The sequence below is a fragment of the Cyphomyrmex costatus genome, unplaced genomic scaffold (genome assembly GCF_001594065.2).
Source record: "Cyphomyrmex costatus isolate MS0001 unplaced genomic scaffold, Ccosl1.0 scaffold367, whole genome shotgun sequence".
Lineage (NCBI taxonomy): Eukaryota > Metazoa > Arthropoda > Insecta > Hymenoptera > Formicidae > Cyphomyrmex > Cyphomyrmex costatus.
In genome coordinates this window covers 1-56,647 of record NW_017277851.1, presented here as the reverse complement: position 1 = coordinate 56,647, position 56,647 = coordinate 1, and the positions used below count along the sequence as shown (strand labels likewise).

General features: G+C 32.3%; 7 protein-coding genes across 13 annotated transcripts; 2 read left to right on the top strand and 5 right to left on the bottom strand.

Annotated features, from left to right (window-relative positions):
- Positions 1-2,174: 2,174 nt before the first annotated feature.
- LOC108776650 (uncharacterized) lies at positions 2,175-4,081 on the bottom strand. Its single transcript, XM_018543329.1, has 2 exons — positions 3,926-4,081; positions 2,175-2,636 (listed from the first exon to the last, which is right to left on the bottom strand). Exons 1-2 carry the CDS (start codon positions 4,040-4,042, stop codon positions 2,403-2,405), a joined length of 351 nt encoding a protein of 116 aa, XP_018398831.1. The 5' UTR covers positions 4,043-4,081; the 3' UTR covers positions 2,175-2,402.
- A 7,625-nt stretch (positions 4,082-11,706) lies between these two features.
- On the bottom strand, positions 11,707-26,513 carry LOC108776659 (uncharacterized). The gene is made up of 3 exons (XM_018543345.1): positions 25,689-26,513; positions 17,029-17,134; positions 11,707-13,281 (listed from the first exon to the last, which is right to left on the bottom strand). The coding sequence occupies exons 1-3, from the start codon at positions 25,728-25,730 to the stop codon at positions 12,545-12,547; spliced, it is 885 nt and encodes a 294-aa protein (XP_018398847.1). The 5' UTR covers positions 25,731-26,513; the 3' UTR covers positions 11,707-12,544.
- Positions 26,514-29,545: 3,032 nt separating this feature from the next.
- LOC108776640 (apyrase) lies at positions 29,546-33,919 on the bottom strand. The gene is made up of 11 exons (XM_018543319.1): positions 33,789-33,919; positions 32,825-33,050; positions 32,225-32,341; positions 32,044-32,124; positions 31,671-31,872; positions 31,420-31,525; positions 30,831-30,923; positions 30,529-30,685; positions 30,242-30,421; positions 29,907-30,001; positions 29,546-29,774 (listed from the first exon to the last, which is right to left on the bottom strand). The coding sequence occupies exons 1-11, from the start codon at positions 33,917-33,919 to the stop codon at positions 29,546-29,548; spliced, it is 1,617 nt and encodes a 538-aa protein (XP_018398821.1).
- Positions 33,920-38,427: 4,508 nt separating this feature from the next.
- Positions 38,428-44,470, top strand: LOC108776638 (protein 5NUC). 3 transcript variants are annotated; one of them, XM_018543315.1, is made up of 10 exons: positions 38,458-38,474; positions 38,620-38,844; positions 40,271-40,593; positions 40,980-41,211; positions 41,566-42,165; positions 42,552-42,716; positions 42,813-42,917; positions 43,350-43,520; positions 43,716-43,905; positions 44,017-44,470. In XM_018543315.1, exons 3-10 carry the CDS (start codon positions 40,457-40,459, stop codon positions 44,205-44,207), a joined length of 1,791 nt encoding a protein of 596 aa, XP_018398817.1. In that variant the 5' UTR covers positions 38,458-38,474; positions 38,620-38,844; positions 40,271-40,456; the 3' UTR covers positions 44,208-44,470. The 3 variants fall into 3 exon arrangements, with proteins under 3 accessions (XP_018398815.1, XP_018398818.1, XP_018398817.1); XM_018543313.1 differs by having other exon boundaries at positions 38,428-38,844; XM_018543316.1 differs by lacking the exon at positions 38,620-38,844 and having other exon boundaries at positions 38,443-38,474.
- A 1,285-nt stretch (positions 44,471-45,755) lies between these two features.
- LOC108776641 (SET and MYND domain containing, class 4, member 4) lies at positions 45,756-48,466 on the bottom strand. Its single transcript, XM_018543320.1, has 5 exons — positions 47,383-48,466; positions 47,016-47,296; positions 46,728-46,886; positions 46,519-46,662; positions 45,756-46,010 (listed from the first exon to the last, which is right to left on the bottom strand). Exons 1-5 carry the CDS (start codon positions 48,458-48,460, stop codon positions 45,756-45,758), a joined length of 1,917 nt encoding a protein of 638 aa, XP_018398822.1. The 5' UTR covers positions 48,461-48,466.
- Positions 48,467-51,741: 3,275 nt separating this feature from the next.
- OSCP1 (Organic solute carrier partner 1) lies at positions 51,742-52,758 on the top strand. Its single transcript, XM_018543309.1, has 2 exons — positions 51,742-52,041; positions 52,407-52,758. The coding sequence occupies exons 1-2, from the start codon at positions 51,930-51,932 to the stop codon at positions 52,748-52,750; spliced, it is 456 nt and encodes a 151-aa protein (XP_018398811.1). The 5' UTR covers positions 51,742-51,929; the 3' UTR covers positions 52,751-52,758.
- A 32-nt stretch (positions 52,759-52,790) lies between these two features.
- On the bottom strand, positions 52,791-56,535 carry LOC108776634 (probable trans-2-enoyl-CoA reductase, mitochondrial). 5 transcript variants are annotated; one of them, XM_018543307.1, is made up of 7 exons: positions 56,276-56,535; positions 55,952-56,188; positions 55,121-55,342; positions 54,108-54,338; positions 53,834-54,031; positions 52,936-53,038; positions 52,791-52,856 (listed from the first exon to the last, which is right to left on the bottom strand). In XM_018543307.1, the coding sequence occupies exons 1-6, from the start codon at positions 56,459-56,461 to the stop codon at positions 52,937-52,939; spliced, it is 1,176 nt and encodes a 391-aa protein (XP_018398809.1). In that variant the 5' UTR covers positions 56,462-56,535; the 3' UTR covers positions 52,791-52,856; position 52,936. The 5 variants fall into 5 exon arrangements, 2 of the variants coding, with proteins under 2 accessions (XP_018398809.1, XP_018398810.1); XM_018543308.1 differs by having other exon boundaries at positions 52,800-52,847; XR_001940791.1 differs by lacking the exon at positions 52,791-52,856 and adding an exon at positions 53,492-53,607 and having other exon boundaries at positions 52,977-53,038.
- Positions 56,536-56,647: the final 112 nt, after the last annotated feature.

The window sequence follows — 56,647 nt, the reverse complement described above, 5'->3', positions numbered from 1 at the left end:
TATATATATATATATAGGTATATATAGAGTGAATGTTGCTCATTGCTGACAAGATTGAGCATAGCCAATGTCGCATGAACTCACGCAACTGATTAGAGATACGCCTTCTGTCGTCTATCGCGTGATAGCGACATCCTAATTACGACGCCGCCGTTGTCGTAATTACCTAATTAAATGGTCTACCCTATTCTTCCATGATTCATTATGCACACATTGACTAGTAATACACAGTTTGGCATCGTTAATTGTATTTTTATCTACGATTGCATTAGTCAGTGGCGTAGAAACGCGGTGCGCTTACTTTTACGTTAATCCACATTCGCTAATTATTACGGTACGTATAATTGCTTACGAATATCGGTAAACTCTTTTTCTTCCAAGAGTAAACGATGGCTGTATTTTTATTAAATTAATAGTGTACGTTCTATGTCTGTCAATGTTAATAATTAACAAGTTAGTAATTTTGTAAAATCTCACTTCAAAAGCGTTTAATTTCTTTGCCTCCACAATGCATGTACATTGAGAGAAAAAATAGTACAATATTACTATAATTTAACTGTAATTTATAATAATTTTTTGTGCCATATATATATATATTTTTAGTAAAATATTATAAATATAATTATTCTTACTACCCGTTATAGCAATAATAATTATAAAAATAAAATTCCTGATCATAATTATTTTACCATGGACAGAAAGATTTTACTGAGATAAAAAATTTAGCTAAATTAAAAAATCATTGTACCATCAAAATAATTGTGCAGGACGTTCAAACTAATTGCAAAAATTATATAACATTGTCATCTAACGCTTAAGCATTCTATATAATTATTTTGATGGTTCGACAAAATTATTTTCACACATATGTATCAGTGAAACTTTTCAACATTTCAACAAAATCGTTTTTACATGTAATTACAATATCAAACACTTTTCTCTCAATATACATACGCTGTTATTACATAATTCAATTTTATTTTCGCTCAAAAATATGACGCGTATTAGAGTAATACTTAGCTTGTTAAACAATTTGGACTTGAGCGTTAATGAGGACATGTGCGTGCCTTATTCAATTTCGAGACTAGCTTGTTTGGAGTTTCTTCAAGGATACTCGTACGTAACGATACTTGCTTCACGTATAAACTTATGAAAGCATTCGTCTCCCAGAACCATTAAACTCCCCTCATGCGGATCTAAAAATAGTGTGTGCTCGACGTCGAACTATAATGCACAGCCACGTTAACCGCGTCAAACTGCGCTTTTACATCCTATTCTCGACGTCGCATAGCAACCTTAATACATCAAAAAATATCCATCAAACACTTGAATATGCATGATGTAACATTATTCATCTACAGATGACAAACGGAATGAGTTTCAGTTGACTATTTACCGTTTAACACGCTATAATGAGTATTATTTTTTAGCAATAATTAATTAGATCAATAACACTAGCTTATGAATTTATACATTTTAGGATCATTGCCTGTACGAACGTAATCATTTCACGTGTAGTTTTTACGTGTTGAATACAAATCCGTTTTTAAAATTTAGCTATTACGTCATAATTTTAAGAAAAATGACGTCAACAAGATCAAAAAAGGATGATTTTAAAGGTTTTTATTTTGTTGTTTTGACGTTTCGATACCGACAGCTAATTTGTCTTTCTAAACTTCGTTAATGCCACGCGAAAATATCAACTTTTAGCTTTAAAATGCTTTTTGTTTTGTTTCAATATAATTTATTTTCGAGATTAGCAATTAAAAAATGTTATATTTTAACTTCTTCAATTTCATATTACTTTTTTATTTAGTATTGTTTATCCAATTATATTATATTATTACAAAGCACATACTTTTCATATAATTAATTATTTTCCGCAGGATTAAGATAGAATAAAATGCCTTTTTATTTATAGAAAAAGAGTTATTTAAAAATTGCTATATTTAAAAAACAAAAAATTATGATGCAACAAAACAAAGTGCATTTTATTGCAAAGATAAAAGTTAATATTTTTGCGTGACATTAACAAGATTTAAGAAAAATATTTGCCGCCGATGCTACGCAACACCAAAATTGTTAAACCAAATTTTTATCGTAGACTAATGTAATAATTACTTCTAATGACTTTATAGAGATAATTAGTTCGTATAGGAATAAAGTAATAATATCATAGCATTATTATTTCATTCTATGAAGAAGTAAAAGTGTAAATGTCGTTTCCATTCTTTCGAAAAATTTCGCTAGATCCTCACGTACAAATCCATCGCGTTCAAAAAGTATTAGGACGTTGTGACTCGCGAATTCTACACCACTGCTCAAAAGTGATTTCATACTGGCTGGTACTTTGGTACAGGAACGCGCGAGAGATTCCCACTCGCGCCTGATCGATCCGCCGATCAGTGAGTGACGTAGACGAGATCGCTGCCACGGAAGATCGCATCGATCACGGACTTCCGGTTGAATTCACCACCTCGGGATTCCATCGCGGCTACCAATCGCTGATATCGGTTCCAGGCGGTCACCGACGCCACTTCCTTTTCCGGTCGGTCCTTAATCTTCTCGTATACGGCGCTGCCGCTGTCAACCGCAGCCTCGGAAGTCTGACACACAGCCTCTGCATCCGGTATCATCTACGAAGTTGCGATCGAATGATTCGATACCTATATATCATTGGAACGATCCACGATCGATAGGGAAATTATCGTTATTCATCGTCTCATTATGATTTCAAGAAATTCCTGGAAATTGCGGGATTTTTATTATTATCTTTTCTTTATTACGCGGCTATAAATATCTATCTCATTAAAATGCAACGTAGAGACATTGAATCAGAAATTATATGCTATTACCGACAAGTTAAAAGCAGAAATGATCAATTTGTCCAACTGAAACGTCAAGAGATGTTGCAGTGATTTTTTTTCTTAAATTTGTTTAATGAGATTCTTTTACTTCGCAACGGCATCTGTCTTGATTTGTATCAGATTAGCTCGCAATCGAGCGGAAGGAAATCCTAAAGGGTTTATGTGCGAAACGAATATGACCGATGTTTGCTGAACGCATCGTAGACACGTGTAACGCTACCCTAAACTCCGTGTCTGAAATCAATACTCGAACAGCATTACACTGTTACTAAGGATGCCCATCCCCATCGTCAGATTTTGCGTCACACACCCCTGCGCCACTTTAACTGACTTGGAGTTCAACGGCCAACGCGAGCTAATTGCCAAAATTGCAATCACATTTTTATTATCACACGAAAAGGACGATTTTGCTGGAAGATAAAAAAATTTTGCTGGAATAGATCTAAAAGTATTTTTATTGAGAGCTTAAACTGGTTGCTAGAACATAAAAACTTTTTGCAGCATTGCTCATCGTTTTTTTAGACTCCAACATAATGCTTTTGATGATTCCCAGCAAAATTATTTACAGATCTGTATAAAATAAAATTTTAGATTTTTCAACAAAATGATTCTCTCTGACACTTGTGAGTACACACATTGTAATTTACAAAACTTCTAATTATCAATAGCTCATTTGGTTTTAGAGAGAGCGATAAATTATAACCATTACAGCAGATTACATAAATAATTATACAGAATAGTATTTACAATCGTTGCTGTTAATGAACAAATATGGCTCATAAATTAATTAACAAGATAATAGTTGCTGAAATGGCTGCTTCCATTTATCCATGTAAATCGAATAATTTAAATGCGAGCAGCAAAATCACTTTACGTTTTACAACCTAATATCTCAATAATCAATCGACAAAGCAGGAGGGATCCATTATCCGTTATTGCAAAACCCGTTATCTGATTATCGTTCCGTTAGTTAATTAACAGAGAATCAAACATTCGCTCTGCGTGCTCTTGATTCTCTCTCTTTCTCTTTAGGCCTCTAATCATTTCTCGTTGCTCACCTTCAATTTCCGCTGGTTCTCGCGCGACCTCGCGATCCAAGGGTCAAGGTCGTTGCGCTGCGCTGCAGCCCGGACTTCCGTTCTTCTGGAAAATTGATATCGAAGCCGGATATTCATCCAGCACGACACGTACACCAGATCAGCGTGCGGTCCAACAGTAACTGAGGAAGCCCGACCAACGCGTCGACCGGATCAGCTGGATCCCCGCGATGACTTTTCCCCCTCTGGTAGTGCCCAGAACCTATAATACATGTGGCTACCGTATGGGAGGGGGATGGGGGAGGGGGTGTCGGGTGAGGAACAACGCTTGGTAGTGGAGGGTCCACCTCTTTCATTCTTACACCCTTATACAGTTGCGCGCCTAGACGTCTCGACTGCTCGCTTCCGGTTTTCCGCTCGCATTCCGCGTGTCGCGGATTTTGTTCAGCGACTCAAGTCCAGCACGGAGGAGGGAACGAGATTGCTTCCAATCGATGCACACGCGAGTTCACGAGCCGTTTTATAAACAGTATTATTATAGGCCATGATACTCTTTTTGTAGTAGTCATGTTTCAATGAAGAGGTATATTACACTTGATTGTGTAACTATCCGTTCTATATTGATCCTCACGATAGTTACTGGTAATTGTAAACAAATAGATTTTTTATTTACCTTTGTCTTTATTATTGTTTGTAATGAAATGAATTTGACATTCATATTTGATATTCGTAACGTAAAGTTGATGTTATCAGTGACTGTATACGCAGCGCTAACATAAAACTGATTTTTTAATCTTTTTACGTTAATATAACTTGTAGGATACGTGTATTATATATTATACATATTTCCATAAAATCAATTTAAATATTTTTGTATTTCCTTGTTATGCTTTTTTAACTTTAAGTTTTATTCTTATTATATTTTAAATTGCAATATAAAATCAACGTACAATTATAAGGAATATTTTATTTCATTTCATATTCACGGCTTTATGTTTTAAATTATAACAAAGAGCAATACTTAGTTTGTTTTATTATTTAATTATTTAACTCACTGAAGATGACTCAAAGATGTGTCAAAATGTACTTGCAATAATTCAAAGATACGATTATAGAAATGAAATAACAAATGATCAATGTATTACAAAGAATAAATAAAAATTATAATCTAGTGCTCAGATCTTTCAAACGGAATTAATTAATCTTCCTCGTGGCTCAATTTGAAAATACGGGCGATCTTATAGGAATACAAAAACGAAATGTCCCTTTAATCTTCTTTGTAGGGCTGCTTTGGGAATATCAATGTCAAAGACGAATTGTGAGAATAATAGGCGCGGGTGAACAGACGGGCACGCCTTGACTGACGCGCATTTAATTCGAGACGTCTGCATTCCGCGGTCCCGCGTCGAAAAACGCCAGGCCACCATGGCGAGCACGGCCACACCATAAGAGCCATGTTGGCGGTCTATTGTGGCAGCGCCGGGGGAATCGAGTAAATTGGCTGAATTAGCCCGTCCGTGAACCGGCACGGCGATCATCAGCGTACGCAGATGCAGATGCGCGATAGATCGATCCTGCGTTACGTAACCCGCAGGCCTTCTTCGTTCGAGAACTCCGACTTCTCAAACGATAATCGTATAAAGCAAAAAATTATGATTTATCTAACAATAAGTATCACGGCTTCAATCTTAGAATTCTTAATCTTTAATATATACGATGATTTTTCTCCTTTATTACACACGACGGGTCGTTCATGTCTGAATTAATTTTCATCATCTTTATATACAAGTACATGAAGATTCACATACTTCAACATCCTTAGAAAGTATTTATAGGGTCGTGTATTAACCCTCTATCTGCAATCATACTTTTGCTCTTTCGCGTCTGCAACTAGAACTGTTTTGCTCAGCCCAAGTTTTTTTTTTTTGCTATTCAAGGCTTTCAAGAAGTGTGGAAAATTTCAGAGTTTTAATATCTCTATTACAAGACTCCATTGCTAACAAAACATTTTAGAAGGGAGAATTGGACTCCGTTCTCCTTTATTACGGAGAAATTCGAGAATAAAATTGCGTTTGTACTAAATAGACCCAGATTGCATGCAGAGATTTAAAAAAGCAAAGAGACCATTATATTTAGCCAGGTGCTTCCAGTAGTTCGAAGGAAAGAAATGCCCAGGACAGCATAATCAAATAACCTAGCTGCTGTGTGTAAGAGTTAATGGAGATAAAGGAAAAAAATTATATCGTAACGGATCAATATGATGATTACATACGTGGAAACCTTTACACGAGAAAGACACTTTTCTCACAGAATTTTTAATGAAAAGAAACGAAACTAATTATACGTTATAATGAAACTAACGTCGCAATTTAATGGAATGTGCATGATCAAATTTATTTGCGACAACTCGGAGAGTTCGGTCTGGCCGGTGCAAAAAATTGTCTTAGAAACTAAAGTAGTGGAAAAAAGCTTCTGCACCGCGCAGATGGTAGCAGCATGCCATGCATCAAGGAGATGGAAGATATTAAAAAGAAGTTCATATAATGAACGGCTGCACATTGTTTTGCATACATCTGTTGACGAAAAGGATCCTGACGCTAGCCTAGTAGTACTGATTGCACAAACTCTGCGTTAGATTCTATGACAGATGACAAATTTGTTGAAAACCTATCAGATTGTAATATGTATACCTCCTTTATTATGTCGGTGAAGGGACATCGCGAAAAAATTATATAAGCGTCTTCCAATTATTTTGTCCGATCGAATCATGTGTTGGATTGATACCTCGGCATAGAAAATTGATCTCTCATGAAATCCGCCAGATGCGGACCTAATGGCCAATCGGTGTTCATTGTCTCGCCGCGTGCGCGTCGAGGGCGCGTGCACCTATAAAGGAGGTACACCACTTTTACAGCTGCCGGAAGTACATCTGCTAACGCAGAATCTACTAACCGTACGGAGGAGATCGGGGGCCGTCGGTTAAGTCACTATATCGCACTCTCAATATATTGTCCTCACTTTGCAATTTTATATAATTGTGAAGAGTCGTGCCGTCGACGCGACTAATGAATCGCGTTCCTCATACCGAAACGAATAATCAAGACGGTTAATTAAAATTGGAAAAAAGCCGAGGGAATAAGATAGAGACCCTTGCACGTGGCGGGTCCGCGGACAGACGGCAGGGCCACCTTTATTTTCGAAAAATAGCGGCAGCTGCTCGGAAGAAACGATCGCGGCACGGTGTGGCTCGTGCTGAACACCTTTCGTCTCTAAATCGAGGGCTTATGGTTTCTGGCATAATCTTGATGAAAATTCATAGCTAAATATAGAAATTCATATGCACGTACAGATTAATAGTCGTATGAAGGAAAACATTTTAAATAGAACAATAAGTTGTGCTAATTTTTAAATGACGTTAAAACAAATTATGACTGATCAAAAAGTGAATTTTAATAATCGTTTTGACGTATTTAAATGTTTATCAAGATTTTTTTGTTTTGCTTGGGATAATATTGCTTTTTTGTCATTCAGTAATTAGGAATGTATAATATGTGTTTCAAAGCATTGCAAACTCATAAAAGTTTTACAAATTGTTCTATTATTACGTTTGGGTATTTGTATAAAATTTGAACATTATTTTCGCGTATTAAAAGTCTAAAAGTTATTTAACCTTTGTTTGTCGTAATTTTTATGTAAAATTGTATGTTATAGTTCTTATTTGTAAGTTGAGGGAATAGCTTTACAAATTAGATCAAATGTTTTAGATGTACTAATAAAATTTTAATAAATATTTGTACAAAGGTTTATTTGAATTTATTTATTATTCCTTTAAAAAGTTATTTATCTAACACTCTAGCAAAATATGGTCATTAAATTACATAAGCTAAATTATTTGTTATCTTATACTTCACAGTTTTAAGACATATTTAAGACTAAAATGTTTTTGCTGATGTCAACCAAAAAGTTAACCGATATTAGCCTTTTTAACTAATTTTTAGTTGACATTTTTAGCTCGTATTGTATATAGTCGTTCATCTTTAAGAAATTAAACCAAAATTATAAAATTAGTTAAAATATTTTTATGTAAGGGAAATGAAAGAAATTTATTAAAAGTAGATAATTACTGTAGATCTTAATTGCGCACTAAAGATATAAATTTATAATTGTAATATATTCAGATTTTATCAGAGCTTTTCTTATATTTTTATGCAACTTTAGACGAATAGAATAGCATCTCGTTAGCAGTCAATTAATACGCAGTAATCTCTAATTGGAATGCAATTATTAGTTCAATAGATGATAAATTACTTTATTTTTGTATTTTAAATTTGTTTTTCGAATTTATGTATTCAGAAAGATACCAAAAAGGAGGAATACGCAACGCATCTGTCCCTCTTGAAATTATCCGCGTCATCAATGACTAAGAGTGCAACCTTGTCACGCTCGTTATTAAAATAGCAATCAAGTTTCAGAGACGGAAAAATTGCGACGTGCGTGTGGCATGTATATGGCAATTTGCTTTAAAAGTTACTTCGTTATCTACTGCTTGTAACGACCGCATTTGCACGCATAACTCACCTCTTAACTCGCCGCTATAAACGGAACTCGCAGGTGTCTTCGATGAAGAAGTATTCTTACCAATTGATAATGAATAATTCTTCCGCCTTGCCCATGTTTCTGCGCGAATTACTCTGACTTTAAGATTATATTGCCGTTAAAAAGAAACAAGGCGATATCAAAAGACAGACAGAACACAATTAGATTGCAAAGGAAAGGAGGAATTAACCTATTCTGAATTATTATTGTTATTTTAAAGATGAAAGATAATTATTATCCTGGCTCAAATAAATTAATAGATACAGATAGATACGATAAAATACTATGCACTATTAATTTTTTAATTGTATTACCTTTAACGTAAAGGACATTGAAATATTAATTACTTTAAATTGTAACGTTGAAATCTAATTAATCAAATCCGCTCAATTGAGTTATGAACACTCAATTAATCATAACGACTGTATTTTAAATGCAATAAAATTCAAGTCATTGCTTAATATGCAGTGTGATTTCACGTTCAAATCTTTATATATAATTTATTTTTATGCAAGATTTACTTCCACACAAAGTACATATTACATGTTATATGTTTCATGTTATGGGGGGTTACAATAGTATTATACCACACGACGATTTCCTTCTAATCAATACGAGAAATCCGCGGAACGTAACGTCAACGGCCGCCGCCTGGGCGCATGTCCTCTCTCAACCCTTTTTTCGTAGTCTCACCCCCGCAGCTGACGAGCTGACGGGAAACCACCTGACGGTTACCACCCGGGACAGCTGTTCTTTCCCCTTCACGAGGCTCGCGTACATCATCTCCCTCCTCTATCGTCTCTCGCGTTGGCCCAAAAAACCGAAACGATTTCATATGGTTAAAAAAAAAAAAATTCAAAAAACCGCATGCTTCGTCTCGAGCAACAGGATGTTCCGCGGTAGGGACGAAGGGGGAGTAATCATCGGCAGGGTGTAATCATACAGTGGGACCACGTCGTGTAGCAACATCCTATATTTATTAGAACTGCAATAAAACTAATGTTTGATTAAGAGATAAAATAGCACAACTTATAGTGAGATAATTAATGAACACTCCTGACGACACATCCGTCGGTACACCTCTATCAACCCCTAGGCCAACCAAGTCCTTCCGCCTCTCTCGAGCAAACTCAGCAGCGTTCATAGGACCGTCGCGGGACGACTAGGAGGTCGGTGAACGCGTTTCGTGGATTGCGAGACGATAAGAAAGAAAGCACATAGATTCTCCTGGTAACAGCAGTCGGCGAGCTGCTGCCTCGGCTTATTTTCGCTGGACGCGAACGTCGAAGACAACAAAAGTACCTCGACGGAGCAGATGCATGGCATGTGCTACGAACCGACACCAGATGCCCCATTGGCGTAGAGAGATCCCTCCTCGACGGACGACCCCGATAAAGGTGCACGGCGCCCGATTCCTTTCAAGCTAGTCGCGTGCCAGATCCACAACCGTTTCTTCGTTCGCGTATGTTCCCTTCCACGAGTCCCATCACACATATCACATCGCGGGCCGTTGGTACGTTGGGAACGTCCGATGGGCGACCAAACAGCTTTTTTCCACTTTGCTAATCAAGTCTAACGTCTTTTGATACATATACTGTTTAATAACACATTTTCAAATATTTTCAATTAAACATATATGTACATGTTGTATATGTATATACATATAAAGGTACTGGTTGCGATGAATTGAAAGCAAAATTTCCCTGACAAGTCAACGATTGAGAAAAATAGTCAAATATATTGATATATTAGCTCGAGAAATATCTTATTAAAAACTTTTCATTTTATTATAAAAAAGTGTTACATCATTTATTTGTATCATCATGTAAACGCGACATACACACAACGTTCAGTTCACAACAATATTTTGGATAAAATTTCGATTTTACGAGTTGTGCCCCTGATGATTTGAATAATTGAAATTTAATTGAAACGTAATTAAAAGTCAAATTTCTAGCAAATATCCCTAAAGATACAGTGTTTACGACGCATTGAATGGCCAGATTGAACGCTTCGGCCAAGTTTAAGTTTGAGGACTGGGAAAGAGACGAGAACGAGACGACGGGCTTAATTAATTTAGCGGTCGTTTATTTACTGGTCAATATTATCTACAGAGCTTTATTGTAAAAGTAACAATAGTCGTGTATAAGTTAAAACGATATCATACATATGTACAGCTTACTATTCGGTCGCGTGGGAAGAACGTCGATTACTTCCCATAAAGAAATCACACGAAAAAAAAAGAACTATCAAAAATTCCTCCGCTTCGCAGTCGTATCTCGATCTTTTCACGATCGATCACGATGTAAAGTCTCTTCGACAAGTGACACACGATCGAGGTTGATCGTCGATCCTGAATCACTAACGATGATCAGTTTCATTTACATTTTGTTTTATTTTACTGTTGCTTTCATTAATGCTCGATCAATTCAACGTTGACGCTGCAATCGATGCACGATCCCGATCAATTTCTCGTACACGAGAAATGATGATCGTGCTATCATAAGGCTGCGTCCCATTTAACGCTCACAGCGCTCGTGGAATCATTTCATCCTTGTTATTTATCAAATTAAACGTGGAAAAATGATGCTCGTGAGCGTCGCGAGCGTTAAATGGAACGCAATCTATAATAAGTATAACGAGTAAGATGTGGAAATGTCTGAGGTTTCACGATGAGCTTTTTTATATGGTTGAGACGTGTTAAGGCGGCCGACGTGCATAATTTCGCACTTATCGTTGTTTAAACACAAACATTGATGTAAATTTACATCGTTAACGAAAGTACCATTTTATTACTAGTATTATTATAAGAAGACACATATTTCAGGTCATCTGAATTGGACTCCTCGTAAGACCTCGTGATTTCCATACTGTAATTTCTTTTACAAACAAAGATTCGCTGACGACCGAATAAATTCCTATCTAAATCTCTGAGCTCTCGTCGTCTCTCGCCTATAATCCGAATTATATACAATATTTTCGGGGCTAAAACACGTTTTCCTTTTCTATTGTCGACATTGTAGCCAATTTCTTCGTATACGGTCCGATTAAAAATCGTTTCGCGTATAATCGCCGACAAAATGCAACAATTCGAAAAATCGACACTTCTAAGTCACTTAAGAGAAAAATCATTTCCTGATTTAATAATTGTTATAATAAATAATTGTTAATATTTTCTTTTTATTATAAATTAACGTAATTTCGGGCGTATATTGAAAAATGTCATTCGATAACAATTGAAAAAATTCTACAATATTCTGTCGGCGATCACTAATGCTTATCTCACTTCTTTCTTGTACCAAGTATTTAATATTTTTTTTTCTTTTTTCTATTATCCCGCTTATCGTAAATTAATTCCTTCGATCATCTTTTTATTTACGATAGGCTAACCTAGGAATTTGTTTTAGGAATAATCTAGTTGTGATTCGCCGGACGTTTCTCTACAGTTCGATGATTCTAAAACTGCTAGAAATAGTTTCTTTTAATGCTTTATAATTCTTGATTAAGACGTTCACGTTGACGAATTTCAAAGTTTCGAACATCTCGTTACAAAAAGAAAAAAAAACGGCGTTCATGTCGATCCAGCGTATGAACGCTTTTATTCAATATTACAATCGTCGAAAGATAAAACCAACTCGCGACGTCTGCGAGCAGGAGTCAAATTAATGCTTCGGTTAGAATGCAGGTACGTCTAACAATCAACGCAATGTTTCAACAAATATAATGAATTGTCCAATTAATCGTCTCTCGGCAATGTAAGAAAGTAGCAAAACCAAGAAAAGCAGATAATAATCGAATTATTTATGGTACAAAATGAATCTTTATGATTCAAAAAAAAGTATAATTTTTCTTCAAAGGAAGAAAAATGTAAATAAGCGAAGCGTCTTGCGTAAACGATTTCACAACATGCCATGTTTTTACGCACACTCTTTATTTAAATAACAAGATTAATTTATCTCAGATTTCTCTCTCTCGAAAGTTCTTCAACGAGATACGTCGCAAGAAATAAATTTAATCGCTCTCTACCTTAATGCTAGAGCCTCATCAATCCAGGAGCAGACTCATGTCTTGCGACTTGTTGTCCGTATATGCGGTGTATTGAACGAACGCCCTTTCCCTCTGCAGATCTAGGTGATTTTTCATGGCGATAACCGTAGGATGATGAAGCGGTAGACCCTCGTCTTCGACGAGATATCGGAGTGCCTCGGTGGCGCAAGCGTCCCATCCTGCCGTCCAGGAATCGGAATTCTGCTCCTGCTGGTTGCTGAAAGACTTTCCGGCGATCTGCGTGGCTGCTGAATCGTCCGTCCATAGGCGATGATCTAAACTCGAAGAATCAAGGGTTCGACCGTGTGGTTCCTGACGGAAGTTTCCAAAATTTGTAAATTTTGTGAAGTTCGCGTTTTGCTCGTCGAGATCGTCAAAAAAGTCAAGATCGTCGTGACCGAAGTTGTCTTGACGGACAGACGTTTTCGGATGATCCACTTGGTCCTGAAGGCAACCACGGCCAAGATAACTCGTATCCTGCACCATCTCCACGTTGTGCATCGTACTCTGATCTTGATACGCTGCTCTGCTACTCGAGGACTGTTTTTGGGAATATTTGAGTTCCTGGGCTAAAGAGGCTGCGAGTTGATGTAATAATTTGGTATTATTCGTTTCCTCATCGTCTTCCTCGAGCTCGTCGATGTCTACCTCAACACCCTCATCCTCCTCCGACGACAGAAGGTCCTCCTCATCCTCGTCCATGCCTAACAAGGTCAGTAACCGTTCGGCGGCATCTACGCAGGTTGCAAACGGCCTAGATTATCTGTTAATGCGAGAAGATTGACTCGAAGAATTTTTAACAAAGGAAAGAACCGATTTTGTAAGGGTATCCTTTGATGAAATTAACAGCAATATTGATTTTGGGAAGATGCAGATGAAACAAAATCGGAATTAAAAATTAGTAATAAATTAATGTATATCAATATAACAATAGGATTTATATCTTCAAAAGTTTTGTAAATTCCAATTGTTGAATCAATGTACAGTCTTAAATTTATAATATTAAAACTTGTGCATCCAATTTGAGTTATTTTTAATCACTTCTATAGATCGTCGTACGTCGTTAATTTAATTAAAACAATAGAGTTAAATAATTTAACTTAAGAAACTGTATATTCAATTTAACTCAAATTTAGTTTATTACTTATATATACTAAGTGCATAGTTTAATATGGGCGTTGTTTACTTGGAAACTAAACACAGAAATGAATTAATTTATATTTCGACGTGAAAGTTAAAAGTAACAAAATGCTATTTTTAACTTGAGATTGGATTACCAGTGCTCTTTTGATATTGTATAAATATTTCGCAGACGAACAAAAAAGTTGAATTCTGCGAATGGTAATCCACTGTGAATCTCGTTAAGTCGCCAGACGCCCATTGAGATTCTCCCGAAAAAGACAAGACGTCGCAGACGTGCATTGCATGCGATAAAGGCATGCGGCGGGCTCTCGCGTTGAATCGACGACAATGACCGGGAGAGTGCATTATTGTAACAACCGGACCGCGATTCGATGAGTAGCTCGCCGCAATGAGGCCGACGGCCCGGTTTTGCGGTCCTGTGGGAATCCTGCCCCATAAACGTCCCACGGGAACTACCTGTCGCCCGAAACCCACACCCTGTCGCATCCGCTCTGCGAATCGCCGCATTTCGCACGAGTCCTCTCCGCTTTCTCATCTCCCTCGTCCGTGTGTGGTGGTGTCATAATATGATTCGTTGCATCGGTACCGTACGTGTGCGTTACTCGCCGTTCGCACACCACCGCGAGAGCGGAAAGGTCGTTTCTCCGGCGAGGGTAACTTTGAGATACCTGTTCCTGGGAACGGGAGCGATTTTGATCGAAAAGTGGCAATCGATTAAGAGTACGTTCAGCCGCGGGATTCAAATAAAAGAACTTAACGGATTAACCTTATTAACGTTATATATAATTATACAAAATGAAGAAACATATTTAAAAAGAATTAGTTCAATTTTAAAATGTACGTATTGTGTGTATAAAAAATGCAATATGATTAATATAATAAATATCGATACTAAAAATTAAAAAATAATGAAAAGACGTTATGTAAAATTTAAAACACGATTATATGAAAATTTTATGTAAAAAATAGTAGTTGAATATATCAATGAACAAAACGTACAAATTAATTATTTTATTTAGTAGTAATTCAAATTAACGCAAGTGAAAAAATCGAAAAAAATTAGGAAAAAGTATTCAGGCAAAATTATCTACCCTCTTCATTATTCCTGTATTCTTTCTTCAACGTCACGAGGGTAGTTGATCAACAGTTTTTTCAAACTGACAAGAGTATATTACGACCATCATACTTGTTCTTTTCTTTTTCTTGACGATAATAGAAAAGTCTGGACCAGTCACGAGAGCGAGTTCGTTGATTCTTCTTTTTTTCGGACAAACATTTCTTTCTCTCTCCCTCTTCGGGAGGCATCAATGCGACTCTCTGTGCCGGACGTTCCCACAGGGATACCCACATTTAAATGTCCTGTTCCTATAGTCTGCGGGATGTGGTAAGGTCTAGCTTAGGTTGGGTTAGGTTAAGCGACGATTTAAAGGGACTGAAAGGTACTTAACGAACAAACCATTTGTTTCTACCCCTAAAGTATTAAGTAAAATGTAGATCTAAATATAAATTGTAATAACATATATATATATATTTATCGTAAATTCTATAATATTATATATCAAGAATATGCACCGATTATTATAATGATCTATCAAAGCGTCTTTTTATATTCTAATAATTTATAAAATTTATTAAATATTCTATAATTTATAAAATGTATAAAATATTCTCTGTTAACTGTATAAAATATTTCATATCTGACGTTTAAAATTATCTTTAAATAACAAAATTATTTGTGTATTTTATGCATGAATAAACAGTGCAATTTATAATATTCTACTATAAAATTATTATTCTCGATCGTCAATAATGATGTGGCACATTGTGATTTAAATTATACGCAGATCGACTTTTATCGCAGCCAATCAATCGGCGTCGCGATGATCATAAATTTGTTTACGTACATTTTGGAGTTACATTATAATCTATATCGTTTAGTGATATCGCCTGAAATTGCTCTGACGAAGGAAGGCCATAATTCTTGTTGGCGAATAGAAATTCTTGTAGCTGTACGTATACAGAAAGCCAACATTAGCATAGAGAATTCATATTTCAGGAGAAGATCGGCCGAGCTGCAGTATAAGCGGCAACGCAAAGCTATTCTCCTAGCGAACACTACCTAACTTATATTCCCCGTGATTAATGACGTCGACCTAATAAATTTTAATGGCTCACTCGCGCGTACCACTTTACGAATAAATACGAGTACAAAGTTTTGCAGTGTTATGCTATTACAGAAGGTATCTACGTCATTTGCACCTTATTAAAAGTTTTAATCGAGACGACTTGAATATTGCGCTCCTATTCTGGCGAATCATTTTATCGTCTTGAAAATCTCTCAATTTAGTAAACTAATTAGACTGTACGAATAAACCGTTATAATCAAGAAACAAACTTTTGTTTACACAAAGATATTAAGTGAAAAATATAAGCTGTTAAAGTCTTTTTTCTAAAAAAAAAAAAAAAAAAAAGAAATAATTGTTGTAGAATTTACATTTTTCTTCTAAAAATTGCTAATAAGACGTTAATATTTATTATTTATGTATTATTATAATAATTAATTTAATGTTACACAAAATTTTTTAAAATAAACTAAATAAAAAATTTACAATCATATATATTTATAATAATTTTGTTCACGGAACATTTTCACGACGACAAACTGTAAAGAAACAAAAATTACTTTGCTACGTTCTAAAAAAGTTGTTAAAAAAAGATGATAGGGTCCAACATTATTATAGAACATATAGGAAATACTAGTGACGTTTTCATTGAAATGTGAGGATTTTTTAGAGCGCGAGAAACTTTCTTTCTACGACAAATATACCCTTATATACGATGTCGTAAAATATTTTCTTTAAATTTTAAAGAAAAACCATCGTGTTCATGGATCAACTTTTGTTCCGTATTTCGAAAAACAATTTCACAAAAATAGGAGACAAAGATATATGATAAAAATAGCGAAACAGTATACATGTTTTATCACAATTTTATCGTAATTGAACAATAATATAAATTTCAAAAAAATCACATTAAAAAATTAACATGCTACGTAAACGTAATCGATGTTTCCATTGAAATTTGCATATTACATCTTCTCGTCGATTATAAGATCCACATACAATATATACATTACTGTTATTTGCATGCAAACCTCAACCGAGAAATAAAAATACTTTTTTAAATATTTTTTTAATTCTCTTAAAATTTTGAAAATAATTTAGATTTTTAATTAATTATTCTTATAATTACTCAGATATCTAAGCACTAATATTTGTAACGCATAAATAATATTTAGATCTACAAAAGATGTATATATAATACAATAAATAAATTACCTTGTATTGTACGCGAATTATCCGTGATGTTAGTGGATAAGTTGACGAAGTCTTCCAATCCTCCGCTATCTTCCCCGCTATCTCCTCCACAATCCATCATCGTGTCCTGCACACAGAATACAAAGGAGAGGGAAAATAGACAATACAAAGAAAAAGAAAACTCTATTGTATCTATGAATTATGTAATAAATGTCAAGCTTAAAGAGCTAAATGAAATAAAAATTGAATGAATAAAATATATCTTAATTTAATATACATTAGCTTTAATGAGATTATATGCTCATTTTATATATAAATAAAACAAATGTTAAAAGGTAACAATATATAACTAAAATAATATATAACTAACAATATATAACTAAAATATTTGTCAGAATATAATAATTAATTGGATATATGTATATATATATATATATATGTGTAGCAAACGCAAAATTTTATTTTAAAACTTTCAAAGGGCCTTCAAATTTGACGTAAACCGTTAATTTAAAACAAGAATTTAATATATGTTATGATTACTGTAATTTGAATCAGAATTATTAATGCCGTTATTTATGTAACTTTTGTGCAATGCTACATTAATGACACTCCGAGTAGTCTCCAAGCCGTCAATTTACCACTAAATTTTTTAATTCGCAAGGAATAAGCGCTGTTAGCGGCAATTTCTTCGAGAAAAGCTTTCCCCGAAATAATTACCGTCTACGATAATGCGATCGTGACGATTTCTCTCGTCGATGACAAGCTCTTTGATGCCAGAATTATAAATTATAAGTTGTAGAATTACAATACAAAATACTTTTTTTATATATTTCTCAATAAATTTTAGAAATATAATTTTTAAAATAAATATATTCAGAGAGAGAGAAAGACACAGAGAAGGATATTTATATTACATTACCTATTAAAAAACATTTATTCTAAAACAGTACCATATATTTATATATTATTAATATTATATGCTATCTTTTTCTTCCCTCTCTTTTTACTCTTTGTATATACATTTAATATCTCATAAATATTTTGATAAATGATAGATAACTCTCTCTCTCTCTCTCTCTCTCTTGGCCGTTTCTCTCAATAGAATTTATATCAGGAGACGCAGTAGCGTCTCCGGCCATGTTTATATTTATAACGAAATGGTCATTATTTAGATTTTCATCTACGTCTTGCACGACACGCATGAGAAAAATTGATAATCCATACATACAATAATAACATTATTCAAATTTCAATCTTTTCTTAACGATCTTACTATCGACCAGCAAAAAAAAATAAATTTTCGGACAAACTTGCTTTTTTTATAAAATTTTGGACATTTATTATTTTTAGACTGTAACTTAAAGAGCTATTAGTTAGTTTCAATTGGTAAATAAACTATATGTTATAAAACATCATTGGCAATTACTGGCAATAAATAAAAAAGACAGCAGGAATAGTAATTGTATTGCATTGTGTTTTGTGTAAAAAGGTGTCTGTGTTATCCATTTGCCTCTTAAAATGTCTGTCTCTGTCTAAAATTTAAAAGATACTGAAGTTATACAGAAGGGCTCGTAAATAAGTAAAAGAATTGTAGAAAAGTTTTTCTGTGATGAATGGATAGAGATAAATCAATCTTGCCACTCGAACATACCACAGTGAATTCCCTTAGACCGGTGAAAGCGAAAACACGGAGAAAGTTTCCGAATGGGTTAAAATGATCATGTCGCCGGTTATGACGAGAACATAAGAGCAGCAATTGCATCGAAAAAGAATGAAAGAAACATTAACGATGATCGCCAGTAAACACACGGATCAAATAACTACCGACATAATGACGATTGATCGCAATTTTCACCTAAGTAGACTTTTAATATGTCACGTAAGCTATAACAAGCAATGATAAGCTACGAAGTAAACTATGATAAAGTACAATATATGTAAAATATAATTTGTGTATAACAAAGTAAATATATAAGATGAATATAATTAATATTTTTCATTTATAGAGAAGTTATTAGGATCTGTGTGAAGTTAGCCTCCCCTCCAACTTCACAAAACATTAACTTTCATAGCTTATTCCATGGCTCAATTTTTTTTTTATGCACATTTCGAACACTTCTCTAAATTTTGATTATTAATAACCTTTTAACTAAAGATCTGCAAACGAAAAATCAGCCTATTTCAAAATGTACAAATGAAAATCTATCGATTGAGACTATTTCGATCTAATTTACTCCTAGTAGGCTAATGTAAAGTTGACTTAAAATTGTTTTTTTGAATAACCTTTTTACTGGAAATGTGTAAACAAAAATTCGAAATTTGCATACATATGCAAATGATGAGCAATCGAACGAGTGATAGAACTTTTTTAGTTGAGAGCTAACTTCATACAAGTGCTATTAAAATATATAAGGAATGACGTTGCAGCATTTACAATTTTAACGACAAAATTATAGCAATGCTGTTAATGCATAAATTATCACTCCGTATACATCAATGTATATTACATAAATTTCCACTTTTATTTATTCTAACAGTGATTACGATCAGAAACTATACTAAAAATATTAAGAAACGCGAGGTCACTTCCGATTTCGTTTTGCTTGTCGCGTGCTAATTATCGTCATTACAGAAAACAGCCTTAATGAGTTGTGACCATAACCGGAATCGATTTATTCACAGTCTTTCGCAACTAATTGCCTTGTTATGGAAATGTATTGAATTAAAACGAGCTTGATACGTTCGATCGTGAGACTAATCTTCACCATAATATTCGTTTTCACCAAATTAGGGGCAGACCCGATGTAGATCGACTATATGCAAACGAGAGATTATTGTAAATTTCCTTCTTTAATACTTTCTACGGATTATCGAGAAATAACGGACTCGAATCCGTGGAAGGTTAAAATGCGGCAAACACGAAAGCTATAAATAATATCTCGTCGTTAATATCTTTTCTACTTAAACTTCTACGAATAAGTCGATGCAATAAAACTCGCATGCATATTCCACGTTCGACTCTTCGCATTCGTATTATTCCGTATAATCGAGGCGACTGAAACGCAAAGTACGCTTTAATCGATACGCGAAGGAGTGAAAATAGATTTTAGAATCACCTTCCTTACGATTCCAAGTTTTCGTCTCATAAAGGTGAATGGACCGTTTCGAGTACGTGGCATAATTCCGGTGCAAGTTGCCAGATACCGAGCTGAATCATACTCGGCTAATATAATACTTATATGCAAATCTCGCATGACTCAAAATTTATATTTTTGGCTGAATTAGCTATGGATTCGAGCTATCGTCATCACAGAAAGAAACGAAAGAGTAAGTACGTTTAAATACAAATGATACACGCAAACTTCCGAGCACGCGGCGAAAGCCTTTCGTAATAGTTACATAATATTGTATTTGGACTATCGATCGCAAGTAAAACGCGAGTTTACTTTAACGAATTGTAGGCACGCCCGATTTTATCAGTGAAATAATGAATTATAATAATCTATTGAATAATATATTTCAAGTTTAAGATTAATATTGATTTAGCACTCGCGAAGCAAAACTAAATATCCTCTAATCTATAAATTATTTAACTTTATAATTTTTTGTCACCTATATATATTTTTCAGCCTTTATTATCAAAATTTTAAAATATTTATTTGCTTCATATGTAATTTTATTTAATTTTTAAATAATAAAGATAATGGAAAAGAAATGATCGCACTAATTATATATATATGTGAAAAATTAAATCCCTATGAAATTAATTCTTTTTATGTACATAATACAATGAACAAAAGGTATTGTAGACACAAGACTGAATAATGAACAGTTTTTGAGCTATAATATATCAAAAGTCCTCTATAAGCACAAGTTTTACATCTTTTAACACACCATAGTTCAAAAACTATTTATTATTGAGCTTTGTGTAATGACATGCTTTGTTTTCCATATTTTATGTAAAAACTAACTCATTTTCTTGAAAACTAACGTCGTTCTATGTAATTATAGGTATATAGTACGGGTTTTTTTATTTTTACATTTTTAATATCTGTCAAATATTAAAAAAAAAATGAATCATCTGTGGGTAAATATAAATCACAAGTCAGATGATCGATCTGCATCATCGGATATAAATTTATTTTTCATTCGGGTAAAATATTAAGTGGAAGTACAATTCGATTAGATAAGTTGATATATGTGAATTGATTTTCTTGTCCTTCCATGTAAAAGAAATTTTTATCTCGTTCAAGTTGTTCTCGTTTAAGTTGTTCTCGTTTAAGTTATCCAAAATGGCATGCAAATTTTGAAATAAGTAACGATAACTCGCAATTTATCTTTCTTTTGCAAGGTGCACCGCAGCAGCTCTGTCTCGCACAGATTACCAACTCATCTAATTAATTTGCATCGCAACATAGTAAGCGACACGCGACAGAAATAAAAGATCGTAAACGAAGTTTACATGTTAGTGCAGATAAGGCAAGTGATCGCGAATGTGTGACTATCGCCTGCAAAAAACCGTAACAAGTTGCACATCAAGTTACTGAAATATCCTTCAAGGATATCAAGATACGATAACAACTACAGTGTAAAAATTGAAGCTTCAGAAAAAAAAACGGGATTAACTGAACTTCATTAAATCTTCGATGATCCCGATCGAAAGTAGAAAGCGATTAATAATAATTAGAGAAAATCTTGAAAATCAAAGCGATTTTAAAGGGGGCATTCAATCTCTCCCAGTTCTTTCGATTCCATTCAAAGTCATATTCTTGCAAAAGACGACCAGAATTCTCTACAATCTCGTCTTTATCAAGACTTTTGTGTATAAATAGAACGCAGGCAGAATGCATGAAGGTGTAAGTATAGCACATAGCAAAAGGACACGTTTGACTACTTCGATGCAGTCGTCTCTTTATTAGTTACCAGGCAGACAGATGTAGGAACGTAAAACACTATAGATTATACCGCGCCGGTATTCGAAATTCGAAAAAACTCCACGAAACAAAAATAGATGTTAAGAGAATATTAAAATTATATGAGGATTATAAGGATTATGTAAGGGTAGGTCTTAAGGAATTTTTCCCGGAAAATTTAATATAGCGCCGTATATTTCGAGATTTAAACAACGTAAAGGAATCGCTTATTTTATCAGAGAATACAAGTCGCATACGCACACAATCCGTTGAAAGCGAGATGAGTTAATCTCTGAATATTGTCATGAATATACTATAGTTGAATATACAAATATTTTTATACATATAATTCTAATTGCGGTTTTATTTATCAAGATTAAAACAATATTCTCATAAAACTAATTCGATACAATTGACAACTTGCTTTCTAATTTCTGATGATTCAGTTCTAATTCAAAACAGTTTAGGATATTAAACTCATTACTAATAAAATATATAAAAGTATTTTTCTTTCGTGAAAACAAACTTAATTTAACTTGCTATTCTCATTTTTAAGAAAATCGAAAAAGCCATAAATTAAGTTAAACGAGATTCGACGAGAAATGTTGCGAACAAGAAGAAACATGAAAAAAGTTTCAAAGATAATCGAAGTTTTAGAGAATCATTGGAACGAATTCGAGATTTCTTCTCTTCGTGCAATATACAAATGTTGAAACTACGAAGAAACGGGACGAAGCACCAGGAGGAGTGTGATTGCTACATTTTATGCAAGATCGCACTTCTCGCGGAGAATTTTTCTTTCTTTCGAAAGTTTCGAGGAAGCACAGACATCGAGAATGCAGTTAACTGCAGAAAAGGGCGCATCCTTCGTGCAATAGGATTCAATTTGAAATTCTAATTCACCCCAGAGTCGTCTCGATAGAATTTTAAGCGAGAAAACTCGCAGCGAGATGACTCGCGAGAAGATTGGAATCGAGAGATAAATAAGTAAGTAGATGCCAACCAAGAGGGAAGAGTTTAGAATCTAAAGCGGATCTATAAGATTCGTAGACATTAAATTACATTACACACATCTGATCGTAGAGGGCCGCAATGGACGTAATAACAAAAGGCGAGAAAGGGAAGAAAAAAAACATCGCAGTAAAGATTTTTCTATACATTGCAGGAATTGATGTATGTACCTAATTTCGTAGTCTCGAATGAAAAGCAGCTAATAACGGATGAGCGTGTAAATCGATGCGCCCCTTTTACCGTTGATAACATACACCCCAACGGGGTTGAGAAGCGCCGAGTCGAGTGGGGAAAAGTAGGAAGGAAAGGGTACCTCTGCAGTCCTCCGCGCATAAATCGAATATATAGATAGAATCAGAACTATTTACGTCGCGAGCGGATGAGAGGACTCTTCGCTTCAATGGAGATTTAAATCACCGAATGCGCGGAATTCGCGCGTTTGTCACCGCGTCTCCATATAGAAGCTCGAATGTCGCTCTAATAGACGGATGGAAAAAAGCGACCGGGGCAAAAGAACACGATTATTCGAATATCCATCGATCCTCGCGTTATATCGCGGGGGGAAAAAAAAGAATTCATTTCGCAATCGCACCGAAAACGAACGAACGTGCCACGGCGATGGAGAACGAATAAAAAACCGATTCGCCTGTTCGCAATCGATTTCGAGCAGGTGCACTTTGGCAGCCGAACGCGTCGCGCTACAGCCACGCGATGCATTCCACGATGCGATCGTAAATATAGATGATTATCGGACGGTGAATTGGAATTTTTCCGAGAATATACCGCCCCAACGAGAAATAGCAAAAATATATTACGAATGAATATTAAATTAACGCTCAACGTTTAAGTAAAAGCGAGAAGTAAATTTCGAGATAAGCGTGATACAAGGATATTGTAAAAATGATATAAAAGCCCTTTGTAAAATGTGCATTATTGTGTTTGTTAATTGACACAGAAAAACGTATGTCGATATTGTCTAATTCGGTGTAATTAGATTAGTCGAGAGAGAGCAGAAATTTTTTAAGAAATCTGTTTACTACTGAAATCCTCGTAACCAATGTTATCATATTTACGGCGTTGCAGAGACATTAATACCTTAATCTATTTATTACAGTGTGTATAAAATAGAAAAGGCATTCTGATTTTAAATAAACCTTGATCTATTTATGTCCGTTTCCACGTGGATTAACTTTGATCTCGGTTTGACTTACTGTTCATCTCGTACTAATTTTTCGAACTACGAAAAGACGAAGAGCAAGTTGAACTGAAATTAAAATTAATTTACGCTGGTGGAAATGGACTTTGGACTAATATCCTACACAGAATAATAAATTAAGATTTATTTCAAAATATCACACAGAATTATTATTCTATGTATGTAGAGTGTAATAAATATTTAGTTAATAATTATATATATGAGAGAAATCCTTAGAGAAATCTAATTCTGACCAATTTATTACTGAAAGGCACATAATTAATTACTTGTTTGGAATATTAAAACCTATGAATAACAATATATTTAGTACGTAATAAATAATTAACTGGTTTTTAATCGACTAGTATTAGATTTCTGTAAGAGAAAGTGTTTGATATTTATGACTATATAATTGCATGATGAAGTAATTATAGTTAGAGGACCATTTTATAGATATTACCGCTATAAAGTTAGGAATAATAATTATATTTATAGTACCATTTATTTTAAAACAAACATGTAGTTGGCACAAAAGACTATAAATTATAATTATTTTCCATGTCAACTGTATGTTCTTTTAAATATCTATAAATAATAGTTCTATACAATAATAATTATTATTATCGATATAAAAATTGTAACAGTAATATCTGAAAAAGGAACTCTTAACCATAATTATTTTACTATGCAATTATAATTATAAATAGCGGACATTTTCTTCTCTCAGTGTAATCTATATAGAATTTATTTCTCTACACAAAATAATAATTCCAAATACCAAACACTTTTCTGTCAGCGTAAAGTTTACCATATATTTCAAAATTACAGAATATCCTATTACTTATAGCGATAAATTGAAAATAATTTCTACTCCACGAAGATACCAAGAAGTATTATTATTCATGACATCCTTTCAAGCTACCGTAAATTTTCGTGATTAATGTCCATTTCCACGAATATAGATTAAATTTAATCTCCGTTTAACTCACTCTTTACCTTTTTCTAAGTCGTATAGAACTAGAAAAAGATAAAGATTAAACTAAAACTTATACTCTCTAAATTCTTTAGAGTGGAATCTGACTCTAGAGTGAGAAAATTGAGCCGGTCTTGAAAAAAGTGGCTCAATTTTCAGTATTTAAGGACGAGATTTAATTTTTCACAGTGAGATCTATTCTAAAAGTTGTAGAAAATATTATCGAGAGGAACGGACATAAATCTCCACTATAAAAGCTCCAGCAAAATCTACTACTTAAAATTAGTTTTTCAATCATGATTTATTCAATCATGATTCGAGGATGACACAATTCAAGACTCCAATCAATCGTGAAGAAATCCGGTAATGAAAAAAAGCATCCGGTACTTCGTTCACTACCGACAGCCTTTTCTGTGCGATTTAAATGCGCCGCGATATCACTTTGTGCCGCGGAGGTTTAAAGCGTTAAAAAGCAAGAGGCGACGAGAAATTTGTTCCCCGCGGTGCGAAAACACGCACGGCACAATTAATCTAAAGATCCGCGCGGCGCGCGGGCCGATTTGTGTACGTATCTCCGATTGTTACGTACCTCCGACAGGGCGTCCTCCATCATATCGTTCGTGTCTCTCATGACTCCCGATGGAAACTAGCACCGACAACAATCACTCAACGCCCACGTTCTCCACCGCTCCTCCGCGGCTCTCCTTTTCGCTCTATCTATCTTCTTACTTTCCTCTCTCACTTCGTTCCTCTCGCTTCGTTTCCGACGCGTTACTGTCGTTATTACACCGAATGCGCGCGCTTCTTCTCTCTCTCTCTCTCTCTCTCTCTCTCTCTTTCTCTCTCTCTCTCTCTCTCTCTCGCTCGCTCTCCTCCGGGGGTTTCTCCTCGAGAGAGAGAACGCGAGTATCCGCGAGTATCGACTACGCGAGAACAAGAAGGCACGATGACAAGTGCTCGCGGCCGTTTACTCCAGCAGCAGCAGCAGCACCGAGGAGGAATTCCGTGACGTCACGAGCAGCACATTTCCTCCATCGCCAGCGGGCGGGCGGTCTCGCGCGTAGCCGCCGCTTGGGTTGCGTGCCGCTACTGCACGGCTTTTGACGGATCGATCGTATCGCGACGTGTCGCTCTCCTGGGACCGCTCGCGCCTCTCCCGCCTCCTCCCGCACCGGCGTCCTCGTCGTCCCCGTCGTCGTCGTCGTCGTCGCGGATCGTCTCCGGCTGGCCGCTTCACCGACACGGCGCGACGCGCACTCGGCGAATCCTCTCGCTCGCTCCGTGTCGTGCAAGCGACGCTCTTGGTACCGAGCTTCTTGGTACCGCTCACCACGCGCTACTACTAACTACTACTCGTGTAAGCTCCGCGACCCATCGGAGTCCGCGACTTCGGAGACACTGGCCAGCTGCCGGCGTGCCTCACGCGCTGGCAGGTAATGCCCGAGTACTGCAGGTCGAGACCCTCCTGCCACAGGCAGAGATCTGCCTCCATGACAGTCCCCGGCGCACGCTCGCTCGTGTTCTATCTCTCTGTCTTTCGACCGTCGCCTCGGACGAGCCTCTTCCTTACTCGGGCTCTCTCTCTCTCTCTCTCTCTGTCTTACTGACGTTCGGAGTATACGTCGATTCACCCGATTCTCTCGCACTCGTGTATACTGCACGCTCGAGTGTCGGAAACCGTAGGCTCCTTTTCGATAACTTTTTTTGCAATTTTAACATCTCGCGCCGCGCGATTGCCGAAGCCTCAGGAGAAATTTTTTTATTAAGCCGATTTGTTCAGAAGTATATGTATACTGTTGCTCAAAAATGTTTGAAACATCTCTAGATTTGGATAAAAAGATTTTGTCTGAAAAAAACTATTAAATGTACTGTCAATGTTTATAAGCGGTATAGTGTAACTTATAAAAATAATCTTATATTATTTATACTTCTTTTTATATTTTTTAAATAAATTAGGTATCTCTTATTTTTGTTATTATACAAGAATACAATTTTGTTGAATTATCTAAAAATTTAAGTGGATTAAAAAGATCTGAAAATAATTTTATTGAAACGTCCAAATAATTATGTATAAAATATTCAGTCGATTGCAAAAAATTTTAACATTTAAGAGCAACTAGTTTGTGTTCTGCGCAATTATTTTGATAGTCCAACATTAATTATTATAATATTTTCAGATCTGAATATCTAGTTATATATTTTTGAATATCTCAAGAAAGCCATTCTTTCCATAAGCATATATTATCTTATTCTACTTTTCTGTATTTTTATCTTATATTTTTCTGAAGACAGCCATTTGCTATGTTCTGATTTTAATTTAATTAATCTTAACAATAAAATTAAATGATACGACAAAAAACGTATTCATTCATTTTTAGATTTTTGTAAATTTAAGTCATCAAGAATTATCTTTTTTTCCTAATAACGTAAGTTTTAATTAACGAAGATGATAAAACTAAACGTTCAAAAATAGAAAAGCTACTCTTAAGCGTAAGTAGTCTTTATACTTTACACAAGTAATCTTCATACTTGTGTCTAATGTCGGCCGTTCTGTGAGACAGCACTGCCGATCTCGGAACTGTCTCTGTTCAACTTCCATTTACGCACTTTGTTCATCTTTCCTTTTCTTCTCGGTCCTCTTGCTCTCTCGGGATTGCGCGACTTCGCGGCACAGCTGCCTCCCGGTCGCCCTCCGCGCAGACTTCCTTGCCAGACGTCGCACCGCGGCCATTGCTTTCTCGCAGCCTCCTCATTGTCGTCGTGACGCTCGCGAAACATCCGGCAAATCGCATGTAATCATAACAGAAGCACGCCTTCATAATTCATCAAGATTCCCTGAGATTTCTTTTTATCGCAAAAATACTCGTTTCTACTAATACAGATTAACTTTAATCTTGATTTAACTTACTTTTCATCCGTTTCTAGCTGCGTAAGGATTGCAGAAAGATAAACTAAATCGAGATTGAAGTTAATCTACATTGGTAGAAATGGATGTAGCAAAAATTATACTCGTGATTAACCAAAATGAGAACCGCGTATCTTTCCAAGATTCGTCCTTGCTATTGATTGTCGCTAATTAACGATAAGAACAGTCGCCGTTAGAGAATCCAGCTACATCAGAAATTAATTTCTCATGTATTATGGCTCGTTCCCTAAAAACAACAGATTCTGTCTAGCAGATTCTTCACCCTCCACGCGTATCCAAATCATCGAGATCTCTTCATTACGCGCGATCGTGCGACAGTTTCATCGCGATCAGGGAAGTCGAACGTTTTCTAAATCCCGAATCTTGCAACAGTCTAGGTTTTCTACATAAACATCAATGCACTTGTTTTTGATCGATCGCTCCTCAGGGAATCTACGTAGCGATCATTGTTTCTGAGAACGTCGTATGCAAGAAATAATTGAATTGAACCACGGCGATCTGTTCCGACATTCGTAGATTTCGAATAATCCATCACGATGCACCGATTTCGTAATACTGGCGCTAAGTAACAGCGACTTGAAATCGATTACATTCTTGTTCTCTTTTCAGCATAGCGTATAAATCTCGACGCTTCTATTACACAACGCCTTAAAATCGTGATTTATATTATGCAATACAATTAATATAATTGTCACGAATTTCACAAAATAATTTTTAATTTTTATTACTAGTGTATAGTGAGTACGATGTACATAAAAATGTATCGAATATTATAAATATAATAATGAAATAATATACCTCAAGTTTACTTTAATCGTTGCAGATCGTCTTTTCTCTCTTTCGTTAAAAATGAGCGTTCCATGCCGATGTTACGAAGCGGTTCGCGCATTCTGGTCGAGGGCAGGAACACGAACAGCTGCTATTTCACCTGTTCGATACATTATTTAAATGCTTCATCTGCCTCGATCTCGAGATACCGCAAGATAAGCGACCGGCGTTTCCTGCTTTCTTACTGTTGTCACGCGAGAGAGATCTTCACAAATCTTATTTTAAGTATAAATCCATCTCAATTTCGATTCACTGAACCTTTTAATGATTGTAAGGAAATTGAGGAAAAGTGCAGGAAAATAATACGATAGCATAAAACAAAATTTTTATATTTTGGAAATATATGTATAAATTATTTCATTTTTGTCGATAATAATTAAGAATTTTTTTTATATATAACTAATACATACAATATAATTCATATTTTTATTTTATATGTAATTTTATAACGCGAGGAATAATTTTTTTCTTAAAAACGTTGCTTATACCATGAATCATGCTTCTGAATCACAGAGTTATTTGTGATATCTGCATGTATGATATGTTCTGCCTATCAAATGAGTTTTTATCTTTTATACATATACCATATATGTGTATGTGTGTAATAAATCTGTATTAAAATTATATATTTTTACAATTAATTATTAAAAATGAAGAAATTTTATTCTCTTTCTTTATCTAAATTTATAATTCTACTCTAGAATGTTAATTCGTCTTTGAGTTCCAATAAATATAGGACTCATCTTCGTTACATATTTTATAAAGTGATCTATATCGACTGTTCCGACTTTGTAATTACGACTTTTATTTTTAAAAATGTTAAAATTGTCTCCGCCATTCATCAAAAAATTTGGTATCACCATTCTGTACCACTGATCGTCCACTAAGTCTTCGAATACCGGATATTCACAAGCCTGGCATCTATCAATATGTCAAGAAATATTTTCATTAATTTTTGATAGAATTAAAACAAAATTACAAACACATTACAAAACAATTTTATACTTTTAACTTTACAGCGAAAATTTTGGCAATAAAAAAGATTTTACATACCTAATTTTAACATCAACCAGAGATCGCGTTTCATTTACTTTGTTGTAAGTAATTTTTAGTCCGGACCAGACCAGCGTGTTTTCCATTTCTAGAATCTATAGGAAAGTAAAATTCATGTTATTGTTTAATTTATTATTCAATTTCTGCAGAGGAATTATTACCGCATATTTCAGATCATGTGTCGTCCTATATGTGAAACTATTTTATAGTGCTCGATTTTAGTAATTTATTGTAAATTTAGACAAAGAGAATCATATTTATATTTCAACTAAATCTCTATTTTATTGTTTATATAAATAGAATATTGAAGAAATATAACACGAAATATGACTAACTTTTCTAATAGAGTCTCCAGTCAGTTCAATAGTATCCCAAGTGTTTTCAAAAGGCAAAACCACTATCAGATCTCCGTAGGTAATATTAGACTCCTCAAGGGAACTACGAATTCCTCCTGGATTCATGCAAGCCACTGCTGCATACGTCCAATGAGTCTTATTTTCTGCATCGTCGACAACCTAAAATTAAGGCAATAAAACTGAAAAAATTAAGTTTTCAACTTAATTCTTTTTTAGTTTTGATTAAAGATATAGATATAGAATATTGCAAAGAGTGTTCTCCGCACCGCATTCACCATGGCGTCGGTTATAAGATTTCCCATGTTGCATTCACTATTACGACAATTATGTTGAAGTAGGACTTTCGTTATGCCGATCTTTTTTGAAGCTATTTCATCCACTACCTCCTTCCAAGGCTTCAAAGCTTCCAAGATTCCTGGATCTATTGTATAAAATATATTAGGCATTGTTTGAAGTATCGTGTCGTTTTATCGTATTATAATACATTTAAGCTATTTTAAGTATTGTATTGTACTTATTGTTATAAATAGTAATACAAGTTTAATTCTGAAAGTGTCAAGACTTAACTTCTTCGATGGATTGATCCAGAAGAAGTGGATTTCCATCCCAATCAACGACCTCACCTTGGTCATCGAACCACACTGTCAGATTACCTAAATATCTTTTAAAACAAAACAACGAAAAAATCATAAATGTTTATTATACAATATATATACGACTAAATTTATAATAACGTCAATTTCTATTTAATTTGAGTTAGTTTTTATTATTTCTATTGGTTGTTACTGTTTCTACTTATTAATAGTCATTAATTTAACTAAAATAATAAAGTTAAACCATTTATAGCTTAAGAAAATGTATTAAATTCAACAAACTTTGTTTATTATTTACGTGCAAATAACATTGATACATGTAGGCGTTGTTTAAAAATAACCGAATATTACTTTTAACTCAAGGAATTATTGCGCCTTTGATGGCTAATAGTGGATGTAATGTACGGATTTTAAATGATTCTTTCGACGAATTTGAAATAAATTTATCCGTCAAATTATTGCAATAAAAACAAATTAATCAAACCCGACCTCGTGATATACGATAGCAATTGACCTTCTTTAACGATTCTCTTACTATATCCTCATGCCAGTTGAATAGCGTACTTTGTATAAGCAGCTGCTTGAACGATAAGGACCGTTCTATTTGTTTCATTCTGCGTTACAACTACGGGATATTCATCGACGGGTGTATCGATAAAAGGCGGAGGTCCTGTAATAAAAGAATCAACGCTATTTTTAATGCCATATATCACTCATTTGCTATAACGACATAATTTAAAAAACGAACGATAAATAAAATTCTATGTGTAATTTTAACTTATATTTGATCAATACAAAGAATTTTGCTTTCATACCACTATAAAGAAACGTGTGTGAATGACCACCGACGATTACATCAATCAAAGAACATTTCGCAGCCATGATTCTGTCTATATTCAATCCACAGTGACTTAAAACTATAATAATGTTTACTCCTTTTTCTTTCAGTCGCTTAGCTTCGTCGTTGACTGTCTCTACTTCATCCAAAAACTTCAATTTTTCTGTGTTCGAGAGTAACTGGAAAAATCAAATTTATCTTCGATAAATTCATTACAATATCTTATAAGAGAGAAAATAAAAAAATTTTTTTAAATATATGAATTAAATTTTAATTAAAAAATCACATATTATTAAATAAAATTAAATAACTTCTAATTGTTTAGAAAAAGAATGTAATTGATTTCTTACATTTGTAGTCGATATAATGACGCCAATAACACCGATCTTGGTACCGTTTCTTTCAATAATTGTGCTGTTCTTATATAAACCCTGAAATATGTATATAATTATATAATGAATCATATAACAATCATATAAGGAAATTAGAGACCTTCATACTCTTATAAATAAATTAATGAATAGAGATTACCTGTATAGTTGGCTCCTCGCTGTCATCGATATTTGTTACTACAACTGGCGCATTGACATTTTTAAGAAAAGGAACAACACCTTCGATTTTATTGTCGAATTCATGATTACCAATCGTCTATGAAAATATCATAAAGTACTATTACTTCATAAATGTAAAAGTTTAAATTTTTTAAAGAATAGTAAGTTATATTTATATTAAATTTATATAATATATATACTCTCTTTCATCGTGATATTTTCAACTCTATATTTTCTTCAATTATTTTATATGTATATCAGTATATATAAATATCTTTCTTTCTCTCCTGCTTTATATGAACATACACGTAACCCAATATACTATACCCAGAAAAAGGTTTCTTCGTTTCAAAGAAATGTTTCTTTGCTATATGGTTAAAGAAAGAATTTCTTTGATTGATTTGAATATAATTTCTTCGATTTAAACATTATTTTTTTAAATTAAATAAAAAAATTTATTTTATTTTAAAATGTGACATATAAATTAAAGAAATATATATATGTATATAATATACATGTATATATATGTGTGTATAATAAACATGTATATATATGTGTATATATATAAAATTATAATTACCATAGCATCGTGTGGTAACATATTCATAAACAATGCAGTGACGTTCCAACGATGAATATTATACCAAAGAGTCCCTTGAAAATGATCGCCAGCATTCAGGAAAATTGCATTTGGTCGTTCTTTCACAAGCTGATTAACTGCCGTGTAGACTCTAGCTATACCTCCTACGCAATTCTTTTCCTGACCCTCTCGGCAGGTTCCAGAATATGGGCTAGTTTGTTCGAATCTGTTCCAACATAATGTCTGTCCTTTGGTCACGCTTTGACGCTTCGACGAACAATACGATCACAAAAAAGTATACAAAAGTCGAACGATGGGTAAAAATGTAGGCTAAGGCTACATCATCGAAATTATTGTAATAACTTTATTTCCCTTGACCTCATAAATTCTTTTCGAGTCCAGAATTACAATTTTGACATTAACTACATACATGACGACAAGATTTCTTAACGATTGTTAAGAATTAATGTTTCTTTTAATGCCAATCAATAATTTTTTTACAAATGATCGACAGCAAATTTATATAAAAAGACTTTGTTTAATTTTTTGTTTAATCCTCCTGACTTATCACGGATCTTTATGATAACATTATAGAAGCCAGAAAATATAATAAAAATTTTTGCTAAGTATATTAAAAAATATATTTTTCAATAAAATAATATTTTGAAATAAAACACTCCTTTTTTTAAATAAAATAAAATCACAATTATCTTATTTCGATTATATTATTATAATTTGCATTATTTTCTTTAGTTTACATTGCAATTTAGATTATTTTTATTAAAATATACTTACAATTAATAGTTATCCCTTTTTATACGAGTTACGTATATAAAATCTTTAATTAACATAATTCAATTCATGAATCTTACAGACTTAGCATCAGTTAGCAACGTTAGTCGTGTTATCTAGATTTTTGCGTTACTTCCGAAGAGTTAAATAAGAATTAAATAGATTTTCTCACCTGGCGTGAAAGTCATTTAAATGAATTATCGATAACTCGAACAGGTCTGCTCTACCGGGATAAAAGAGTCCGCGCCCGGTAAACCCCCAACAAACTTGAAAGGACACTAAGGCTAACAATAGTATGTACATGTCACACCTGTCGGTAAAAATATCATTAAATAATTATAATAAATGATTGCTTGTTTTTTTCTACAAATGTGTAATTTTACGCAATGAGATTCAAACAAATATATCGCGAAGTAATCGTGATATGTTAACTATGTATATCTATAAATTAAATAAATACGTAAATTTCATATCTTTTTATATTTAACCATCTTTTTATCTGATAATCAGTAGATAAATTGCAAGATAGAGATACAAAGAAAGTTACTTTTAAAAGAAATAGACACAAAAAACTATTCCATAACTATTAGAATGTTCTTCTTACATGTGATATGTTACAACTGCATTTTTAACTCTTTGTCAATACAGATATTAAATAATTACAATTTTTTTTTACAATGCATTGTCTTGCTGCTTGAAAAATAATTGCAAAGATAATACGGGAAATTACGCAACATGCAAAAGTCGGAGACAAAATAGCCTTGCATTTTAAGCGACCGTCACGAACATTGTTACATTGTGACGCTTTTAAAACAGATAATAATACTTTTAAATATTGTTTAATATATTTATCTCTGAATGTGTAATTTTTGTTTTATAATTTAGTAAATAAGAAATATATTTATATATACTCGATGGCTTTAAAATTATTTTTTTTATTTATGTCTCCAACAAATTTCTGCATAATAATGTGTTTCTATAACTAACCTTTTTATTTTTTGAATTTATATTTCGTTATGTAATTTTGTTACACGTGTGTATATATTGAAGTTGACTCTCTATTTGGTATACTTATCTATTTTAATTTACGTAAGTATCTTTCTGAGAGAGAGAGAGAGAGAGAGAGAGAGAGAGAGAGAGACAGAGAGAGAGAGATGCGAGAATGTTTTATCGCTCACCTTCGCAAGATTAAGAAAATGGAGTTTGCGAAGCGAGTATTATCGTACTAAAATACTTTCAAGTCATTTAATCGTACATTCATGCGACTATATTAATATAACATAAAAATATGCAATTTTGCTTTTTCACTAGTGATTATAACGCAAACATAAAACAGGTGTTACGAGTTCGCAAGTCGACAAAGATAAAATAATTGTGCTATGTGAAAAATGCAAGGTCGATTAATGCAAATATTGAGAACGAAACATTATAATTAACAAAACGCAAATGGTTTGACGCAGTAAACATATTGCGATGTATGCAATCGCTTATACTAAACAATTATTTATTCGCACGCTAGTTAATTATCCTTAGGTTAAATAAATGTGCAATTTATCTACAGCAAATGACTGAAGGTTATGAAACAGAGATAACGATGACCAAATTATAATGAACTTCGTTTAATAATGAGTATAAATCACCTTTGTCTTCAGTTAGTAACTCACGTGTTGAATATTCGTAGTAAACTGTCTTTTTGTGTTCAACGGAATGTCTTCATTTCTTTCGTGAAATAATGTTGGTTATTCCGAATCCCCTAATTCACGAGTGATTACAAAATAGTTTTGAACGTCGGCAGTTTGTATTATATCTTAAATATTTTGAATCTTGATATATTTAAATAAGATAATAAGATAATGATTTCCTTCGTGAATATAATTGTGAATAACGGAATAATATTATTATTATAAAGGAATAATATTATTATTATAAAGGTTACAAAAAATATTTATCTTAAAATTAATTTAAATTAATTTTGCTAAAGTAATATTAATTTTATTCTAAGTAGAGAGAGTGTATGTAAATACAATATTTAAATTAATACATATTCAATGAATTTTTTATTATAAATCCATAAGGTACGATCTATTCTTAATTTAAATCTATTACGTTTACATAAAGCTGTACAGTTTGCACTACCATGAAAATATATAAATTAATCTTTATGATTAATATCTTTATGAAAATATATAAATTAATCTTTATGATTAATATCATTGATATCATTGTTTAAATAAATCTTTTATGTTTATTTTCTTCATTCCAATTGCGAAAACATATTGTCTTTTTTAAACATTTTTTAACGGTTTAAGTAAAATATTATTTACGAACAAAATACTTATCATTTCCTTTAGTTCTTTCAAATACATATTTATTTTTAGACGTACTATATCTTTATTCAATATATCTGTGATAACACGTACGTCATGATTGCCACCGTACGTGTAATTCCATATGTTATTGATTCCAATTATGACAATCAAACGGTAATTTTAACATCAACTTCAAATGAAAATAATGTTTAATTATTTGTAAAAAAAAAGTTAAATATAAATTAAGTAGAAAAAGTAAATCAAGTATTTAAATATAGGCATACGTATATGATCTAGAAATATTCGAACTCTAAAACTCTTTCTTGAAGTCTCTTTAATATGGTTCTCTAATACAAAATAATTTAATTTCTTGCAAAAGAGATCTAGTTTATATAACACTGATTATAATTCTTAATAGATAAGCAGAATTCATGAATACAAAATATAGAAAAATATTAAAAAATTTCCATTATCATCATTTTGCATATAATTAAAAAAATAATATGTAACAATTTCTGATAAATCAGTACAAAAAAACCAATACATCTTACCACTATTCTAATTAACTATACATGCTTAATTGAAAAATGCACTATCAATGACAAAAGTTTCCGCTAGGTTGAATTTTATTTTTACAAAAAAGGGAGAAAGGAAAAAGACAATGTTTAATTGACTCGAATTAAACAATACGCGATTGTGTTATTCCTGTGTGTATCGATATTGATAACGAAATATTATGTTGCAGCATATCTTACATGTCGAAGATACATGCTTATCTTTCGGCGTTCTCACGTGATACAATTCTGACTTAAACAAAATTAGAATCACTCGTATTACGCAAACGTGATCATGATGCGTGACGAAAACAGTTTAAGGTCTACACTAGTAAATAAATTGCCTCGTGTCATGTCAATTTATGATGCGCGCGATTATTTATTCGCGACGAACAGGACACGTACATGTAACATAGGCAAATGGGAGAACGAATGGCGAGCATATCTAATCATATCTAAGAGAAAGGACATATGATGCCAAGGAGATTGCTGAATAACTTTGGCAACCTTCTGGCTTGTTGACAGAAAGATAGTATTACGTTTTATACGCTTTGGTCGCGGCGGCGGCGCGGTGTCAATGGGTAGCACACAATTAGAACTGATTATTCTATCCAAAAAGGCGTATCAAGATTTTATCATGCTAAGATTCTCAAGGATACAATAGTAATCTTGTAAGCTTAAGCGGATAGCTTGTTTCCTTCAGAAATATTTATTGTATCAATATAATGTAATATTAATTAATTCCAACTCTAGTAATGAAACAATCGGCAATTTAAATCTGAGATTTTATATATCTAGAAAAAATTAATTAAAATTCTATTAATTAATACTATATATACATTAGAATCAAATTAATTGTTGTTTATTTGTATTAAATAATCTGTTTGAAGATTTGTAATTAAAGTACTTAAAGAAGCAGATAATAATCACAAATAAAAATGAAAGCCACTTGTGAACTTAACAATATTCTATTAAACAGCACTACTTATTTCAGATTTATTTATCAGATTAATTTTAAATTTCTTGTCGTACGTTAATCAGAAATTAATCAATACTCTATTATAAATTTAATAAAACTCTGATAAAGAGCTAATAATATAAAAAAAATTTTTAAGAGGTATGGAAGAGATATTTTATACATAAAATAGATTTATTGTTAGGTCGACTTTTTATATCAAAATTTTTGTCACGAAAACAACTGATAATAAGCACGATTTCTATAGATTTCAATTTCAAAGTAACTAGAGGTCATTGATATAAATTTCGTTGCTATTTATATTAAAGATATACAATGTTTACACAGCAAATTACGAAAAAAATACTACTTAATAAATTAATATTAGCCAAAATAAATTATCTTTTAAATATGATCTTTTTATCGAATATACTCATTTATTTTCTTGCAATTGACTTTTTTTAGAAATCTTATACTAACAGACGTTTTAAGCCGAAACGTAGAAAAATCGTTACTTTTGCACGTAATAAAATGCGTGATAAAAAATCACTAAATCTTTGTGACATCACTAATGCATTTTTAATATAATAAAAACATTTATTACCGTAGTAAAACAATGTTCTAATCATAAGAATTTCTTCTGACTCAAATATTTTTTCTAAAAATCTAATTTTATTATATTTGTACATACAAATCATTTTGTACGCAATATTAAAAAAATAATAAATATATATGTAATATAATAATAAAAGATATATATAAACATAATTGTATATAAAAATAAATTAAATTAAAATTTGAAACTAATGCTTTTTTAACTACAAAAACATATCTTCCAATCCAATATTCAGTCTAAAAACTTGCTTAAGAAGCTAAATAAGTCTATAATGGATGCTGTAAGGTTCAAACAAGAACTCCAGCAGAGATCGGAAGAAGTTCGGTGGGGCCTCGACGACGACGACGTCGATATTCAGTCGACGCCAGTCGCTCGAGAAAATCGGCTCGTGTTTCTCGTCGCTCACACAAAACGCTGCGATAATGTAAAAAAAAAGTGATTAAAACGCGTACATTTTCGGTTTTGCGATTATACAAGTATTTAACTGCGCCATTCGTAGTTGAAGTGATAGTTGAAGCCGGACGTTATTCAATCACCTCATTCCTTCTTCCTTTTTTTTTTGGATACAGTTGCGGAAATGACGGAAGCGTTATTCCAGAAAATTTGCGATAGATTTAATCAATATTTCCGTGAATGATACCGATACACTCGTTTCGCGAAACTCAATATTACGTTGTTGCGTTGCTTTCTCCAAAGTTGCTCTACATTACACGTGTGTGTACACGTGTACAGAATATTACTTAGCGCACAGTAATTCGCACGGAGTTACATACCACATTCACATTCAAGGCAATGTACGGTGTTTTATTCAACTTGTCCCTAATCGTTTATAATATTTATATTGTATTAAAGATGCACAAGGTATTTCTAAAATAAGTGACTACGTTTTGGAATGTATAAATGTATTATTTTATAATATATAAAAGTTAATATAATAATAAGGCTCTGTAAATATAAAACAATTTATATAAAAAATAAGGGCAAAGAGCCAGTAATGTAAAAACCACTTTAATTCGAACAATAATATAAAATGACGTTTTGACACCGATCAGGTCATTCTCAATGTTACAAATAATAAAATACAAATCGTTATAATACAAAATTCGTTATCTACTACTGTAGCTATTCTTCATTATATATGTGCATAATGTATAAAAGTATTTTATATTATGCTATAATACATCAAAAACTATCATACAAACATATGTTTGTCCGCTTCACTATCGAATCAAAATCTTTCATAACTTCATTTAAAAAAAAATATTTGAAATAATTTCTTGTAGTTATTTACAATTTTTACTTTTTATCTGAATATATCGATATCAAATAGAGATTATTCTGCTATTTCTATTTATCACTTTATCACTCATATATGAAACATCGTTTTATTCTAAAATTAGAACAACATGTAATATTAAAACTAATTAAACGTTAAATGAATTATAAATATATTTATTGCTTGAGAGTATATATATCTGAACATTTTTTCGATAAAACAATTTTATATGTTATGTGATAATTTTACTTAGTATATAATAAATAAATGCGTTTTTTTTTCAGCTTCTTATTTTATAAGCATTTTATAGATAAAAAATATTGTCATATACAATACAATTGTCATTATATCATATAATATTTTACAATTATAGTATAACCTCGTTACATGTATATAATATAATCCAGATTATGCTCTTTTCATTCATTTCCTCCTAAAAACAGAACCGCATGAATTTTGTGTTAATAATTTCTTAGATGATTAAAGCGTTTTAATAGAGGAAAATATATTGTGAAAGTCAAAGAAAAAATTTCATTTTCGTTACCTTTTCCATAAATTAGCCATGACGCCAACTACGTATTAAATCGAATTGATTATTGCCTGAGGCTTATAACGATCTTAAACTTTACGACAACTTTACGAGCTGTTATAATTCTTGGCAAGTTCTAATGTGTTTCGCAAGATCGTAAACCCAATAAATTTAGATTCTCGTAATTTTACAAATGTAATATGCAAAAAGTGATAAATATATAAAAACTTTTAAATATTTTCACTTTTATATACTTTCACAATGTAACTTCTTTTTATTCACAAATGCAATCATTAAAATAAAAAAAATAGAAGATTCCAATTGTAAAATATAAGTTATCCTATAAAATTAATTGAATTATATATCACAAAATGTACAGAGAATAAACGTTGAAACATATTTTATGTCTCTCTAGATTGAAAAATACCACGTGATAATTCAACGATAGTGAGGAAAACTGAGGCAATGTAGTGTGATTGGCACTGTGAAACGAAACCGTGTCTTATCAACATTAAACACAATAACAAGATAGCAATAAAGAAGAAATATTCAACTAAAAAAACTCAACAGAATCATAACGTGGAACTAATAACAATAGAAAATGTCAATCATTTCGTTCGTAAACTATTGCATTATCATGCTATTGATAATCAAAAATGAAGCCTTCGCAAATCCCATGTTACGGAAGGATGAAGAATTCACCATTAGAATCGTTCACACAAATGACATGCACGCGAGGTATTTCTCACTACTAGAACAAAAAAAATGTTAATATACTTCTGCTTCTCATTACAAAACAGATAATAATTGTACAAATTCGTTTGAATGTTTAAAAAAAATAAAATTGTTTTTTTCTAAATAAGTAATTAAATTTAAGTTATGTATGCTCTCTTCGTACGTGGTTGTTACAATCCAATTCTATCACACCAACGACAATTATCGCCACCGAGCTAATCACAAATGTTAAGATAGTTAATTATCTTCCACACCCATGTGTTAGTTAGAGGCATTGCACACGTGGTGTTATTTATCGAAACAATTTCCTTGTTTCTTCTGACGTCAAAATTTATGTAATTAAATCAACCGGAGTATCGCCTTGAGAGTTTCTCACATAATATTTTTAGATTCGAAGAGACCTCGCAATTGTCGACGGCGTGTACACCAGCAGACTCCAAAGCTGGGAAATGTTACGGAGGTTTCGCCAGAATCGCCACTTTGGTCCGTCAAGCGAAATCGGAATCACCTTCGACGATCTTCCTGAATGCCGGTGATACTTATCAAGGAACCGCATGGTACAACGTGTACAAGTGGGAGGCGGTTGCTTGGTTCATGAATCTCTTGAAGCCAGATGCTATAGTAAATATCATTTTAAAAAAACTACAAAACTATAAAAATATCTTAAAAACTAAAGATTGCTTAGTATGTGTTTGTATTTATTTATTATTATAGTTAAGTTTTTAATTAAAAGTAAATTAATTGAAACTAAACAGTCATTACTGATCGTTTTTATTTTTTAACTTTTTATCATATTTCTTGTATACAAAATAGGATTCTGAAATTTATTTATTTTTCAACACTTTCTTGATTTTTGCTAGCAATTTATTCACTTAATTTTTTTTGTAAATACACGATTTTGAAATATCTAAGAATTTTGATATTTTTATCTAATATAATAAAATTCACGTCATTATATTCAATGAACTCTGACAGAGCTTGGGCAACCACGAGTTCGATGACGGTGTAATAAATTTAATACCTTTTATACAAAATGCCTCATATCCTATCTTGACAACAAATCTGGACCTCAGCGAGCAACCGGACCTGGCCGCCACAAATTTGAAAAACAGCACAATTCTCTTAGTGAACGGCAAAAAAATCGGTGTGATCGGTTATCTAACGCCCGACACGAAGATTTTGTCAAGTACAGAAAAAGTAATTTTCAAAGATGAAGTGGAGTGTATTCGAGAAGAAGTTAAGAAGTTAAAGGAACAAGGTGTCGACATTCTCATCGCTCTAGGTCACTCGGGATTTGAAACCGACAAGAAGATTGCTCGGGAGGTCGAGGATATTGATTTAGTAATTGGAGGACATACGAATACCTTTCTGTATCGCGGGAAATCGCCAGACGTCGAGGTACCAGAAGGCTTTTATCCCACAGAAGTGGTGCAGAAAAGCGGCAGAAAAGTCTATGTCGTACAGGCATACGCTTATACTAAATATTTAGGAAATTTCTCCGTAAGTTTCGATATTAAAGGAGAGGTAACACATATAGAAGGAAACCCGATTCTCGTGGATGCTAATGTGGAACAGGTAATTAATTTCTGAAAAAAATGCAAAAGAATTGTTAAAAAAAATAATAAAAAATATAATTTATATTACCTATATAGATTATAAGAGAATATTCAATATGATTAATGTATATGTATAATGTAAATTTTATATAACATATAATTTTTACGATATATTACAATATATAAATATATAATATATACAAAATAATTTTTTTAATTATATATATATCAATATTTTAAAAGATAAAGACAAAAAAAATGAATAGAGATATGTTTTATACATTTCATATGTTACATATTAAATATAAATAAACACACTTTAAATGTAGTGAAATAATAATTGTATATATAAGAATTCTCCAAAAAATAAAACCTTACGATAATTATTATATCGTTTTCTTACAGGCGGAAGATGTACTGAGAGTGATAAACGAGAAAAGAGGACGCATCGACAAGTTACAACAGCAAGTGATTGGAAGTACGCGAGTACTCCTGGATGGAGACAGCAAGAATTGTAGGCGGCAAGAATGCAATATGGGAAATTTGATTTGCGACGCTATAATCGATTACGTAAGATCGCCAATTGATATACAGTGAACTGCACTTTCTAGTTATCAATATTACGAAATATCCTTCAGAAAGATTAATGTGCTTTTTTGCTCGTAGTACGCTAGAGAATACGTTGATAAAAAAGGATGGACAGATACCGCTATTGCGGTGCAGAATAGTGGCAGCATCAGATCATCCATCACCAGAGATAGAAATGATCAGGTTAATATATAAATATGCACTTTACATTTCTTCGTAAACATTTTTTTCAGAATTTTTCATATAATTTTTCACAATTCTTATGTAATTAATTTCTGAATAATTTTATAACTTTTTAAAAAATTTCTCAGATTTTTTTATACAAATCGAAACAGTTTTGAAAAATTCCAAGAAAGTCTATTACTATTTGTTCCTAAAATTCTTCATATAAATTCTAAAATATTGTATTTTTTATTGTATAATTTCTCATAAAATCATATATATTATAAAATCCAAAAGAGTTTAAAATATTTATTCAAAAATTATAAAATAAAAAATATAATTCTCAGAATATTTCGTAATTCATGATAAAGTAATCCCGAAGTGTTTCATTCTGGTGTAAGAATTTTGAAAAAAATTTTCTTGTTAATTCACAAACTGTAAAATTACTTACAGGTCACTCGAGGAGATATCATAAGTGTCTTGCCCTTCGGAAATGTCATTATCAAAGCTTCCATGACAGGAGAACAGATTCTTTCAATGCTGGAGTGGAGCGTTCATAATATCGATAATATAACTTCTACTGGGAATTTATTCGGTGCTTATCTGCAATTTTCGGGATTGCAGGTAGTTAATTTTTTTAAAGACTTAAAATCTATTTTCAAAAAAAAATTATTCAAATTAAATAATTCTTTTTTGAATTATTCAATCGTTTGAATATTGTTAATTTTTATAACTTCTGCTTGATGATTATTTAAACACCAAAACTTAATCATTATTCTATTCCATGTTTTGTTAAAGATAAATTCGCGTAATTTGTAGGTGGTTTACGATGTGAGTCAACCACGGAATTCAAGGGTAGTTTCGGTCCATGTTCAATGCGCAGCTTGCCGAATACCAACGTACAGTGAGCTTCAAAAGAATACCACTTACAACGTCTTCATAAACAATTTCCTTGAAAAAGGCGGAGATGGTTTCCACATGCTACAAGGTCTTCAAACAACCTCCCTCGGTACGCTTACACTGTAACTTTTATTTCACAATGTCTTCAAGCTCTTATTTTCTATCATATTTATCGAATAACTTTATCATTATAATATAATCGTTTGCTCAATTTTAATAGGTGTTACTACGGAGCAGGTATTAGAACAGTATTTTCAAAAACATAGCCCTGTGTATTCAGGAGTGGAGTGGCGGATTCTATACAAAAGTGGCGACAAATTTAAAAATTTAAGTAATAATCTTGGGACAACGCATCGTTCAGTTGGATTGACGATTCTTTTAACAATCGTTACTTGGTTGTCGTTGACGTAACAGAAACACTATTTCAACTTAAATAAATATAGGCGGACGTATATCGAATTCTTTAATTTAACGCTGTATCATATTTTACATTACCTCAATATTGTTTTTATATCTTCAATCACGCGTAACAAAGTGAGTGAAAAGATACATAAGGGAATAATATACATATAGGACAATAAGAAAAGGAGAATATAAACACACAATAATGTCTGCCGTAATTTTAACATTTTAAAAATATAACATATGCAATGTAATTAATTTATATTTATTAAATAAATTTAAATTCTTTGAGACAGAACAATTAATATTTTTAATACATACACATATAAATAGTCCATATGTGGACTATTTTTTATGAGGATATATCAAAGAGGAAGTTACATGTTAACCATGTACGACGAAAGAAGACTTATAATTAAGAATACGTACTGCTTACACTAAGGTGACCAGAAATGTTGTTTAGAGTAAGGTAAAGTTTTATAAAAAGAATTAATAAGTGTTTAAATGTTAATAGTCAATAGTTCGAACATTTAATAAAATATAAAAAAAACAGAAAACTATAAGTTTTATTTAATTTATCATTAATTTCAATGCACTCTACATTAAAGTTTAAATATTTATAACTTTTAATAGCATCATTTTTCAAAGAAACGTTTCAGGTAAAATTTGCCTTTTTCCCGTAGAATCTAAATATGTAACATTTTACAGGGGGTCCCATTTAAATTTTTTATTTCTCCCGCTCCTCCTCAAGAGGAGATGGGGAAAGATTTTTTGTTTACATAGTTAGAAAGGCCCCTCAAATATATGAAACTTTCTCATGAACAACTTTTTGATACAACTATTTTTAGAATTATTAGCTTGTAACACTTTACGTGGACCACCCTGTATATATATGTTGAATGACATTTTAAACGCATTCGTCTTAAATTACTGGAGTTTATATTTTTGACATATTAAAATCTGTAAATTGACTTATTAAATCCGTAAATCATTAACTTTTTATTGCAAAAAATATTATCTCGGCCGACAGTCGAATCTGAATCTCTGGCATTCCATTCTTTTGGCGAGCGTTTAGACTACCGATGCTATTAATAAACTAAAAATTGCAAGTCATGACAAAATCATAATTTCATATTATTTTGGGTAATTATTTAGAATAGGGGAAAAACTTTTTTTGTTCATAACTTTTTAACGAAGGACAAGCGACGGCCAAAACCTGGAGATTACTCATCAGAATCATGACCTTGATAACATATATCAAGGTCAAGGTTACATCGGTGCTGCCTCCTCTATTCTAAATAATTATCTTATTTTGTAATATGAAATGCAAAATTGAAAAAATTTTTTTTTAATTCGAAAAAAAATAGAAAAATTTTTCCACGATTAACCAGTCTTAAAAATTACTAAATTAATCAAAGTTTTTATGACAATTTTCTGAAAAAAATTAAATGGGTCATACTTTCAAAAATTAATGATTTTTTACTTCAAACTAAAAAAAACTTTTTTCAATTTTTAAAACTTTTTTTTATTTTTTTTAAAGCAGAGTTTTTATAACATTTACTTTTGCAAATGTGGTATCTCACATACATTCCCATTGAAATCATATATCCGTTTTAATGTCTCAATGACATTACTCATTTCTTCACAAGGCATTGGTGCATGATCATGCAATACTTGTACCATTTTCAGCAAGTCTTTAATGATATCAGATCTATTCGGAACGTTGCCTATTGTCGCTAAATCAACATACGTATTAAATTTCTTTAACGCCTTTTTTATTATAGCCTTATCCTCTGGTCTCTCCACTAAAGTCTATATTCAAAACAGATCAAACGTTATATTATCATTAAAATGCACAGTTATTTGATTGCACAGGTTTGCATTTTTGCTATTTGGAAAAGAATAGTAGTTTTCCATAGTTTCTAATGTACTACATTCGAATCCATAAATAAAAATATTCTATCAGATTTAAAAAAAATGAAGTTGAAACGCTTGAAAAACGCGGTTTTTCTTTTTAATTTTTGAAATAGCTGATAAATCCAACGTGTAAGACATTTTGAAAAAAAAAAAAACAAATTAATGCTTAATTATACTTTAATATCGATAAAAAATTATACTTTACTATTTACTTCAATATAAAAATATTTTTAATTTCTTTTTTTCTCAAAAACCTGATGTGATACAACAGTTTCACTTATGGATTCAGATTCAGTGCATCAAAAACTATAAGAAGCTATTTTACTTTTTCAAATACAAAAAAATTTTTGATTTTTAATTTTGCAGGCCTATGTTGCTATTAATTAAAATTATTATTTATTACCTCATACGACCGTAATATACTATATAAGGGCCAATCTTGCTGGCAAGGTATGCAATTACAGACAAAATAATACTGTTCATATAGTTTTCGTTGCCTCGTTACTTTTGGCATGACGGCATAGTGTTTGCCATAATTGTCGAATAACTATAACAAGATAACATATACTATAATAAATCAACAAAATTTGTACAATTTAAATAACTTAATACCTGTTCGTCCTTTTCAATGGGATACATAGCATACATTACTATATGCTCAGATCTTGAGTGCCTTAATATATTTGGATTGCAGCTATGATTAATTAAACTAAAAAATGGCATACAGGCTATACCGCGTTCTACATATTCTAAACCTTGTACTTCACCAAACTGCAAATATAAGATTTAACTAAATAAAAGAGCAAATGTTAATAAATCATTGACACATTGAAGAACGATATAGAAAAACAATAAATAATACCGAATATAATATATTAGAATACATAGCTCATATCATACACTGTGCATATTGCTGGGAATTATTTGTTGATGTCTTAAAATAAGACTACCAATGAATATAACGTCGTTGTTATTCGCCAATCCACTTAAATCCTCTGGTAATTTAGCACCAAATATCACAGTACGTGTTGCTAAGAAGTATACAATAAAAGAAGTATCAAAAGTTCTCTTGAAGAGATCAGACACGGATCTTTTCTCAGAATTCGTCACTAGACTATACACGCCAATATATTTATCGCTATGTAATTTTCCATCACGAGAAAAACCTCTTGTTCGTGGATCTGAAAAATAATGGCATATATGAATTACTTCATCATTTAAGAGAAAAAGTATAAATATTAAATAAGTTATAAATAAGTGTGAATACCATCATGTTCGTCAATTTCTTTTAACATTGTCCTTAATTCCTCAATACCACCAGCTTCTCTCAGAGCAAGCACAGCAAGCCTTATGCTACATAAATCAAAGTTATAGGTCAAATATTCGAGCACAATAGAAAAAACAGCACATTCTATATCATGACATTTCTCCCATTCAATATTTCTACACTCTTCAGAACAATACATAGCATAAGTACAATAGTTACAGGGTATGTTTGCCCAACACACCCTTAAACAATTGGAGCAATGTGTTTGCATATTTTCTTGCACTAATATTAATGAATAAGGTTTCTCCACAGCAATTACCTCCCCTGGATGAATTTTACGAGTAGCAACAACGTGTCTGCCGTAGTGCATATTATATTTTATGGCTACTGCATCTGATGCACAAGGAACTTCATTATTGCAAGATTCAATAACAGGAAGATCAGGAATATCCTCTATTTTTGCTCTTGTGTTCCCAGTATTTACTTTTGTCTGCATAGTTTTATTGTGTAAAATATCAAACTTCGCTGTTAATCTTTCTCGATTTGTATCATTTATAGACATCTTGTCTAGCCAGTGCTGTGCCTCCTTAAGTGTGTCTTCTACAGAATGATTCCCCAGAATCATTAAACATTCTGTTTTACGCAGATAAAGTTTTACTCTCAGATTATCAGGATAATTTAGAGCTAATGCTCTGTTAATGTCTTGAATACACTCTAAGTATAAGCCTAATTTAAATAAAACTGCTGATCTATTGGCATAACCACGAGCAAGTTGTTCAGACGGATAAGGTGCAAAGGCTATACTCTTAGTATACAATTTCAACACATTCATACATATCATATCATTCAAGATGCCTGTGACAAAAATCTTATTGCCTTTCACCCGTAATTTTTCAGATTCTTCGGCATTTTTTGGCCTACCAGTTGTACTAGGAACTATACCATATTCTTGCATTAGATTCAGAGTAAATACTATGCGTTCTTGATCAGTCTTTAGTCTCCTAAATTGCATTGACACTTCAAAATGCTTGCCTGCTGCAATCAATCTTTCATATAACATATGTTGTACCTTATCCATTTCGATTACTTAAAAATGCTTTAATATTATATAACTAAAATACTTTTGTATAAGACGGAATCTAAAAAAAAAAGACATTTAACTTCTTAATAATCAACACTATAAAATGATATGTATTAAATTATTTCAGAATTTCAGATTAATCTATAAGTGTGAATCTTATTTGATCTATAAAAATTAAAGTAATTTAACGGGCAACGAACCGAAATAAAAATATTACAATTAAGAAGAAAACAATTATTATGTTGTAGTACTTTGTCGGAGACGCATTTTCTATAATCTATCTTTTTGCAACTTGCTCCGAGAGATTTTTCACAATTTTTCATTTAACAAGATAATTTTGTTACACCGTTATGATGCTTACTAAATTTTGCGACCTCTCTACTACTCAACGAATTTTAAATAATGGACAACAATTCAGTCTTGACGTTGATTATTGATTAAATTTTGACAAGTATCCTAACGAACAACAAAATGTTAAAAACTTATTTTGCATTTTACTAAAAAAGATTATGATTTTGTAAAAATTCTATTATTATTTGTCAAATTTCCGTTAATATTTTAATTATTTGTTAACACTGAGAGTGACCCGATCGGTGTCGAAACGTTTGTTTGTTGTCAATTTAAATATATCTTCTTTGTTTTCTTCTTAATTGTAATATTTTTATTTCGACTCGTGGCCCGTTAAATTATTTTAATTTTTATTATTTATTATTATCGCGAGCCTTCTTCTAATGTTATTATTCTTATTTAATCTATAAGCTTGCGTGAGAGTAAAATTTAACACACGTTTTGATTTATTTATATTTTATGTGTACAAAATTATTTTTATTCATAAGAATTATAAATTAAACATGTTGTGTGTGTATAATCATAAAATAATTTTCAAGCATTAGAAATTAAAAGAAATACACAACTTTTAAATATTTCTTTAGTTTTCTCTCGAGTTTTCTAAACCAGTTTTTCAATCAAACCCTCGATTTAACCCCAACAACAAGCACTTACGGATTAAACATAATTCAATATTAAATTCAATATTTGCATCACAGAGGTTTAATTTTTCATCTTTAAACTTCAAATGTTTCCTATTAAATATTGCTTATTATATTACATGTACGTCATTATTTCGAAATGATTTGCAATATTTTTTTATTTTATTATTGTTTGCCGGTATTAAAAAAAAAAGAGCATTATCTATACACAACGGCTACCTAGACAGTTGAGTCAACTTGTTGAACATAACTGCTTTCAAAAGCAATTTAATTTTTACTGATGATCTTTACGATTAATTCATCGTAGACAGTAAGAAACTTACCCGACTGAATTGCCAATAGAATTATAGAATATGAAAACCACTTCTTTCTCTTTTATTTTACAGAATTGCTGCCATGTACATACGTAGTTTCAGTTAGGATATTCTGATATTCTTGGACGCCATATATGTAATACTACTATATGGCTAGTGCCTATAAGAGGGAGTGAGAGGAAGCGGTCCCAGAACCACGGTGCGGGAATATATATTTCCCTCTCTTTCTAAGAGTACTTTGAGTGTTCGCATGCGTTGGATTGATTGCATCCGCCAATAGGAAAATAGAGTGCGATCAGTGAGATGACGCGAACAGGTTATGCTCGTTATGCTTATTAGATGTGTGCTGTTGTACACAGACAAAAATGGTCGAGATATGTTATTTATGTGGCAAAAAGCCTAATGCGACTGAAAACATTAGTTTGCATAGGTATGAAATAGGTATTAGTTTGCACTGATTATCATGAAATTTCTGTAAGGGATTGCACTGTATTCTTATATACATAACGGCAATCTTGAAAAAGTTTATTTCATAAAATTAGGATTAATTTATTTATTCCGACTAAACTGACTCTGTTAACTGTAACAAGGTTATACCCTGAAGCGGAATCAATCACTTTTTCCTTCTTCCTTACACATATATGTATATTTATCCTTCTATTTATTATTGATGGAGGGGATGATCCGACGCATGCGCACAACGTTCAAAGTACGCTGAGAAAGAGAGAGAAGTATATTCCCGCACCGTGGTTCTGGGACATGGACTTCTCTCTCATCTAGCCATATAGTAGTATTACATATATGTTGGACGCCCGCCAATTTAGTAACAAAAGAATGCTTTAATACTTGACTTATGTTTCGGTCTTGTCTTAACCCTAAAATCACAAAATTCAGCTGTGGAATAGATTTCGGTTAGGACTGGCAGCCTTATTGGCTGAATTTTAGGATTAAAACCCGAAGCATAAACCCAGCTTTACAGTAATCTTATTTTTAATAACATAAACTTCTTGCTCTGTTTATCTTTTCTCTTTTTCTCTCTAAAGTCGAGAAAAAAGAAGAAAGATGAATCTTGCAAGAACTGTAGCTACAAAATAATCTAGTAACTTTTTTTTTCTGTAACTAGCGATTCGACACACTTAAAATATCTATATATAACGCGGGAAATTTGATTTAAGCTGGATATAATATAATACGATTTATATAAATAAGGTTTAACTTAATATAATATATAATATAATAGATATTGCATTACTGGAATAATTGCGATGTGTTGTCAAAATAATAAAATTTCTTTCAGAGTAAATAACGATTTTCTATTTCATATCACTAATGAAAACTTTTTCCAAAATTTTTCATGAAATGTTTTAGAATTATGTAAATTTCAGATTTTTTTTTTAATTTGTGAATTATTTTATAACTTTTTAAAAAAGAGTTTCCAAGTTTCTCAAATTTTTAATACAATTTTTATACAAATTTCATACAAATTTTTTTATAAAAATATTTGGAACAATTATTCAGATGGAAAACACGTAAATTTTTGAATTCTAAGTTTTCTAAGACTTTTCATTCTAAAATTTTTCATAAAATTTTAAAAAGTTCAAGATATTTTATCCGAAATTATAGAATGAGAAGTCATAGAATTTAAAGGAAACATTTCAAAATTCATAAGAAAAATTCTATAAGAAAAACTGCCCTTCTAATATTTCTGAAGTGTTTCAAGTTATGAAAAAAATCTGAGAAAATTTTTCTAGGAATCACTTATTTTATCTTATGTTCCATACAGCAGAGATCCATACCAGCACTATTACAACATTGCAACGTTGCAACAATGTTGCTGCAAAATTCTATGTGATAGATTCTAACATTAATTCTTACCACAATATTCGTCAAGAAAACATATTATGACATTAAATATATACATTTCTTAAATATTTTGCGAACCTTATGAGAGTTTTAATAAAATATTTAACGTCTCTATTAGAAGAAGGATCTATACGTAAATATTTTGCGCAGTCTCGGTACCGATCGCAACAGTTAGAAGTATTATGTACACTTATGTCGTCAAGACGACGCATCGACTTATTCGCTTAATAAGGTGTACGTGTACTTGTTCGATACATGTATCGCTGACAATATTTATCGGACAAGATCACTTCTACAAAAATGTCTTTGCATTCAACACCTATCCTGTATTTAAATATGGGCGGCGAGATGTTGTACGTTTTGCGACAGAGGCTAAAGGCGCAAAAGATCGATGTTGACAAGACAGTACAAGGTGAAGAGACAATATATTGTACTTCCGAATATTTCGAAAATACTCCATAAATATTCTGCTAATATTTTTGTACAAATGATATAATTTATAATTACACTAGTAATCTTTTATAGCAACATATATAATAGAAAACTTTTATAATTTTAAGATCTCACCAAAATTACGAACATTATCATTCAATCTGAATTACTATATTATTATAACAGATACAAATATACATCATATTATTTTTCGAAAAGATTCTTTGATATTTTGAAATTGACAAAAATTATTTTTGTATTGTCAAAATAAAATATATAGCACCAAAAAAATAATTTTTTTGTAATTAATGTAACAAGACTAATTTAATATAGTTTTAATTACAGTATTAGATGACGTAATAGCAACTTTGCTCAATCCTAAAATACTATCGCCGATTTTCGAAGAATCGCCGCCGATCGAAATATCACAGTTACGCACCACTTTGGAAAGTGTCGCTCTTTCATCTATAATGAAACTAGACAGGAGTAGCATGGACAAATTATTCGATCTAATGATCATGATGGTAAAGTATCAATTGAAAGTGGCTACTGGACCGAGAGAAGTCATCCTCATTACTCTGAATCACATGGATGCGATGCGTGACATGGTCAACGACGTAAATGCGCAAAAGTGCGTCAGCATGGTGCATCAGATGGTTGTTAACGTGAGTATAATTCAATATAATTAATTTAATATACAATTTAACAAGAATTTCTCCACTTTTCAAAGCGCAGTTTTACGGCTGTCTGACTTTCGAAGAGGTCTGGAATGCACGGGAGAGTTGCCTGAAAGAACTAGAACCGTATCACGTGCGAGTCTCAATTCTCCTGCGACGTGGTTTACAAAATGACGACGCCAGCTTTAACGTGGTACCTCAAAAGTATGATGAGAAATACGCAGAGCACGGAAATACGCTAGCCACCATGAGAATTAAAGATGTGAGCCCTGAGACATGTTGTGGAGGATCCTTCGATACCTTTGGTGATAGAAAAACGTTATTAGGCAAAAATATGTAAGAAAACATATAGTAAAAAAAAATACAGATGCCAATCATGGTATGGACAATTATTTGTTTTTTAATATAGATACTTGCCAACATATGGCCTAACGGAAAGCGCAAGGCAAGACAGCCAACAGTTTTTAAGAGACTGCGGCACGAAAGCAGAATTAGGCATGTTGGCTGTTCAGCTGGGAACTGAGGAAACTAATTATGAGAGACCCTTCACGCTTAATTTACTATCAAACATGGACGAAGAGAATGTAAATAATGCAAATAAAGAAACTGATACCGAAGGAAACAATGCCAAACGAAATAACGCGGAAAACGAAAAGCCAAAATTGAACGAGGACTACAAAGCCAAACTTGATACTGTATATGCGGATTTTTTCGATGATGAGCACGAAGGTTTAAAACGCAGTATGGACTTACTCGATCTTCTCGACGAGATCGAATAATTTAAAATTTTAACTGAAACATATAACGCATTGCAATTTTTCCTATATTTTCTTGTTTCTTCTATATCTTCTTTATATACACCGATGTTTCTAGAAATAAATATATTCTCTCGTACAAAAAATTTCTATTTTACAAAACAGTATTTTAATTTGCTTCAGTCATATCAGAAGCATAAGGAAAACAGTATGCGCATTTTATTGCAGAATCCTAAGATGGTAACTTTAAATGCTATCAAATCTACTGATAGGAGTTATAAAAAAGTAGCAAATGTATAAAAACATTTTAAGATTCTGTTAAATCTAGAATATACTTTACGCCCATTCGACCGTCGAAACTGAGCGCTTTAGCAATGGCTTCTTGATATTCGCGAAAAGGCACCAGTTTATATGGTGGCGGTTGCAATTTCTTATTCCTAAAGAAATCTGCTAAATTCTTAAACATATCCAATCTCTCCTGAGATTCCATATTTGTTTTTGTCCAGGTTGTCATCCAAAATCCTTTGAATGATACGTCCTAAAATTATATTGCAATAATTAGACTTAATATATATTTTTTACAATTTTTAATTACAAATGGAGAGCTGGATTACCTTAAATATAAGTGCAGATACTGGTACAGTTAATGGTTCTCTAGACATACCGCCGTAAGTCACCATAATACCACCATGGGCAAGATGTCTCGTTATTTCGGTTGCATTCTGTCCACCAATGCAATTAAGAGCTAATTTAGGTGCAGGTAACTTTTTACTTTTAAACAATTGTGTATTTCGGACTTCCTCTTCGGTTAGCACTTCGTCTGCTCCTAAGCTCATTAATTGATTCTAAATAATTCATATTATATGCATTCTTAATCCTTTGTCAACAATATGTAATTTTGTATCAAGCAGCTTAGGATTTTGAACTTCAGTGCAAACTTTTTTACATTGTTTTGGACTATACAAAAATATGAAAAAAATCTTACATACTTGTGAAAACTTCAACAAATTTTTATTATCATACAAGTCGAATCGAGAATTCTTTTATTTATTTTTCAGATTTAAAGGAAACCATAATTTTCACCTTTTTTCCGATGGTTCATAAAACGTTTTATCTCTACATTTTCTTATATATTTTTCTTCGTGAAAACTGAAAATTATCATCAGTTGGATCAACAACTTTCTGAATTAATTTTTAAATGATTAAAACATCTGACAGTAATGTAGTAACTATGTGAAGAATTTTATTAACTTTATATTACACGCACACACACGATGTACCAACTTTTCCATGAGTAGCATCATTATAATTTTCGATTTCTATGAAGAAAAATATAGAAATAAAACACTTTTCGAATAATCATAAAAAATGTACTCTTCTCTATCAGAATTCATCATAATAAAAAAAGTCGACTGTAACTTCAAAGCTCCATATTGCCAGAGGCAACAATATATACGAGTGAATCAGAGTCGTTGAACCAGTTTTTCATATGAAAAAGTTATAATATAATAAGATGTGCAGTTTATAACTTTCTCATATGGTAAAAAGCTGGTTCAACAACTCTGATTCGCCCTGTATATACATGTATATATATATATATATTATATATATATATATATATATATACCTTCAATTCCTGTATGTTTGGTCTATCTCTAACAACATTGACCGACTTATAATTCCATATTTTACATAATTGAATGACCAGTTGACCAACTGCAGAATTGCCACCGTTTTGTATCACAGTATCTCCGGGCTTTAATGGAACGAAATCCTTCAGCATTCTATACGCTGTACATGGATTTACGTTCATCATACTGGCTACAACTAGATCAACATCACTTGGTACCTAGAAAACGACTAAGAAATAACACATGCAACTAATGTATTGTCAAACCTGAGATATAATGAAAAAACATACCATAGGAACAAAGAATAACAGATTTATCACAATTATATAGATACAATATATCAGAATATTTAAGGAAATACTAGAGTGACCAAACTGGTGACATTACAATCATATAAAAAAAGTTAAATAAATTTCTAACTTGTTTTTATTTTGGTATAAAGTCCACTGCAATACCTCCTAATTTTGCATCTACTTTAATCCTGTAAAAGAATTTTTTATTCTGTTTAGTCAATTTGAACCTTTTTCATACAATTATGTCAAATGATCTGGTCACTCCAACATCTTAATTTCTTGTGGATTGAAATCTATTATTTCCTATTCCAATTGTTTATATATGGCTATATTTATACTATATCCTTAATCCAATTTAATAATATCTGTAGTTATAAAACTGGCCAATTATAAGTATTTCTCTGAGAAATAGAATAACTGTGATTGACCAGTTTTTAACTATGGATTATTAAACCCAATTAAGGGTGTTCATGTAAATATAGTATCTTTTAATTACACATCAAACTTTATAAAATGATATAACAGTATACACACCTTCATAACATCTTTAGAATCATAATTAGCTTGTGTTCTCCAGATTCCAAAATTAGGACCATTTGGTACCACTCTGTCTCCAACATGCAAATCTTGAACGTCAGATCCAATTGCTACTATTTCTCCAACCCCTTCATTCCCTGGTATTGCTGGCAGAGGAGGCCTGCTAGGATATTTTCCTTGTATCGTATTTATATCAGCTGGATTTACCGGAGATAGTAGCCATTTCACAGATACCTACACTCATAAAAATTCAACTAAATCTTATGATTAAAACTTCATGGAAAAGACATAAACATTAATTGTTGTTGCAATAATAATTACTTGTTCGCCTTTTGGATGTTCTATTGTTTGCGTCGTTACTTGAAGAACTTTAACAGGATCGCCGTATTCTTTGTATAATAGAGACTTTACGCAGTCAGTATTAATTGCAACACTCATTTTTTGAATATTTGTTAAGTTACTTCTAACTGATCGTGAGATCGATAAAGTTAATTGGCCTGCAAACATAGTTATTTCGATGAACAACGACTTCGACGAGTTCTGTTATGACCCTGAGAGTGGATGTATTTTGTGGAAACTAGGAACAGGTGGAATTGTTGGAAACTTGGAAAGGATGATTCTTTGATATAAGCAGAGAGAAGCATGAGAGCGGCCATGCCCGCGATTTAGATGCAACTTTATTTTGAAGCGCCT

Bases quoted from the DNA above. Each gene is read 5' to 3' on its own strand.
- LOC108776659 (XM_018543345.1), bottom strand. From the start codon at position 25,730: ATGAGAGACACGAACGATATGATGGAGGACGCCCTGTCGGAG. The intron at 17,135-25,688 runs GTACGTAACAAT...TTCTGTGTGCAG, and splicing joins TGGAGGACGCCCTGTCGGAG to GACACGATGATGGATTGTGG. The intron at 13,282-17,028 runs GTAATTTATTTA...CAACCTGCGTAG, and splicing joins TAATTCGCGTACAATACAAG to ATGCCGCCGAACGGTTACTG.
- LOC108776640 (XM_018543319.1), bottom strand. From the start codon at position 33,919: ATGTACATACTATTGTTAGCCTTAGTGTCCTTTCAAGTTTGTTGGGGG. The intron at 32,342-32,824 runs GTAATTATAATT...ATATTTTCATAG, and splicing joins TGTTACCACACGATGCTATG to ACGATTGGTAATCATGAATT. The intron at 30,686-30,830 runs AGTTAAGTCTTG...ATTTTATACAAT, and splicing joins CTGGATCAATCCATCGAAGA to AGATCCAGGAATCTTGGAAG.
- LOC108776641 (XM_018543320.1), bottom strand. From the start codon at position 48,460: ATGGATAAGGTACAACATATGTTATATGAAAGATTGATTGCAGCAGGC. The intron at 47,297-47,382 runs GTATTCACACTT...ATTATTTTTCAG, and splicing joins AGAAATTGACGAACATGATG to ATCCACGAACAAGAGGTTTT. The intron at 46,663-46,727 runs GTATTAAGTTAT...ATCTTGTTATAG, and splicing joins CCATTGAAAAGGACGAACAG to TTATTCGACAATTATGGCAA.
- LOC108776634 (XM_018543307.1), bottom strand. From the start codon at position 56,461: ATGTTTGCAGGCCAATTAACTTTATCGATCTCACGATCAGTTAGAAGT. The intron at 55,343-55,951 runs GTGTGTATACTG...GTCGTTTTCTAG, and splicing joins ATTCTAAAGATGTTATGAAG to GTACCAAGTGATGTTGATCT. The intron at 53,039-53,833 runs GTAAAGTATATT...CTATCACCAAAG, and splicing joins GTTTCGACGGTCGAATGGGC to GTATCGAAGGATCCTCCACA.
- LOC108776650 (XM_018543329.1), bottom strand. From the start codon at position 4,042: ATGAATATCCGGCTTCGATATCAATTTTCCAGAAGAACGGAAGTCCGG. The intron at 2,637-3,925 runs GTGAGCAACGAG...GCAACTTCGTAG, and splicing joins AGAACCAGCGGAAATTGAAG to ATGATACCGGATGCAGAGGC.
- OSCP1 (XM_018543309.1), top strand. From the start codon at position 51,930: ATGTCTTTGCATTCAACACCTATCCTGTATTTAAATATGGGCGGCGAG. The intron at 52,042-52,406 runs GTGAAGAGACAA...TTTTAATTACAG, and splicing joins TGTTGACAAGACAGTACAAG to TATTAGATGACGTAATAGCA.
- LOC108776638 (XM_018543313.1), top strand. From the start codon at position 40,457: ATGTCAATCATTTCGTTCGTAAACTATTGCATTATCATGCTATTGATA. The intron at 41,212-41,565 runs GTAAATATCATT...GAACTCTGACAG, and splicing joins TCTTGAAGCCAGATGCTATA to AGCTTGGGCAACCACGAGTT. The intron at 42,918-43,349 runs GTTAATATATAA...AATTACTTACAG, and splicing joins CCAGAGATAGAAATGATCAG to GTCACTCGAGGAGATATCAT.